The sequence below is a fragment of the Thunnus thynnus genome, chromosome 6 (assembly GCF_963924715.1).
Source record: "Thunnus thynnus chromosome 6, fThuThy2.1, whole genome shotgun sequence".
Classification (NCBI taxonomy): domain Eukaryota; kingdom Metazoa; phylum Chordata; class Actinopteri; order Scombriformes; family Scombridae; genus Thunnus; species Thunnus thynnus.
This window is the reverse complement of record NC_089522.1, coordinates 34,885,569-34,950,961: the sequence shown is the minus strand read 5'-3', so window position 1 is coordinate 34,950,961 and position 65,393 is coordinate 34,885,569. Positions and strand designations below refer to the sequence as shown.

At 38.9% G+C, this 65,393-nt stretch overlaps 2 protein-coding genes across 2 annotated transcripts; both read left to right on the top strand.

Annotated features, from left to right (window-relative positions):
* Positions 1-10,064: 10,064 nt before the first annotated feature.
* On the top strand, positions 10,065-16,872 carry LOC137185205 (C-type mannose receptor 2-like). The gene is made up of 6 exons (XM_067593537.1): positions 10,065-10,252; positions 11,238-11,457; positions 12,194-12,532; positions 14,179-14,316; positions 14,587-14,681; positions 15,956-16,872. Exons 1-6 carry the CDS (start codon positions 10,124-10,126, stop codon positions 16,073-16,075), a joined length of 1,041 nt encoding a protein of 346 aa, XP_067449638.1. The 5' UTR covers positions 10,065-10,123; the 3' UTR covers positions 16,076-16,872.
* A 2,397-nt stretch (positions 16,873-19,269) lies between these two features.
* Positions 19,270-36,787, top strand: LOC137185291 (uncharacterized). Its single transcript, XM_067593638.1, has 6 exons — positions 19,270-19,274; positions 19,655-19,941; positions 33,395-33,736; positions 34,055-34,381; positions 35,878-36,041; positions 36,327-36,787. The coding sequence occupies exons 1-6, from the start codon at positions 19,270-19,272 to the stop codon at positions 36,468-36,470; spliced, it is 1,269 nt and encodes a 422-aa protein (XP_067449739.1). The 3' UTR covers positions 36,471-36,787.
* Positions 36,788-65,393: the final 28,606 nt, after the last annotated feature.

Here is a 65,393-nt window from a genome sequence, read left to right as displayed (position 1 = left end):
ACGTGGGCCAGCGGCTCATCGGCTGAAGGGAAAACTGTGCACAGGCGGCCGGTCTGGGATCGGCTGACAAACTCCATACCTCCCCATCAAAAGGGTGAGAAGACGGAGTGCTGGAGGCTGCTGAGTCCGACGCTGGCCCGCTGCCAGGATCTCAGAGAAACATGAAATGAAATGAAGGAATTCACACAGAGGTTTGCTTCGAAGTGATGACCTACTGAAATTACTGAGTAATTCAGTCAAACGCTGTAGTGAGGATCCCAAAGGAAGAGAACTCTCTGATTCTTAAATGATTTGTCGGTTCTTAAAATGATAATCGTTTGGAAGAGACCAAGCTGTCAAAGTGAGACATGTCTCAAAAAAAAAGAAAAAGAAAAAGTATAAGAAGAAAGAATGGAAAATAAAAAGAAGACAACAAAACAGGAAAAAGTAGTAAAGTAGAATAAAATGTGTGTGTGTGTGTGTGTGTGTGTGTGTGTGTGTGTGTGTGCAGTATATTGTCTGTGTATAAGAAAATAAAAAAGGGAAATTCAGGCGTTCAGGTGCATTGTTTTGTGCAGCACATTTCAACAACAAGGCAATTCAATGTGCTGTACTAAAACATTAAAAGTCTTGTGTCAAAGTGCAAAAGAACCAGTATAAAATGACATTTAATACAATTAAAATAGTTATTAAAGAGTTAAGAGAATATAATAAAATAAGCTAAAGTAGAATAAGACAGATAAAATATGAGAATAAAAGTTATAATGCAAGTCTGCCTTGATTTAAGAGAACAAAAAAAATATGAAAACAATGAGAAGCTGAGCTGCTTTCTGTGCAGCTGAGCACCTATCTATCTAATATCTGCAGTTATACACATTGGTGCAAGGGTAACTATGAGTAAAATAGTAAGAAAGGTGTGAAAAACTGCTGGTGTGAAGATGAAAAAGGTCCACCCATGGTCATAGTGAATTTGAAATTTGAGCAAAAAGGTTCAGTTTTCTGTCAAACGGAGGCTTTGGCCCAAGACGGGAGAAGAGAGAAGAGACTGGCTGATGTTTGAGTCGAGTCTTTTGTGTGCTCAACAGTTAGTTAAATATGATGCAATTCAGTGGGTTTGCTATGTTGTGACCGAATGTTTGCTTTTGCTGACGTGTGAGTCTCCCTCAGTGGTGAAAGTTGAAATAGCTGGTATAGACGATGGCCGGACGCCCAACCCTGGAGGTGGAGCCGAGGGACACGCACTCACACAGCGGCAGCAATACAGAATAGACTCACACACGCAAGAGCAGCACACAGGCAGAGTAGACTTTGTCCAGGTTTTAAATAATGCAATGGATTTAGACACTTTGTTATGATTGATGTGTGGTTTTCAATGGAGTTTATTATCTATTATCGTTGATCGTGATAGACCATCATCTAACACAGTTCTTTACTTAATCAGGCAGCCTCATTGAGATTAAGATCTCTTTTCCAAAAAAGAGACCTGAGAACAAGAAACATTCATAAGACAGGAACACAATCAGTGGACAGAAATAACAGTAACCACACAATAAACAAGGAATTCATAAAAACAGTTACAAGAATCAAAATTAAAAGCATAATGACACTGAAATCTCCAAGGTGAATGTAAGACTCGAGTTGGAGGGCAGTTTGCAGTTCAGAAGCTGCATAGCACCTGAAACCGGTTCAGCCAACATACATGAGGGATTTCTAAGGTTCAGCAGTTACTGGATGGTGTTCTGTAGTTATTAGATTTAAATTAGAGGAGAGATGTGAGGTAGTTTGGAAGCTTTATAGATGACAAGTTTACATTATTAATTTTTAGTTGATATTATGGGTGTATATATATATATATAGAGAGAGAGAGAGAGAGAGAGCGAGAGAGAGAGAGAGGCAGTGATCCTCCAAACACAGAGTGGGTTCAGACCATGGACACACAGAGACATGGTGCAACTGGGTGAAGAACTGCCAAACCCACTAGTAGATACAAACACAATTAGGTCAAGAAGCCATTTGTTACGACCCTCTAAAAACAGCTCGTCCACAGAAGGCCCAATATAATTAAAGAGTCAGGATAGTTCACAATAATTAAACCAATTCATTAACTAAAAACAACAACTACTAACAAAAGCTGGTTAACCAGCCAAAAAGAACAAAAAGAAGGGAGGACACCCAGACCAACCCACAAAGGGTTGTAGGATCTGGGCTCTCCCCTCTAACCTAAATCTGCATAAAAACCTAACAGAAATAAAGCTGCGAAAACAACTACCGGACCCACCAAACAAACCAGAGACTAACAAAGGCAAAGCTAAAGCATAGCAAAACAAACACAAGAACAATCAACTGCTGCCAAGGCTGGAAAGTGGAGAAGAGAGAGTGCAAGCCACGTTCCTGCCCTCTTTATAGGTCCTCCCTCAGTCACCAGATCAGGGCCACCTGGGAGAAAGCACAACACATGATAAATAGAATATCACAGGTTATTCATATTTCATATCCCATCCAACGGGGAGGGGAGGGGGGGGGGGGGGGGGGGGTGGGGGGGGGGAGTATGTAACACCATTAAAATAGAAAAAAGAGAGAGATAATGATAACAAAAACACAGAAAAACCAGGTTTTGAGGTGTTTTGACATAAAGCCTAAAAAGCTAACACTAACACTAACACTAACTAAAAAGTTGATTATTAGTTAACTCAAGAACAACAGAATCAGTAATTAAGAGATGTGATTTCACTCCAGCTCCAAACATGAGTGGGAGAATACTGGTAACAATGGGAGCTAGTGGCAATGCTGTCAGAGAATGGTACACTGTTGCTTTACCAGTACAAGACAAAGATGGAAAGCGATCACTCTTGTCATCATGTTGTCCAGTAAACCCACATTGAACAAGATCTGGTGTGAAATTTGGGCATAGTGCACAGACAAGAGGGTGACAGTTAGCAAATTGACAGGTTTAGGTCATGTTATACAGCTTGTGAAATATCATCCTAGAACAGTGAGCACAGAGATAGCCGAAAGAAGCAAGCACACAATTACAGTAGATATAAAAAAGTGCTCAATATGCAGCCCGTTCTCACTCCCAACTCGTCACATATCGAAGCTTGGTCAGGATCCTGTGGTGTATCATGTCGATAAGTGGTTGTGAGGTTGACACTTGAAATGACCCTTCAAGGTAGTAGGCAAAAATAAATTAAATTTGTGGTTGACTTTTGGGACTACTATTTCTGCTATGAAGCAGGCTGAATTTCCAAATCCTCCAAAATTGAGTGGTGGGTACATTCACGCTGCGAGAGCAACGAGCATCACGGTAAAAGAATCGTACACCACGCCACTGTCTGGAATCACAGAAGATGGGGATAGAGAAAAAGGGTTAGTCACCAGAGTATCAGGCTTCCCAGGTCAATATGTGCAACTGGGGTGGGTCACGCCACTGCACATGTACCGATGGGACCTGCAACCCTCAGGGCCCAGCTCAGAACTGCTGGAAAAAGCATGCAGACAGAGGAAGTGCAGTACATAAAGCAGATAAGCTCATGCTGTACTACACACATTTCTTATGAACAGGATGAGACTGAGCTAGAGTGGTTCAGGAAAGGTTAAGAATAGACAGATGAGATGCGTGAGACAGGAGCAGAAGTGTCAGAAGAAACAAAAACAAAAGCTTTTTAAGTATATGACTCAGCACTTCACATCTCCCTGAAGAAAAGAAAAGAGCAAAACAAAGTAGTGGGAAAACCTAAGACGATGAGTGAGGCTAATACTGAAGCACAGCAGTGGAGATAAACCAGATAGACATTTTTATGTATTACAGTAATCATCTAAAGCATGCAGAACAGCGTGCAGTATGACATTCATTGGTAAAAGAGGTGTACACTTACAAACAGAAGGCCTGCACAGAAAAACAACAACAATGGTTCAGTTGACAGCTGACTCCCCTGAGCTGACAGATATTCCTACAACTCTCTGGGCTAAAAGTAAATATGATGTTGGTCTGATTAAGCATGTGCAACCAATTGAAATTGTACCCAAATCAGAATACAGCTCATGTAAAGATCAATATCCATTGAAACCAGAGACTATAGAGGGTGTAACACCAGTTTTTAACTCATTCTTGAAAGCAGGAATTATTGTTACATCTGAAACCTTACAGGTGAGAACACCAATATTTCCTGAGATGAGTTAACAGATTTGTACAAAGACCTGCAGGCGGTGAACGCAGCAGCATATGCTCATGCACCTTATCTCATCACAGGTTCCATCAGATAGTTAGTGGTTTTCTGTTGTTGATTTGGCTAATCCATTTCCAGTATTCTTGTGCACACAGATTTCCAGTGCTGGTTTTGCCTTCTTCTTTAAAGGAAAGACGTACACCTGGACCAGATCAGCCCAGCGTTATTGTGAAAGTCCAGCAATATCCTCTGCAGCGTTAAATAAAACTTGGCAGGGTTGAGTCTGATGGAGGGGAGTGCTCTCTAACAGTATGATTGATGACTTAATGATCTACTCACCAACGGAAGAGGCCTGTGAAAATAAAGGCAGATTTACTGGATGTTGTACTGTTACCCGAAGAGCTGGCAATATGCAAATATGAGGCGCATACAAATAACACAGACTCCATCTCAACAGGAAATACAAAAGAAGATGCAAAAGCAAAGCATGCAGCGTAACCACTTCCTCTTTACAGGTGCTGAGCACAGATACAACTACACCTGGAACACCAACAGCTGATTCCAAAGGTTTACAGAGCAGAACAACACCAGAGGAAAAACAGGATGGTATTTGATAGGCCCAAATGATCTCTTTCCCTTCTATACACATGTTGACACACGTGTTGAAAGGGGGGAACACTGACAGACACAAAAGGCTTCTCATATTAATAATTTTTTTTTAAGAATGTGCAAAACAGTAGTGCTGTGGCAAAGATGTTGATAAGAGAAACATTTCCATATTAGGAATTCCAAGAAAAATCAGTAGTGATAATGGCACACATGTTGTGAACAAAGCAATCATTTTGCTGTCTGAATATTTGAGGATTGGCCTAAAACAATTCTGTGCCTACCATCCAAAGAGTGGAGGGGCAGTAAGAAAATAAAAAAAACCTGACCAGATTTGCTGATACAAGACTGAGCTGGACAAAGGCTCTGTGGCACAGAGGAATGTACTGATGAAATGCTGAGGTATTGTGCAAACTTGTCCTCTGTTCTTAGTGTAACAAACACACAGGTGTCAGACAAGCCTCTGAACTCTGAACTTTGAACTGTATGGACTGTTTCAACCCTTTCTTGTTCTCAGGAAATATGGACTGTTCCAGCCTTCCCATTGTCTCTGGAGCACATGGACTGTGTGACCACCAGGTTACTTCTAACCCACAGGGACTGCTCGGCCCTTGGGTTGCTCTGAAGATTGTGGCCAGCACCCCACTCTTCAGACCAAAGGGGGGATGTTGGGCCTCAAACCATGAGGTCACACAGAGAAGGCCTACATGTAACCTGTGAGGCCTGACCACGAGGTGCTTTGTTCCTTTGTTTCCCCCGAGACAAAAGAATAGCACCAAAAATGCTGCTTACAGACAATGGGAGTCCATTGCAAACTCCATTTCCAAGGATGCTTTGCGATTTTCACACCTCAGCAGGGAACAGTCAACATACAGCCTCATTGGCGGAGATGCTCCTGCACAGCGGAGCGTCCTGATGACGCAGCCGTGACATCACCGCCCCTTTAAAAACTGAACGTGCCCTGAAGCACACGCCTTTCCCGTGTCACTGAGCTAGGGGTAACTTCTGTTCCTCTGAGTCAGCTGACTAAAGGGGGTACCCCACGCACGTGTTTTCCCCTCATCGAAGACTCCCCTCGCTGGACGAGACGAGACTTCGCCCGTGTTCACCCGAACACATTCCTGGATCTGAGAGAGACCGCTGCTGCAACCAGCATCCTCAAATTCCCTAGAGACGGAAGAAACGCTTCTTCACCAAGTCGACTCTGCTGTTCTCTCCGCCACGCCGCCGAGAGCCAGCTGCCGTGCTTTTCGCCGACCGTGCGAGAACGGCCACCGTCTGCATCCGAGCCCAGGACAAAGCCGGACATAACGACGGACTACACACAAACCCTGCTCGCTTTCTGAAGCGACCAAGTAAGAGGCATACATCTGGGCAGAGGCAGTGTTAGTTGTGTGTTCTTATCAGCATCAGTTGCTGTTGTTTAGCATTTAGCTCTTAGCTTTTGCTATTGTTTGTTGTGCTGTTGACGGACCGCCGAGTCCATTTTTCCTGCTTTACTCTGAGGAGTATTTTAAGTTTGCTGCCTGTTTAGTTGTGTTCACCACACTAGACTGTTTTGTGTTTGTCCCGCTCTGGACTACTGCTGTGTTTGTGCCATCGTGAGTCAGGAAGTAAGTTGCTTTGTCGGTCAGAAACCAGACAACGTGCGTTACAGACTGCCGTCCGTATGCGCACTGTCTGTGGACAAAGGAACCGCTTCTCTTCCTCTCACGATCGCTTTCTCTCCTTCTTCCCTCTCTCTTCTGACTAACACATACACGCGCTCACACACACACATACACGCACCGACATCTTTTGCACATCTGATGGTCAGATAACGTCGCACAAAGCTTCGCTTTGTCTTTCCTTATCCGCCATCAGACACGTGTGTTTTTCAGAGAAGTGGGTGAGTGCAAGACGCCGTCCACCAGGCGGCATCGTCTTGCTTCTGTCTAACTGAGACACCGCCACATTTCTGCCATCCGGTTCTCGCGCGACGTGACTTCCTCCCATAGTCACGTCCGCGTCGCAGACCGACGACTTCATCACGTCAGGCCCTGTCACCATCTTGTCACACACACGCACGCTCACACACACACACACGCACGCACACACACACGCATTCCCCTGCATGTGTCCAACCCTGTACATAGCTGTTTGTGTTTTGTTTGGTAGGATTAGATTTTAGGATAGTTGTTTATTGAATGAAGCATTTGTTAACTTTGTTAATTTTACTAAGTTTAATAAACACTGTTATATCTTTAAAGAGAAGTTCTTCTGTCATTATTGTGTGTAATATTGTGAAAAGTGGCTGACTGAAGGAGTCAGAGCTTGAATTCACCCTTCTTTCTTCACCCTTGAATGTTGATATCTCTCAGATATTAACATTCTAGGTGAACTCCCATTTATGAGACTACCTTGTTTGGTTATTGGTCCCGGTTTCCGGGTGGTGCCCCGTATTTGTTAATTCATATTAATAATTCTATTAATTGTTATAATTAGTTAATTATCTTTGATAATTGATAATTATTGCAAATAATCAACTGTGTTCCTCACAGATCCAACAGTTGGTGCCTTATTATTGATTAAGGTTAACAATATCTTATTTTCATAATTCATAATTATCTATGATAATTATGAATTGTTGCTAATAACCAAACGCACTACTGCCCGTCCCAACACAGGTGAAAGCAGCCCTTCCTCAGGAGAAGTCAGGCAACCTACATAACCTCGAGCCCAGAGACTGGGTTATGATAAACTAAAGGGGAAAACGTTGGAACCAGGCCAGGTGCAAAGGGCCGTAGCAGGTTCTCCTCACCACCGTCTCAGCAGTAAAGGTCACAGAGAGAACCACATGGGTGCACACCAGCCACTGCAAACGGGTAAACGTGCTGCCACTCGTGATGGAGGCTCAAGGAGAGAGTCCCATATTGCTCACAGATGAGGAAGAGAAGTAACTGAAGGTGAGGGCCACTCTCATTGAGGTTTAAAAACCTACCAAGAGCCATCAGCTGCCACATATCAGGGAGAAGAGGATCACACTCACTGTGGTTTCAAAACCTGCTGAGAGTCAATGGAGGCCACATGTCAGAGAAGTGACGACTTCTCACCTGCCGTTCTCGAACACAGCAGCTGAAACATCCTCACTCGGTTAAGCTCCTGACAGAGCGAGGTCCCCATATCCTTTACATGTTCCACTAAAATGATTGAACGAGCATCTCGGAGCCTGATAACTGAACAGAGAGAGGTGCCCCGAGCTCTGAGAGAACACTTTTATTACCTGCTGTACCTGTTGATTAAGCAACGCTGTGATACTCCTGCATTCAAAGACTTGAATTATTACAGACCGTTCCTTGTGTGAAACTTGAATGTGACACTGTCATGGAAATTGTCTGAAAACACTAAACACACATATGAAATAATACACAAAACACTGCTGGGTTGAAGATTAGAAAAATATTATTGTACAATAAGACAATAAGAGACAGAGCACACAAAGATTTGCATCAGTTCGTCTCAACAAACAAAGAGCAAACCTAATCTATTACAGTTGCAGAAGGAACAGAGAAATGATCTGTGATTGGTCAATATATCGGCTTATATGATTACGGCCAATGGCACACAGCCACGAGATATACATTTACATGCACATGTATGTTAGACAAAAGCCACATCTCCCAAGGACTCAGGAAACCAAGAGCCCCGAGCTATATGTGGCCTTTGACCCCTTAACATGTTCTGTTTACACCAAGACCCAGAATGTTACCTTATTGGGGCCTAAGCCAGGGTGGAAAGAAAGGAGTGGGCCTCCTAAGGTACATTCTTTCTCTCAAGGACATACACATATTAACAAAGCAAAGGAACAATGATCTTTCTTCCAGAATTCTGTACGTTAAATTGATAAGCCAATCCTTTGGTCTTTCATTACCTTTACAACACATATATGACTTACCCATGGGGGTGCGAGTAATTGCACACACCTTGTATACAGTGGTTTGTGTAAAGTGAGCATTGATAATTTAGACAAACCTCAAGCACTGACTTGTTTTGAAGAACACCCATTCACAGGTGTTATTTCAGTAACTGAGTTTAAAGTGTGGTATTTTACTATTTGGTCCACACCCGTGACCTCTGTCAGGAGTCTTCATTTCTCTTGAGGATCCTTTGAACTCGACCGATTGTTGGGTTGGACGGAGCCTACAGGACACTGGGTAGATAACTGAAGATTTAAAGTTAGCATGGAATGCTAAAAGGGGGAGTGAAATGGAAACTTATACTCTTATGTTTATTGTCTTTAGATTATATTATATTGTTTTATGTTTTACTGTCTCACAACTAAGTGAACAATATAATATAATAGTCTGTCTTACTCTGTGCTTTTCAAAAAAGCAGTGAATATTTTCTGGTTTCTTTAGTCCTCTATGACAGTAAACTGAATATCTTTGGGTTGTGGAAAAAACAAAACTTTTGAAGACGACAGCTTGGGCTTTGGGAAACACTGATTGACATGTTTCATCATTTTCTGACATTTTATACATCAAACAACTAATAAATTATTTGAGAAAATAATCAACAGATTAATCGATGATAAAAATAACCTTAGTTGAAGCCCTATACATCACTGCCTTAAGATGAATAATAATCATTCATCACAGATTTTCTTGGCTTTATGTGGCTGCAGTCAGTAAGAAACCTCCATCATACTGGGACAAACAAACCAATATGTCCAATTTTTGGACAAGAGGATCATTCTTGACCTGATAGTCAGTACAGCATCAGAAAACCTTCATAATGGGTCAGTGTGAAACTGAAGGCCTGACAGGAAAATAATAATCACCATGACCACTTTGCATGAAGCCAACATAACTGAAGTACTGGAGGAGTTTGAAATATCATCTACAGCTGCATAATCAGCCATTGTGAAACTGAAGAGCCTGATAGGAAAATAATAAACATTAATAACCACTTTGCATGAAGCTAATAAAGGTGAGGTACTGGAAAAGGTTAATGTATAATCTACAACTGCATATCAACGGTCACAGACTAAAAGAGAGAAGCAGAAAGAAACAGACGATGATGGAGAAAGTTCTTCTCAGCATCACAGCTGCATCAGGCAAGTGTTTTTTTTATATATGTATATTTATATTTATATATTCATATATATATGAAATGCAAAATGATAATTTGAGTTTTTTATGTTTATCACATCCATATTGGAAGTTCACATCCATAATTTTTACTGCCAAAAACAATGACACACATGAATACACTGAAATGAAAAGTCATTTTTAGGCCAGATCTAATCATTGTGCATGTCTGTCATCACAGTGCTGTGTGCCGTCTCATCATACGCTCAACGTCAGTACCACTCTGTTTATGAGCCAAAGACCATGACTGAAGCACAGAGTTACTGCAGAGACAATTACACTGACCTGGCCATGATAGACAACATGGAGGATGTGACGATCCTGAACAACATGGCAGATTTAAGCAAAATGGTCTACCCGGAATACAGCTATGTGAATTCACTTTTCTCTACTATCTACTCTGTCTCTCTTTGATTTTACATTTTTGACAATGACAGTATGTAGCTGAGAGGTGTGACTGTCACACACGCTGAGCTGCTGCTTTAGTACATTTTCTTCAGGCTGTGATGAACATTTTAGTACAAATGTTCCACTTTCTCAGTAAATATGGCCCAATGAGTTTGTTTTTAAGTGGGACTTTATGTGGGAGCAATATTAAAAAGCAAAATGTGCAATATATGTATAAATATCAGTAAATTGGACAACAAAGATACAATATTTACAAAAATGTTTTTAATTTCATATTGTAATAATATGAAAAAGAATAAGAATAATACATTTTGTCATAAAGCTCCTTTCATGCACAAAATGCAGCTCAAAGTTCTTGACAAGTTGAAAAGAGCAGACAATTTAAACAAAGAAGAATTTAAAGTTTAATTAAAAAATTAAATAAAATAAAAACAATGATAATAAATATGTATAAATAGTTCCAGTCAATAGAAACCCGGTACTGTGTAACAATAATTATCATCACTTTCACCACATTATTATTTTAATAATTGTAATAACTATAATATTATTATGTACCATAAAATTACTGAATTACTAGCACGATCAAGTAAAAGTGTATCAGTTACTTTAGGTAAATTCTCATCTTAAAGTCAGAGTGTGAATGGAAATTTTATGCAAAAGTATTGATCAGCTTTAAAGGACGGGTTCACAATTTTTTATAACTGTCTTAAAACATCAGTCAGGAGCGACAGTATAGATTTTGGCCTCCATCACTTCCATTGAAAGCACATTTGAAGGATCTTTCAATAGCCAGTATGAACAGGAGGAATGATTACAGCGAGGAAAACCTCTTTCACTGTTCATATGGACTCCTGACTGCTGGTTTAACACACTGGAAACATTGTGAATTGTCCTGTAAGCTGAACAAAGACAAATGCTGTATAACACAATCAAATCTTGCTTTCAGCGAGCCTGGATAGGACTGTACGATGACGTGAACAGCTGGAGGTGGTCGCTGTCAGACAGACATTTCTACAAACTCGGGGAAGCTGAGTTCAGAAAATGGTCCCCTGGGCAACCAGACAACAAACATAGTGGAGAACACTGCACACAGATGTATGATGGTGGACAATGGAACGATGAGGATTGTAACAATTCCTTTCGTGCAGTCTGCTCTGATGTCAGAGGTGAGAGTTATAACTAATGGTTTGTTCTTCTGAAGTTACTCTTCAGTTTCCTACAGATTTGGGCCTAAATAGTCCGTTACATAAAAAGCACATAAATGTGAGCCCTGTGTTCAATTCAAGGTGTGAAGTTGAGTCATGAAGCCAGTTTATATGAAGCCTGTTGACCCATTCAGCTCCACCATTAACACAAGTTTATCCCACGTCACTGCCTCAGTCGAAAGGGGTAAGAAAAGGAGGCAAAGTGGCTCTGATGTGTCTTTATGGATGAATGTGTGCTTGCATGTTCATATGTATGCAGCTCCATACTGAGATTTATCATTCAAAAATAGTAATAAACACAATCATCACCTCAAAATTGTACTTGTACAGTACTTAAGTGAATATATTTAGTTACTTTCCACCACTGGATATATACAGAACATCTAAAGAGTGAAGTGTAGACATGTGAAGAGGCTGTTAAAACTACTCATTAATATTTCTTAAGATGTCAGTGTCTTTAATTATTATTTTAATGAATGCATTCTTTTATTGAGGTGGTTCTCAGTGGATTTATAATGACACAGAAACTGCTACAGAAACTGGCATTATTCATTATTCACTAATGTAAGTAACAGACAAGAAACAGGGGTAGTAAGAGGGGAACGACATGCAACAAATGTCTGTAGCTGTAGGCTACCAAGACCCGGGAAAACTGTATGTCACTTCTACACAGTTTTTCACTGTGGTCTATTTTCAGGGTCGAATGTGACATTTGTCCTCATCAACACTACCATAACATGGACTGAGGCCCAGAACCACTGCAGAGAGCACTACACAGACCTGGCCAGTGTGAGAAATGAAGAAGAGAACCAGAAGGTGAAGGATCTGATACCTGCAGGACAAAAAGTCTGGATCGGCCTCTTCAGAGACTCCTGGAAGTGGTCTGATGGAAGCAACTCCTCCTTTAGGTACTGGTCTCCATCGGAACCTAATAACAATCGGAAGAAAGAGTATTGTGTGGCAGCAAACTTTGGCCGTTCTGGACAATGGGAGGACTGGAACTGTGATGTGAAGAGAGCATTTGTTTGCTACAAAGGTAAGCCATGATTCAGTTAGCCTTTAAAGGATGGTTCACAATGTTTCCAGTGTGTCCATAAACAGCAGTCAAGTGTCCATATGAACAGTGAAAGAGGTTTTCCTCGCTGTAATCATTCCTCCTGTTCATACTGACTATTAAAAGATCCTTCAAATGTGCTTTCAATGGAAGTGATGGAGGCCAAAATCCACAGTGTGTCAACATTTAAAAGTCTGTGTGAAGCTTCTATTCAGCTTCAGCAGTCTGAGTTTGTCACGTTTTAAAGATATCAGTTGAGTGGGAGGATCTAATAATGAGCAGCAAACTGTTGCACAGTTTAGGGTCAACAATGGAAAATACCCAATCAGCTCTGAATTTTAACTGTCGGTGTGGAATGACAAACAGTGATTGGTCGGCAGATCTGAGGGGGTCAGAAATTGACCCCCTGATTCAGTTAGCCTTTAAAGGATGGTTCACAATGTTTCCAGTGTGTCTATAAACAGCAGTCAGGAGTCCATATGACCAGTGAGAGAGGTTTTCCTCGCTGTAATCATTCCCCCTGTTCATACTGGCCATTAAAAGATCCCTTCAAATTTGCTTTGTTAGCTAAGTAGTAGAGAAGTGATGAGGTCTCTGTTTTTGGTACCAGTGAGGAGTCTCACTGCAGCATTTTGAACCAGCTGACTGACCATGTACTATCTATGTACAGAGAATTACAGCAGTCCGTGCAGGAGGAGATAAAAGCATCTACCATGGTCTCTAAATCCTTAACAGACAGAAATGATTTTAGTTTTATAAGTGATCTAAGATGGAAGAAGCTGCTGCTGACAACGGACTTCATTTGTTCATCAAATTTTAAACCAGAATCAAAGATAATGCTGAGATTTCTTGAGTGGAAGTTAACATTCAATTTTAGAAAAACAAGAGTATTTACTAAGGTTTTGCAAAAGTCTGAAAATTAGGGCCTCAGTTTTATCCTGGTTTAGCTGCAGGAAGCTTTTTGCCATCCTCAATGCAGCTCAGCAGGAGTTAAAACAGCTCGGATCAGCAGGACTGAGGGGGAGGTACAGCTGGGTGTCATCTGCATAGCAATGGTAAGAGATATATGAAGCATAAGATAATAATAATAATAATAATAATAATAATAATAATAATACCTATAAATGATCAAATATATATATAATAATGAAAATTATTCAGCAAGAGTGAGTCAAAGTGTTTGACTTGAGGCTAACGTATTGCAATGCTAAGGGGAAGCTAATTCAACTTCAGTAAAGAAATTATATTTTAATTTTAATGGTATTCGACATCAACCCTTGATCACAAAGCCACATTATGCCTTAGTGTTGAAGACAGAAGTTATCTCAGGGCACGTTCCACATACAGCAGGTCTACACTGAACTCTTTAATTTACAGAGACCCAACATTAACCCATGAGCAGCACTTTGTGACAGCAGCAAGGAAAGAAAACTCCCCTTTAACGGTAAGAAACCTCAAGCAGAACCGGACTCTAGGTGGACGCCATCTGCCTTGACCGGTTGTGTTGAGACAGAAAGAAGGAGGGAGGGAGAGAGAGACACAAAGAAGCATAATAACAACAACAATAATAATAACACTGATAATAATAATAATAGAGATGTGACTAATAATTATCATAACAATAATAGCAGGAGAAGATGTCGAGGCAGGACACCCACAGGACAACGCCACCATCCCTGCAACATCCCTGCAGCCATGGCCCACAACTCAGACTCCAGATTTTCCTTCAAGACAAGAAAGCACAAAAACTCCGGAGAAGAAGCCAAGTTAGTGACATGTATTTACGGTACATCAATGTATACAGATGGAGACGAGGAGGACACATGGATGAACCTACTCGTATCCCTAGTCGCTGTGTGTGTGTGTGTGTGTGTGTGTGTGTGTGTGTGTGTGTGTGTGTGTGTGTGTGTGTGTGTGTTTAAGTTGAGTTTGGGACATTGCTTTCTGTGCAGTTTATATGTTGGTATGAAAAATGTGTCAATAAAACAACACTCAGAAGACAAAGTGAGCTGATGAAGCCTGTTTGTTTTTCAAAGCGCCTGCTTCAAAGCACGTGGTGCGAGTGAGTCTGAAGAAGAACTCCGCTCTGGATCTGAATGACCCTGCTGTGATGGAGAACATCTTGAAGCAGGTAGATCATGTTTGATCTCTTTAAAACATTTATGTGTCATCATTACTGAAAGCAGACTAGAGTCAAAAGAAGAAAGAATAAATCATCTGAAGTTAAACTGTAATAAATATGAATATTAAAGTGTGAAGCAGGTTGTTTCTAAAACAGAGATTCCAGATGAGGAAAATGTAACTGAACAAGAGCTTTTAGTGAAAAGTTTTCTCTGTGAACAGTGATGGAAAGTAACTAAGTACATTTACTCAAGTACTGTACTGTAGTACAGTTTTGAGGTACTTGTACTTTACTTGAGTATTTCCATGTGATGCTACTTTCTACATTTCAGAGGGAAATATTGTACTTTCTACTCCACTACATTTATTTGACAGCTTTAGTTACTTTTCAGATGAAGATTTGACACAATGGATAATATAACAAGCTTTTAAAATACAACACATTGTTAAAGATGAAACCAGTGGTTTCCAACCTTTTTGGCTTTTGACGTCATACAAAAAGCAGTGTGTAGTCGGGGTCACATTTCACATGTCTATGAGTTGTTAACAGCTCCACCAAATAATGATTTTTCCCTCTAAACTTCTCACATGCTTTCATTTCAATAAATGTTCAAATGATCCAATATTTCAGCAAAAATCAAAGATTAGAGAAAAAGTCCAAAAACTGAAAACAGATTTGTGTATCAGAACTTTGTTTTTTCTTCTTTCCTCTCCCATTAATCATCTCACCACCCCTCAGATTTATCTGCTGACCCTTTGGAGGGGCCCGACCCCTAGGTTGGGAACCACTGGACTAAACTAGCTAACTGTATATAAAGTAGTGTAAACTAGCTCCACCTCCAGCAGCTACAACAGTAACATGCTGCTCTAACACTGATGCTTCACTATTAATAATCTAATGATGTCATATATAATAATATATCAGTCAGAGGGACCAAACCACTACTTTTACTGCAATACTTTAACTACATCAAGCTCATAATACTTATGTACTTTTACTGCAATACTTTAACTACATCAAGCTCATAATACTTATGTACTTTTACTGCAATACTTTAACCACATCAAGCTCATAATACTTATGTACTTTTACTGCAATACTTTAACTACATCAAGCTCATAATACTTATGTACTTTTACTGTAGTAGGTTTTTCATGCAGGACTTTTACTTGTAATGGAGTATTTTGACACTGCTGTATTTTTACTTCAGTAAAGGGTCTGGGTACTCCTTCCACCACTGTCTGTGACTGATATTCAGGACAGTAAATGTTTTTGTATCTCAGCTCAAACAGAGGCTAAAGCAGAAGGGGGTGAATGGAGACGTCAAACTGAGCTGGAGGAAGCAGTCCGATGGAAAAGTCTTCCACAAGGTCGAGAAGAAGACAAAGAAAGATGAGTTTTAATGTTGTGTAGAAGTTGGTCTGTCTATTTCCATGAAAGATTTTTTCCTTCATCCTTTAAAAGTGTAAAATATATTTTCTTGTGGTCTTTAAAATATACAAATAATGATCATACTGTATGTATTTTTATGCTGTCACCTTATTAGAAATTATTTTATTGGTTAGTGCATAAAATAGTTATAGTTTCTGGACAACAATGTAGGAATAAGATATACCAGGCTTTGATACACACACAATACTTGTTAGTAGATCAGTTCATTGTTGGTTTGGATCCAAACATGAGATTTGTTGACAAGAAGAAAAATATAGAAAGTTGCCAGAATGATCCTTTAAAGGTTTGATCTGCACACAAAGACATTCATATATATACAAACACACTTTTACCTGCATATACTCGAATTATCCTGAAGTCTTTTATAATAATTGTATGTTTTGTATGCTAAAACAAAAAATTATTCCTAATAATGTTTGATTTGATTTGCACACAAAGACATTCACATATATACAAACACACTTTTACCTGCATATACTCAGCTGTGCATGAATTTTATTAAACAGATAGCAAGCTATAAGCATTCACAAACACATCTCATAAAATCTCAAAGACAAGATAAACAGAATTACATTAAATAAAAATATTATGTTGATACTACAAAATAAAAAGAAAGAAGAAGAAGAGGAAAGAAATATTATTTACTGTACATATTTCTTTTCTCTTCTTATAACCATCATTTCTCACTCCAGTTGTCCAACAGTCACCACTTTACTGGGAAGTTACTGATATGTGTGTTTAAGATGTTTTTTTAAAAGATATGAATGAATTCCACAAAACATTAAAAACCTTATTTAAATGAGAATTTAACCACATTACTGGAACATAAAGGAAGATGAAGATGTTAAGACTCTATAGTAGAATATAAATGAATGAGTAGGACAAGTCTGTAATAAATTAGTAGGAATGATGTTGAATTATGAAGTTAATACATTTTCAGTTTATGTCAGAAAGGTGAAGATTCTACTTTATGTTTATTATTGAGGTCACAGTGGGTGGTGGTGTACTGGAGTATGTTAGATTGCACTGGTGTTCCTAATAAAATGCTCGCTGAGTGTATATAACTGTAAGAATGATCATCTTTTAAATTGTTCCATAAGTGATTAAAACAAGACAATCAATGTCAAAGTGTGTGTCAGCCTGGTTCAGAACAGCAGCTGCAGGTGTTTTCTTGATACTATCACAAGAGATCATCAAAGTCAGACATTTTCAAATCTTCACATGTTGTAGGCACTTTAATGATCAGCAATTCACAGATTATTTATAAGCTATTTCTAAAATACAAAATGTTTGTTCAAACAATTGAAATGGAACAGTTTTTTCACTAAAGTAGATATTTGAAAGATGAATCATTAATATTTCTGTCAATAGACTAAAGATATTTTGATTAGTACATTTTCTCTTTTCTCTATTGTATCTTTGAATTTATTAATATTCATACCAACATTTACATCAATGAAAATGTTCAATAATTGAGGAGTGAAGCTTTATTAAAGTAATGGATATATTATTGCCTTGAAGTTAATAAAGATCATTAACTGCAGATTGTGGTCAGTAGTTGTCTGTGGATGTGGTCAAACAAAATTATAGCAAAAAGGGAAAATTACTGAACAAATGTGCAGAGTAAACAAATCATTCACCATAAACTGTTACTGTAATGAGTACTTTTACCTTAATACTTTAAGTACGTATTGCTGATAATACTTAGGCCATATAATTTTATGTACGGTAGGTTTTTCATGCAGGACTTTTACTTGTAACGTAGTATTTTTACATTAAGGATGTAAATACTTCTTCCACCACTGCTAAAAATATATACACATAAAAGTCATATTGAATAACTTTGCTCCATGGAGCTTGTAATGCAGACAGCCTTATGCTCTATATGATGATGTGTTCAGTGACCTGTTAGCCTCACAAAACCGAGATTAACTTTCTAGACGACATTTCAGTGGAGCTGTACACGTGACTGGGCGAAACACTAATCGATTGATTGAGAAAATAATCAGCAGATTAATTGATAATGAAAATAATTGTTAGTTGCCACTCTACCTGTGAGCATCCACAACTTACACAGACTGACACACTGGAGGGAACTACAAAGGCCAGGAGCTGTCAGGGGGCAGGATTTTGAGAAGTCTTTGTATGATTCATAATTTGTGCCTTCAAATTATTAATCATTCTTAAAACTACTCATTTGCAGTTTTGTTGTTTTTCTTAATAAATCCCATGGTTTGATTGTTTTAAAAGGTGTTAGAGTTTTACTTTGGGTAAATGGTGGATTGTTGTTCATAAGGCCGACCAAGGGTGAGACTTAACACCATCACAACAAAGCTTTGTTACGTCACACACGTATCCGGAGTGTGTTGTGCACATGTGTGAGACTGCGAGTGTGTTGGTTGAATCATAGGGGTTGATGGCAGAGCGGGTGCTTGTCAATCTCCAATAATGTTTAAGGAACCTTTACATGCCAGCAACATCGGTGTCATGTGAACAGGTCGTCTCCAAAGCTGGAGAGGTAGTGAGCAAGAAGAGGAGCAGACTGAAGCCCAGTTCTGTGGAAATTACTGTTTTTGAATGAAAATATTTAAACCCCTGCCCATACAAATGAAAATCCCCCACGTTTCTTAATTTTATTTTTTCAGTAGAACAATCATTTTCCTGATTGCAGCGAAGTAATGCAGACAGTTTTATTCCTTTATTTCATGTCACTGTTTAAAGCCTCTTATAATATAAATCTGTTACAGAGCTTACTGTACCTAATTCATCAGAGTTTATAAAAGTAATAAGGGGTTAATATAAACATTATTAATAAATGACTAATTATCTCCATATATATTTATACATCCACACACTGAGACAGTTTTTGGTAAATAACCTTTTTTGAATAAAATATGACAGAAAACATCAAACAGATGACAGCAGTGAGTTCACTTATATTTTGCCTGTTATGACGTCTCACCCTGAATCCTTACATATAAAAGCAACGTCAAAGTCGCCCAGCAGATGTCGCCATTTAAACTGTATCAAATGCTTGGAAACTGAACCATTTTCAACACAATTGCTTCATATGATTCACTGCTTCAGAAAGCCACTTGTCCTCTGTTCTTAGTGTAACAAACACACAGGTGTTGGGCCTCAAACCATGAGGTCACACAGAGAAGGCCTACATGTAACCTGTGAGGCCTGACCACGAGGTGCTTGTTCCTTTGTTTCCCCCGAGACAAAAGAATAGCACCAAAAATGCTGCTTACAGACAATGGGAGTCCATTGCAAACTCCATTTCCAAGGATGCTTTGTGATTTTCACACCTCAGCAGGGAACAGTCAACATACAGCCTCATTGGCGGAGACGCTCCTGCACAGCGAAGCGTCCTGATGACGCAGCCGTGACATCACCGCCCCTTTAAAAACTGAATGTGCCCTGAAGCACACGCCTTTCCCGTGTCACTGAGCTAGGGGTAACTTCTGTTCCTCTGAGTCAGCTGACTAAAGGGGGTACCCCACACACGTGTTTTCCCCTCATCGAAGACTCCCCTCGCTGGACGAGACGAGACTTCGCCCGTGTTCACCCGAACACATTCCTGTATCCGAGACAGACCGCTGCTGCAACCAGCGTCCTCGAATTCCCTCGAGACAGAAGAAACGCTTCTTCACCGAGTCGACTCTGCTGTTCTCTCCGCCACGCTGCCGAGAGCCAGCTGCCGTGCTTTTCGCCGACCGTGCAAGAACAGCCACCGTCTGCATCCGAGCCCAGGACAAAGCCGGACATAACGACGGACTACACACAAACCCTGCTCGCTTTCTGAAGCGACCAAGTAAGAGGCATACGTCTGGGGGGCGTAAGAGGCAGTGTTAGTTGTGTGTTCTTCGTACGCGCACTGTCTGTGGACAAAGGAACCGCTTCTCTTCCTCTCACGATCGCTTTCTCTCCTTCTTCCCTCTCTCTTCTGACTAACACATACACGCTCGCACACACACACATACACGCACCGACATCTTTTGCACATCTGATGGTCAGATAACGTCGGACAAAGCTTCGCTTTGTTTTTCCTTATCCGCCATCAGACACGTGTGTTTTTCACAGAAGTGGGTGAGTGCAAGACGCCGTCCACCAGGCGGCGCCGTCTTGCTTCTGTCTAACCAAGACACCTCCATATTTCTGCCATCCAGTTCTTGCGCGACGTGACTTCTTTCTGCCATAGTCACGTCCGCGTCGCAGACCGACGACGTCATCACGTCAGGTCCGGTCGCCATCTTGTCACACACACGCACGCTCACACACACACACACACACGCACGCACACACACATGCGTTCCCCTGCATGTGTCCAACCCTGTACATAGCTGTTTGTGTTTTGTTTGGTAGGATTAGATTTTAGAATAGTTGTTTATTGAATGAAGCATTTGTTAACTTTGTTAATTTTGCTAAGTTTAATAAACATAAATAATGACAGAAGTCCTTCTGTCATTATTGTGTGTAATATTGTGAAAAGTGGCTGATTGAAGGAGTCAGAGCTCGAATTCAACCCTTCTTTGTTCACCCTCGAATGTTGATATCTCTCAGATATTAACATTCTAGGTGAACTCCCATTTATGAGACTACCTTGTTTGGTTATTGGTCCCGGTTTCTGGGTGGTGCCCCGTATTAGTTAATTCATATTAATAATTCTATTGTCATAATTAGTTAATTATCCTCGATAATTGATAATTATTGCAAATAATCAACTGTGTTCCTCACAGATCCAACAGTTGGTGCCTGAATTATTGATTAAGGTTAACAATATCTTATTTTCATAATTCATAATTATCTATGATAATTATGAATTATTGCTAATAACCAAACACACTACTGCCCGTCCCAACATCATCATCATGTTGTAAACACACAGAGAAACAGTCAAGTCAAATTAATTTATAGAGCACATTCAAAAACAACAGTTGACCAAAGACACAGAAAAATGTAAAAACACAGTTGAAGAATCAAAACAAAGCCAGATTGTCACGGGTTCGCTTTCAATGATGGCACAGACGACGAGAAACTACAGCGTGGTGATTTTTTATTCACACCAAGTTCCCCAAACAAGAGTGGCAAAAATATTTACAGTGCAGGAGTGGAAAAAACCCAATAACAAAAAAAAGTATTTACAGGACAGGTTTCACACTGGCAGCTCGTTACCCACATTGTTACTCGGCCACGACCAAAAACCCAACAACCCTAAATGAGCAGAGCTCCCCTTATATATTCTTAGCCCCTCCCCCGGGCAAACCAATTAACAAATTATAGTGTCCTATGTTCAAATTTGACATCACAACAAACATAAATTCAAAAATCAATGATATACTTTGCATAAAGGAAAAATGGCACTAATCACCCTCCATATAGCTATGGCCAAATACCCCCAAACCAAAATAAATCATAAAATATCAGTCCATTCAATATTAATGGTATGGTCCACGGTCACATGACCCTCTTAAGGGTGCCACCAAGCGCTATTTATGATGTGTCCAGGAAGTGCCTCATTTTGGCCCATGCCCGGAGGCAACCAGAGGCAGCAGCAGCAGGTAAGTGTATATGTGTGTGTGTGTCGCGTCAGCGCCAAGTGTGCACCCTCGAACGCCTAGCGTGAAGAAAAGAGTTCGGACAGTGGGGAAAAGTTTGTGAAAGTGCAGGACCGCGGGACACAAGTGCGGGCCTACAAGGAACAGTTTTAACTGGAGCATGGCTCCGCAGGAACAGTGGGAGTGCTGCGCGCTGTGCGCTCCCGGCACCGGCGCGCTCTCTCCGGCCAAGAGAGAGAGAAACGCATGCCGGTTAGGGCATGACTGAGCGTTCACGGGTGCCCCGTCACACAGATAAATAAAGTAAAGTAAGTAAAGTAAATTGTAATAAATAAAATTAACAATTTTAATATGCTATAAAAGAAATTAGGGGGACTCAAAAGTGATTCTATAAAGGAGGGTCTGTAGCTGGGATTTAAAAGTGGTGATAGATGGGGAGGATCTGATGGTGAGGGGCAAACTGTTCCACGGTCTGGGAACAGCGATGGAAAAAGCTTTGTCACTTTTGGATTTTGACCGGGAACGTGGAACAGAGAGGAATAACTGATCAGAGGATCTGAGGGGTCTTAATGTAGAATATGGACTGAAGACAGGCTGGTGCCAAACCATTCAGAGCTTAAAATCAGTCCTGTATTTCACTGGTATCCAGTGGAGGGAGGCCTGTTTTCACATTGTCCTCTGTAGTTACAGAGTAAGTTATGTTGGTTATTCACCCCTTGTTACGCGTAGTTACAGGGTAAGTACAGTGTATGTGGGCTGTAACCTAAAGCACTGTTAGTTCTACCCTTGTTACATTTAGTTACAGGGTAACTACAGGGTATGCGGGCTCAGCTTTTGTAATATAGCATATTATGTAAACTATACAACTATATGTATCAACAACATATAGAATGTCCATATTGGGATCCCAATTTTGTCCTCTGTAGTTACAGAATAAGTTATGTTGGTTATTCAACCCTTGTTACGTGTAGTTACAGGGTAAGTACAGGGTATGCGGGCTCAGCTTTTGTAATATAGCATATTATGTAAACTATACAACTATATGTATCAACAACATATAGAATGTCCATATTGGGATCCCAATTTTGTCCTCTGTAGTTACAGAATAAGTTATGTTGGTTATTCAACCCTTGTTACGTGTAGTTACAGGGTAAGTACAGGGTATGTGGGCTCAGCTTTTGAAATATAGGATATTGTGTAAATTATACAGGTATATGTATCAACAACATATAGAATGTCCATATTGGGATTCCAATTTTGTCCTCTGTAGTTACAGAGTAAGTTATGTAGGTTGTTCACCCCTTCTTACATGTAGTGACAGGGTAACTACAAGGTATGTGGGCTCAGCTTTTGAAATATAGGATATTATGTAAATTATACATCTATATGCATCAACAACATATAGAATGTCCATATTAGGATTCCAGTATCGTAACAGGTCACAGTTGTATTGATTCATCCAGATATCATAAACTTCTTTTCAAAAGAATGCTGGTTTTCTTTGTCAGCTTTTTGTACACTGCTTCAAATATTTCTTGAAATATACCAATAGAAGCAAAGAGTAAACAGTGAACTTGAACAGTTCTTTCACTTGTTTCATAATAGCTGCTGCATGCTCTCTTTGCTTTTCTTGTTTTTCTTCGATACAAGTTTCACAATCCTTACTTTTATCACACTGGTCATTATTGCATTTCTTATCTTGTTTGTCATCAGGATTACTTCTTGTGATAAATGTCTTGTTGCTTTGTGGGCGTGGAAATTTGAATCTACAAGTTGTTCCCTTCTTTTTGCATATTTTGAGTGCCTTTTGCTGTGTTGTTTTACAATGAACACAGTTTCATACATTTACTGATCTGTCTCTGGTGGCATTTCACATGTCACACATTGATCCATGAATGCTACATATTTCACCATCTTGGTCAATTTGAAGCACATTCTCAACCCACAACAAACAATGGTCTTGTGGACTTCCATGCTATTGAAATTCAATACGATAGAAGTAATCAACTATTTTACCAATTGGCTGAGCTGGCGACATGATAGGAAACAGTGGAACCATCAAACATTCTTGCAGCTGTCACAGGATTCCTTTTTAACATGTCCAATGTGTCAGACAAGTCCAGGTCATCAATGCATTTTTGGGCTTCTTGTTTCATTATACTTTTTTGAAGTTCTGTCCATCACAAATCAGCAGACGAGAATGAGCAAAACTATGTTGGAATACCCAGTTGTCTCACCATAACAAATAAATCCTTTTGTACAGATTGCCAACAAGCAGGTGTACCTCGTATAGGTTTCAGAAATTCATATCCTTCATCAAAGTTTAAAATGCTTCCAAGTGAATCTTTGTTTGTTAACATTTCAGAGGTGGGAAACATTTTGCTTTTTTGGTTTCAGTTAATAATCTCACAGGATTGTTGCCTTCTGCTGGTGCGACAGATAAAATGTCATCAAAGTGCAGATCCAAAAGTTCTTGTGCAATATCAACTGGTTGCAAATGTGACCATGAACATGTCATGTTGCTGTCTTTCATGTAATGATTCATCAGTGGATTCATCTTCTAATTGTATGTTAGCACTTTGGATTTTGTCTTTACACACGTTTTGATGTATCATCATCATCATCATCATCATCATCGTCAGCTTCTTCCTCACATTTGCTTGATTTGCATGTTTATACCATTTGTTGCATTCTTTCAAATATGCCAGTGCTCCCTTTTTATCTGTGTGAGTTTGAAGTTTGAAGCCTCAGATCCACTTATCAGAGTAAATTCATCTGCATTCAAATTGGACACTCTTACATTCTCTCTTTCATTGATCAAAACAGATGAGTTGTTTGAAGATGCAAATTTGTCTGATATTTTCATTATGCCAAAACACTTCTTTTTGGAATATGAATCATCTATGTGATGAGTACTCTTAACTGGATCTCTGTCCAAACACTCATTTCTTAGTATATTTGTGGCATCACATATCTTGCATTTACTTCTCAATACTTGACTGTACAGTGGCTTATCAGTAGCAATATTTGTTTTCACTGTAGCACCACCTTGTGGCTGGGTACTAGGGCTACACAAGATTACTTTCATGGACACATCATGACCTCAAGGGCATTAACCACTAACTCTCACTAACTCTCACCACTAACTCTCATCACATACTTTGTTTATCCCTACGTATTTTACTGCACAAAGGCTTGTAAGTATCACTGTGTGACTTCACTAGAGCATCACCTGCTGTCTCACTACTGGTATTATGCAGGATGTGTTTCATGCACACATCATCATTTCTAGGGCATTTACCACCAACAGTGACCCCTTCTAGACATTTACTTGTACTTTTACTCCAGTGACTTCAAAGCACTTGTTCCATTCAGAGTTCACATTTGCTGTCAGCTGACAGGCAAGATCACTCAAATGTTTATGTGCATCAGTAAAACCTGAGTGTTGAATCACCAAAACTTTGTCAGTTAATGCAACAAGCAGGCCTTGGCTGCTATGAGAGATTTAGGACTGATGTGTTAGACAGCGCCCTCCACCACCATCATCACAACACCAAATGAGAGAATATCTTTTTGAATTGTATTTCACTGAAATACAATGACTTTTTATATCAGCACTCACTCAGTGCTTTTTGAACATGCAAATTTCTCTCAAAACACATCGACTTTCTCTCATTTTAAACAACTTTTAAGGGGGAATAACTGATTTTTTGCCTCCTTACATAATTTGAACCCTTTTAAAGTCAACAAAACCTTTAAATTTCAGAGCCTTTAATTCAATAAACAGTGAGATTCCGGATTTATTCAGAGTTAAAGCTCTAGTTGTGTAATTCTTTGGAGCTGCCAGAAGGAGGCAGTATAGGAGCTCTAAGCAGCACCAAAGTGTTTAATCATCATCAGACAAATCTGTGTTTTTTTTCAAGCTGGGGCTCAGGATCCTGCAGGGACCTCCAGCGATGATTTTGGGGATCATGAGACATGTAAACTGTAAGGGGAAAAAAATATATGTCCATCACACAAAAATATTTCCCCTTTTTATGATGTCTACCCCATGTTTCATGTGAAGAATAAGTAAATTTCAGTCTCCATGTTGTATCATTCAAAGCTAAACGATATTGTATGACAATATCTGGACCCATGATTGTGTTTCAAGGATGCTCAGGAGACATGAAACAAACACCTTAATGATAAAAGATTATTTGTTTCACTCACATTGATGAAAAAATGAAGATAAAATGGTAAAAAGCAGAAATAGCGTCTCTGGCTCATAGTCTCAGACCCACTGGTCTAAATTACAGACTAATTAACCAACCAAACAGATTTATTCTGTTTTTAAACAAATCAGAGGGTCATTCAGGGTTGAGCCTGACTAATGTCTAAATGTTTGCTCAGACAACAACATGAATATATTACAGTTCATTTAAAGCTGTAACAATCAATATATTTGAGGAGAAAAAAAAATCTGAAACCAAAAGGGATTTATATTGATTGATTTATATTTTAAATTCTTTGGTTTCATGATGGTGCCTCCTAGTTTTGCAATTTTTCAAATAAATACCATCCCATCATCCTCTTATGTAGCTGGAGTTCAGTGGTGGATGAAGTATTCAGATCCTTTAATTAAGTAAAAGTAAAAATACTCTAGCCTAAGATACTCCATTTCAAGTAAATAAAACATAAAAATAAAAAATAAAAACACTGGTACTCACCTGCCATATGCTGTCAATCAAACACAGATACTGACATGCCCCTCGAGCTAAAACCTATTAATATAAAACTCTTACCAATATTCAAAAACATTACTTTTGACTGCAAAGAGGGATGATTACATGTGATTTCAGTTGGACTTCAGCTGTGGTGGTTTTCAGGCTTTTTCCACTACAGAACTTGACAACAGTTAGCCTAACTTAAGGTGTGATGTTGTGGCTTTTCACTGAACTACCCCCACTTTGGGAGCAAGTTCCTGAACCAAACCTTTGCTTCACAGCTGGTTGGTAGCAGATAAAAGGTAGCAGTTGGTAAAATTGTTAAAGGCCTTCCATACCTACACAGGTGTTCCAGTTAATCAGTTTCATTAGACGTATGCTCAGATTCAGGTGGGGAGTTCTGCTGTAATTATGAGCTCACTGGGCTCCATGTTCTAAAAAAAATGATTAAGTTATAACTTGACCTGTCTGACAGATGCAACAAAGCTAACTGAACAGTCAGGGAGTTTAAGTTTAGAGCCACAACAGCACGATGTTTTCCAAATCCGTCCACATGAAGGATGAGTTTTTAAGTTCTACTAACTCTTTCACATAGCATGTAATCTGTTTAATGGAGTTTTAATTGTCAGAGATGTGACAGGAAAGTTTCACTGTTTCAGTTATTGGAGGTCAGTGTGGAGAAAAACTGACTGGCTTTAGTTCTGACTCTGTTTCTGTTTGTCATTTAGCTTCAGCAGAAATCCCCTCCTCTGTCATTCAGGGTGGGACTCCCTTTCTCCTCCTCCTCTCCTTTCTCTCTTCCTTGTTTCCTCTCCTCTCATCTTGTTCCCTCCTCTGTTTTTTTCTCCTCTCCTTTATCATTCTCTCCTCATTTTCTTTTGTCCTCCCTCTTGTACATCATCATTTCACCCTCTCTTTCCCCTCTTTTTGTCTCTTAGCAACCCCGTCCCCCCCTCTCTATTTGGGTGGTGTTCCTCTATTTTATTTGACCTTTTCATTGTTCCTCCATCACTCTTCCTCTCTCTGTATCCCTGTTCCTCCCTCCATCCATTGATTCTCTTAAGTCTCTTAAAATGTTTGTCTCTTTTCTATCACTATCTCTTCTACTCTCTCTTTTCTGTCCTTCTCTCACCCCTCTTTTTTGCCTTCCTTGTCTTCTCCCTCCTTCACTTTCTTTCTTCCTTCTCCTCCTCCTCTGTCCCTTTAGACTTTCCTTCTTTAACTCCCCTATCCCAAAACCTTTCATCCCTCCTTTTTTCCTCCTTCATTTGCCTTCCTTCCTTACTTCTTTATTTCTACTTATATCTTTGCTTTTCTTACTGTTTTACCTCTTTTCTCCCCTCCCCTTCTGCCTGCAAACTGTGAAGTTAATTTATTTTAATCCTCCATATTTTGAGGAAAGTAAAACTGAAACAAACTGTTCTCACATTGTCCTCTGTAGTTACAGAGTAAGTTATGTTGGTAAGTACAGGGTATGCAGGCTGTAATCTAAAGCACTGTTAGTTCCCCCCTTGTTACATTTAGTTACAGGGTAACTACGGGGTATAAATTTATGTTTTTTCTTTCTTTCATACTGCTGATATTCTGGGTAATCTTATGGATTATATAGGATAGGAAAAAATAAGCCTTGGGCTTCAGCCTATTCCTTTTTCGGTAATTGATTGTGTGATTTTTTTATTATGTGAAATGGATTGGTATAAACATGGATGATGATGTTTTTGTCAGTTGCATATCCACACATATATTGTTGTTTTTGTTCCTTTTTATATATGACCAAAATAAACTATTCATTCATTCATTCATTTACTACACGCAGCATAATAAAATTGCAGAGCAAGGGAGAAGTGGACCTACCAACAGTGATCCGTGAGAGGGTCACTTCCAAGGGAGGTGAATCACCACGGAGGGATCTACAAAATCATAAAAGTCTAATATAAGCAAGAGCATGAGAGGATACTCTAAGGACCAAACACAGAAACTATTCCCATACCTGTAGCTATTGCAGAAGTCAGGTGAACAGAAGACGGGGCGTGCAGTCAGCATCAGGGGAGTGCTCAGAAAACAGCTACCTGCCTTTATAGAGTGCCCACAGACGATGATTGGCTAGTGATCACCGAAGTAATCAAGAAAGCAAAACACTACAGTCCTGCTTAGACCAGACAGGAATACATTTCCATTCTGCTACACTAGTTTTTGTCAGTACACTTGCAGCTACATTCTGGACCAGCTGGAGAGTCTTTAGAGACTTGTTAGGGCAGCCTGATAATAAGGAATTGCAACAGTCCAGCCTAGAAGAAGATTTGCCTGAATTTTGCAATATTGCATAAGTGAAAAAAGGCAGTCCTTGAAATTTGTTTTATGTGGGAGTTGAAGGACATATCCTGATCAAAGATAACTCCCAGATTCCTTACAGTGGTGCTGGAGGCCAGGGTAATGCCATCTAGAGTAGCTATATCATTAGATGATGTGTTTCTAAGGTGTTTAGGGCCAAGCACAATAACTTCACTTTTGTCTGAGTTTAGTAGCAGAAAATTGCAGGTCATCCAGGTCTTAATGTCCTCAAAGCATGCTTGGAGTCTAGTTAACTGGTTGGATTAATCTTACTTCATTGATAAATATAATTGGGTATCATCTGCAAAACAATGAAAATGTATGGAGTGTTTCTTAATAATATTACCTAAAAGTAGCAAATATAAGCTGAATAGTATTGGTCCTAGTACAGAACCTTGTGGAGCTCCGTGTCTAATGCCTGGGACATGGCCTGCGTGAGCAGCACATGTGAATCACGGAACTTGCTTTTCATTTTGGCGCCCATGTTAACAGATTAGAGCAGCCACACAGCCCATATGAGCCATATGTTTCACGTGCGTCTCACTATAGTTTCAATGTCTTTATCTCTAGAATATGTCACAGACATGAAGTGTCATCACTGCGGGTCAGCCTGCACGGTGCATGCTGGGGAAGGAAGCCTCTCTGGTGGGGAACTCCAGCACAGGAAGTTGGTGACACACGGAGCTTCTTTTCTCGACTCATATCGCTCTCTGTGATATTAGTTCAAACTGGGGCTCCTGCGTGTTGTTTCACTTGCTTCCCTGCGGAGATTTGGTGTTGTTACTTTTGTTATTTGTGGTCAGTTTCTGTAAAACACCCAGTTCAGATTTGACCAACCAGTGTATAAAATGGGCAAAAAAACAACAGACCGTGTAGTTAAAAAAAAAAAATCCCAATATTTTATTAAATAGCTGCTAATAAATAAATAGAGGTAAAATGAGACCAAAGCCGGGGGAGCTAAGTCAGTTAGACAAGAGGGAATAGGACGCCTGTGGCTGGGTGTGCTCAACCTCTTCCTGCGTGTGGCGAAGCACAGGGAAGCACTTCAAAACTACATCAAATCCAACCATTAAACTCTGTATCTACACACAAAAGAAGACAAACAAAGTGACTGACTCTAGTGTGTGTGGCTGGTTAAGTAATTGCAGATTGGAGGTCACACCCAAGCACACCTGTATACCATCAGCCCATCACCATGCAATTCACCCCACCACACGTGAAGACCACACCCACAGGACACACAATAGGTGCTAAACAATAAAAGTGTCAATCACTGCATTCAAAATCAGGCCGATACAGGTCCACCCTGTTACATTTGCCTCCTGACAGTTTGGAGGTTTCATCTCTGTTGCTGGTCCACTACACTGGCTGCTGGCTCCATAACCTTGCAAAGCAGTGAAAGTAAACTTTTTTTAGGAAATATGTTCTAGTATGTTCAAAATAAATAATGCAAAACAATAATCTAACTCTGAAATTTACAAATTAATGCATGTCTAAATTAAATACAGCACTCTTAACACATGATTTAGTGTGAAAATAAATGAAATGACATAACAAGACGGATAGCAGACAATAACTGAAAACCTAATTCTTCACCCTGCACTATTTCCACTCAATAGGTGCTCTACTCATACACAGCAAGCTAGTCAACATTATGGCCAATATTTACATACAAATCACAAGTGCTCACTTCTTAAACTCACACCAAAGTGTAAGTTAACATCTAAATTAACACAATAGTTGAACAGATTGACAGGATGGGTGTTTTTAGTCCAGATATTATAGGATACCATATTCAGATATGGTGGACCCATGAACATTGACTGTAGCCACTGCAAGAGAGGCCTTTAGTTCCTAGACATTACCCCCCGAGGCCCTTGTCCTCCCGGACTATTACACGCCTGCTCTTAGTGTGATCTTGGTGTGATCTCTCACAACTGCTGAGGGTGGGGGGTGTGGGTGGGAGATGGTGAGAGAGCTGTCTGTATCTGTGTATTTGTAGTCTATGTTTGTTATGTAACGATGTCTTTGTAAGTATGTGTTATATTTTGTATTTTTTGTTTTTTAGGAGCCCCTTGAAAATGAGATGCTACATCTCAAGGGGCTATCTTATTAATAAATTCAAATTCAAAATTCAAATAAATTTAATTTGATTCAAAATCAAAGCAAAGGTTCATATACTTTTGCACACAAATTTGTAAGATTGGATAATTTTCCTCAATAAATAAATGAAAACATTTTTTTGTCTCATCTGTTTAATTGGGTTCCCTTTATCTAGTTTTAGGATTTAAGGTCATATTTATGCAGACATAGAGAAAATTCTAAAGGGTTCACAAACTTTCAAGCAGCACTGTAAATGTTAGTGTCTCTTAGATATTGACATTTTTAAAGTGAACACCCTCTTTTAACTGCTTTCACTTTTGGTTGTTGGTCCCTGATCTCAGGGTGGTGTCCCGTTGTTATTAATTTATATTAATAACTTTATTGATTTTTAATCATTAATAATTGTTTTTGATCATTCTTAATCATTGCTAATAACAAAAACTGCTTCTTCTAAGTCCCAACATTTATATACATATATATACATACATGAGAAATGAGAGGAGGGGAAGGGAAACAGAGACAGGGAAGGTGAGACCAACTTCCAATGAAGTTGGTGTAACTTACAATTTCCAATTAAGTCGATTGAGTGATGAAAATACACCAACTTTAAATGAAGTTAGACCCATATTTCAGGGGTAACCAGTGGACGGAGATCATTACAGGGTCAGCTCTCTTTTTTGTTCCAGTCGAGGCTGTCTGATGCATTTTAGAGAGGAAAGGAACACATTGTTTTTTCTTGCCAAGTCTCGGTAAGAGCCAGGAAATCTCTCTGTGACATCTTCTTCCTTTTCTGAACAAAGGCTTCACGGAACAATTTCATGTTGCTTCCTTCAGTTTGTTTGATTTATGATTTGAAAATATATTGGTAACACTGGATTTTACGTCCCCATATTTATCATTTATAAGCAGTTTATAGATATTTAATAAATGGTTATAACTCCTGTTGGGACCCAGAAGTTTTTGCTGCTGTATAAACAGATAATGAATGACAATATAGTAAAACTCAGTTGTAATAATATAAAATATATCTTCATGGGAGAAGTTATAATAAGTACTGGGCATTAATAAAATACTCTTATACCTTATAACTATATATTCAATGTTTATATGGTGATCATAAATGTTAAATGGGGTAAAGTGATTATCCTTATCTTCAGTCAGATTCACAGCAGCTTCATCAGGAAACCACTGATCTACATAAATTAATATTACACTTGTGTTCATAACTGTGAGGCTGTGTGTATGTATTTATTTAATCTTCATTGTTGGATATCTCCAGGGATATTATACATTATGTAAAGATTTTTGTATTTTGTATTTGTATGAGGTCAATATATTGTGCTGTGAGATGCTGGTGTGTTTACATACTGGAATGTTTGGTTTGTTGGTGTTTAATGTGTCTGAATAATTCCATAGAGGTCATATAGGTCATATAATGGATCGATAATAAAATGATTCATTCATTAATGTACCTTTAACAATCATCATCATCACTATGTTGTAAACACAGAAAAAAGGCAAATCAAATTTTACATGAGCAAGAGAGAGAGAGGGACGGAGACAGAAGAGACAAAGAGAGGGAAGGTGGGACCAACTTCCAATGAAGTTGATATAACTTACAATTTCCATGAAGTTAACTGTTAGACCCATATTTCACTGGTAACCAGTGGAGGGAGGTCAGTACAGGGTGATCTCTCTTCTTTTGTTCCAGTCAGGATTGTCGCTGCTGCATTTTGAACCACTTTCAGACGAGACAGGAAGGACTGACTCACTCCCAATTTAAAGGAGTTGCAGTAATCGAGACATGATGTTATAAAAGCATGTAGAACTGTCTCCAGATCGCCAAAAGAAAGAAAAGGTTTTAAGAGAGAGATAGAAAAAGGAATGAGTGTTAACTTAAAGCATCTTCAGCTTCCTGATTGATCAGACAGACATATAGAGGCAGTTCTCTGACAGTTTGATGATTTTCTGCATCAGGATCAAACTCAGAATGAATATCCACCATGTTCTGTTCTTCTGCTTCTTATCAGGTGAGGACTGATTACCTGACTGCGTCTGTAAAGCTGCAGCACAAACTGCTTCTGGACATTCGTTGTGTTTATTTTAACAAATCTCAGATTTGTATCACACAAGATTTCATGTTGCTGTCATGTTAATTAGTTTTCCTGTCGTTCTCTAAAATATTCTGTTACTAGCTGCTGCTGCAACATCTCTATAATGTAATCTTGTAATTTAACTAAACTAAATGTAATGTAATTTAACAAAACATATGAACCATCCATCCATGAATATTTGTTGCTCATTAATGTGTTTGATATTAGAAAGTATGAAACAAAAACATTGAAAAACAGACGTTACACAGAGACACTGTGACTACAACTGCAGCTACAAGTAGAACAACAGCAACTGCTGTACAGTCAGTGAAAACTTTGCTAATGGCTGCCTCTGTATCATCTCTACTTCTCTGTGAACTGATGGATTAGCCCTCATTAATCTGCAGTCTGTTTACAGTAAGTCTACAATACACAAAGTATTGATCATCAGTATTCACTGTTCATCTTTCCAACAGCACTGCAGGATGGAAACACTGGACTCGTCAATGCAATAAACCTTTTTGCTGGAGCTGAAGGAAGAAATGGTTCAATACATTGCTATTTTACTTCGCCTGGAAGCACCAAGTTCTTCTGTAAAGGAGAATGTAAAGAAGACGACATTCTCATTAAAACAGATGATGTCACAGCTCAGAGTGGCAGATACAGCATCAAATATAAAGACGGATCTTCTGGAAGAAGAATTGTGATTGTGACCATCACACAGCTGACCAAGTCAGACTCAGGACAGTACAGATGTGGTTTGAGTGGATCTTCGGTCCCAGATGCTTACTGGGACTTTGTCATCACAATTACAGATGGTGAGTTTCTACTGAAAGTCATAAAACCTGATATATTTACTATGTTCATCCCATTTAATGATTTTGAAGCTTAAGAATAAATGAAGTCAGACAGAATCTAATTAAATTGTTGAAGAATGTGAGACGTTTATGATATATTGACTCAGTGTATCAATGTTGGATGAAATCATTACTCCAGCAGTCAGACTGTGGTTGAACTGGGCAGCTCCCAGTGTGACTCTGTGGATCTGTGTAAATGTGAAGCAGGAAATATTGTGATCAGACTGCAGCATCTTACAGGAAGTACAGACAGTAATTGCTGATTGTTCATCTTTTCAGCAGCAACGTTGGGTGACAACACTCGTTTCATCCGTACAGAAACTGAGGGAGGAAATATGACAAGAGGATGCCTCGATACTGTCAATGGAAGCAGGAAGTTCTTCTGTAAGGATAAATGTAAAAAAGAAGAAGACATCCTGGTTGAAACAGAAGAGAACAGAGGTCAGAATGGCAGATACAGCGTTGAATATAGAAAAGGATCTGTATTTGGACTGTATGTGACCATCACACAGCTGAAGAAGTCAGACACAGGATGGTACAGGTGTGGTTACGGCAGAGCTTTGTCTCCAGATTCATCCAACACGTTCCCGATCTTTGTTGTAGACGGTGAGTTTTATATTTAATTTTTGTCCAAATTCTGTTCAGTGCATATCAGTTGTTAAATGTTTAAAATGATGAGAACTTGGTGCACTCCTGTAGCCTTCTGGTTGAGACGCATGTCACATAACCACAGTGTCCGCGGTTTGAATCCAGCAGCGGACCTTTGTTGCATGTCACCCCCCCATCTTGCCCCCTTCATTTCCTGTCATATCTACAAAGTCCCTATAATAAAGGCATAAAAGAATCTTTAATAAAAAAATTAAAGAGTGGATGGAGATGACATGTCAGAAACAAATATCTTATTTTTCGGGTTACAGTCAGAAGTTGATTTGTGACAGCAAGAGGAGTGCTGAGGTTGGCAGAGTCATACTAGTTGTCCAAATAACAATACTTTTTTGTGATTAATAGAACAAACCTTAATCATTTACTTCATTAACATATTTAATGTTGCGTATTTCTTGTGTATGTGATGGATGCTGTCAATATGATCTTTCTGTCTAGAGCAGCATCTCATTTCTCTGCATTATTGATTCAGTATCTGATTGTTTCAATGTGTTTTCATTGTTCACGGCTCCAACCACTTCAAAACCAAACCGGACTCTCCGACCTTTTCCAACATCAGTCCCATCAGCCTCCACACCAACAACAACACAGAGTTTAATCTCCAGTTCAGGCAGTTTCACACCTTCATCATCTTTCCCTGAAACCACAGAGCAGTTTACAGGTACAGGACAGTTCATGTCTGTCCATCTGTCCATCACTGTCTCTCTGCAACAAAACGTCCTCTTAAAACAGTCAAATTCAGCATAACAACGTTGTCTAATAAGAATAACGAGATGGTCCAACATGTGTTTCAGCTCATAAGACAGTTCAGCACCTGGAAGAAAACATTTCAATTTCAATTTTACAATAAATTTCCTTATTATCTTCACGTCTAATGTTTAAACACATCCTACGTTTCTAATGATGTAAGATAATTATTAACATGTGATGTCAGCACATGACAAGTCAAGAAACATTCAGACCAAAGTCTGAGATGTTTTTTCAACAGGAAGATCTCATTTTTGATGAAGGTTTCCTGTGTAGTTTTCTTGTAAACAAGGTTATATTTATATTCAGTGTTACTCACCAAAACATGCTGAGTGTATCCTTTAGGTCCAACATAAGTGTTGAATATGTTTCCTCAATCATAAAATATTTGCAAAGCAGATTATATAAAGTATTTTAAATCTTGTATTGCTTGTGGTTCTTCTCTCCTGCTTTTGGTTGGTGCATTGCTGTGTTTCTGGGCAGGTTCCTGCATCCTGTAGATCAGTGGGATGATGTGAAACCACTGGCAGGATTGTGTATCACATCAACCACGTGTGCACAACGTAGATCCACACGTAAAAACAAGCTACGTGTGGTCAAAAACTCCACAGGGAACCTTTACGCTTCTAATACAAGACAAAAGATTCCAGTCTTTCAAACTACCACATGTTTCTCTCTCTCTTCCTTCCCAGCCGTCTCTGATGTCTCTCGTCCAAGTGCCTTCTGGCCTCTGGCTGTATGTGTGCCTGTGATTGTTGTGGTGTTGGCTGTTGTTCTGCTGCTCCTCCACAAATTGAGGAAGAGGAGGAACTCTGGTTTGAACACCAGAGGAACCTCAGACAGCAGAAACATGGAGGTGACTTCCTTTAACTCTGTATGTCTCATGTTAACTCTTACTGTTGGCATTTATACATTTTATTTTTGCAGTTAGGAATAAAAAATCTCATGTCTGCAACTACTTCACTAGTATGAACAAAGCTATAATTAAATAAAATCATAATTATTGTTAATAGACCTCTGGCCTGTCCAGTTGTTATCACTAAAATATCAGAAAACAATTGTCTAAGAAGAACACAATATCTGGTCTGTTACCCTGGTTACTGCTATATTAGGTTTGATGTCATTCCTGTTTTATTTTCAGTTATGTGTCACCTATGAGAACCATTCTGTCAGCAATGAGAACTGTCCTCCAGTCTCCACATATGAAGACAACATCTACCAGAGCCTGAATCCAGACAGCAGGGATCTGGACCAAACCTACTCTACACTCACAGCAAACACATGATGATGTTTGGATTTGGATCTGGATTCTGTACTGTGCAGGTTAACATGTGCTGCAAAGTTCCAGTTTGTTCCACTTTCTTTCTTTCTTTCTTTTTAAATCAGCCAATATTAACTATAAACATGCTATTATTCACCTCTATGCTGATGATACACAACTGATCATGTTTCTTCTTACTTGCTTATTCTGACATGTTCATTCTGTTATCACAAATGTAGATGTTGTTTGATATTGTTCTTTTACACTTTGAGCCAACTCTATCTCCTAGAAATTACATTCATATTCAACTCAATTGTAACAGCAAATATGTTTTATTAGAAACGTAAAAATTTTGTTAATTAATGTATTTAAGTTGTAAAAATGTTGATTCTGAACGTATGAGTTAAATGTTCAGAGACAATGTACCTAGTCTTTTTTTTCCACCAAAATATCTGATGTTGCAGTAAAATCTCAGCTGGTAGAAACTCCAGCAGTATGAAAGTGTTTGTGGTTGTGTTCAGACTCTGGCAGCACTTGGTTCAGGTCAGAGAAAGATCCTGGTCTCTGTTTAATACAGAAAAAAGTCTGCAGTGACTTGAAGCTCAACATGTTTATGAACATTTAAGCCACAGCAGCATCTTTCACTAACCTGAACCAAACCTGAACACACACAGGACTCAGGATGTGAGCCCGGGTCTCTGCTGTCAGAGTCCTGCATCTTGTAGCCCCCCATCCACCCCGACCTCCTCCCTCCCACTGCAGAGACACATAGAAATGTAGCTTCATTCATTACTGTGAACATCATCCAGGCAGAGATTATGTTTGATAACACAACATTACTGTGAAACAGTTTTATCGTATATGAAGGTCATTTCTAGAATTCACAAGTCTGATGGCTTCTGGAAAAAAAAAACTTCCTTCTGTTTGTTTTACATGCAGGAGACCTAAAACACATTCCTGATGGCATCAAGTTAAAGTAGTCATAGAGGACATCCTGTGTGTGGTTGCTGATAATCTTCTCTGCTTTGTTGAGGACTTGTTCAGTATTAAGCTGTAACAGGGATCTTTGTGTTTTGCCAATAATTTTAGAGCTGAAGTTAACAACATGTTGCAATCCATTCTTGTCCTTTTGACAAATGTAAACCAGCAGTTAAAATACTTTCAATAAAAGGATAACTTCAATAAAACGTTGTCAATATTCTCTGATCAACTCTAAAGGAGTTTAGTTTGCAGCTCAGACGCTGCTGAGCCTTTTTCACAATAACATCTGTACTGTCACTAAATCTCAATCTGTCATCAAACACAGTTCCCAAGTATTTGTAGGTCTGGACGAGTTCAACACTTACTGAAGCCAAGAATGATTGTTGGAACTGTCTGTGTGTTGTGGTGAGATCACCATTTCTTTAGTTTGGGACACATTTAAAACTAAAAAAGATCTCATCTCCTCATCATGATGAATCTGAAACTCTTTAGACAGGAAGTGACTGCTGCTCCAGCAGCAATACTGTAAGAAGGTCTGTCCACCATAGTGAGTTATTTTACAGCCAGTCTGTGTAAAATTTAGAGTCTGACTCTGTTGCCTCCTAGTGGTAGTATTGAAAAAGACACTTAACACACAGAGAGCTTTAACATTTGATTGTCAAATTGTTCTGAACGCTGCAGCTTCTTAATCTGAGCTGCTACCTTTTCCTGTTTGACATCACATGTTGCATCACATGTTTTCTGGACTGTAATCATTATGTGTCACTTTATATTGTGATATTTATGAGGAGCTTTTTTCATAAATGGAGCACAGCTTTCAGGCAGAGCATTGAAGTCGGCTTGTTTCAGCTGTTTTCATTATGCTTCACAGGGCGGCTGTGACTGTGGAGGTAGAGCAGGTCGTCCACTAATCAGCGGTTAGTGTTCATGTCTGACATTTTCAGAGTTCTAATAAATGCTTATGGTAGGTGTATTTCATAGGCAAGTAAAGTCTACATAACTATAACCTACCATAAATCTCAAATGCAGCTGTTCACATCATACATTTCTTAATTTACAAATAAGAAATGTGCAATACATTTTAAAGTTCATGAGAAACCTTGAGAAGCAAATTGATGGGAGCAAACACATTATTTGGTGTGGGAAACAAAGGGTTAAACACCTTCATATAAAATATGTCCTCATAGGAGAGGTAATAATGAATACTGAGCATTAATAAAATGCCCTTATACCTTATACCTATATATTCAGTGTTAATATTGTGCTCATAAATGGGGTAAAGTGATTATCCTTATCTTCAGTCAGATTTGTCAAAGAGGATTCACAGCAGCTTCAATATGAAACCACTGATCTACACAAATTAATATTACACTTATGTTCATATCTATGAGGCTGTGTGTATATATTTATTTAATCTTCATTGTTGGATATCTCCTGGGATATTATACAGTGTGTATGAAGTAAAAATTTATTGTGCTGTGAGATGCTGGTGTGTTTACATACTGGAATGTTTGGTTTGTTGGTGTTTAATGTGTCTGAATAATGTGTCACATAACTGGTCCAAAATAAAATTATTCATTCATTCATGTACCTTTAACCATCGTCATCATCATCATCATCATCATCATCATCGTCATGTTTTAAACACACAGAGAAACAGTGAAGTCAAATTAATTTATAGAGCACATTTAAAAACAACAGTTGACCAAACTGCTTCACAGAAAAATGTAAAAACACAGTTGAAGAATCAAAACAAAGTCAGATAAATAAAGTAAAGTAAGTAAAGTAAATTGTGAAAGATAAAATTAACAATTTTAATATGCTATAAAAAAAATAGGGGGACTCAAAAGTGATTCTATAGAGGAGGGTCTGTAGCTGGGATTTAAAAGTGGTGATAGATGGGGAGGATCTGACGGTGAGGGGCAAACTGTTCCACGGTCGGAACAGCGATGCAAAAAGCTTGGTCACTTCTGGATTTTGACCGCGAACGTGGAACAGAGAGGAATAACTGATCAGAGGATCTGAGGGGTCTTAATGTAGAATATGGACTGAAGACATTAGAGATGTAGGCTGGTGCCAAACCTGTTAGTTCTCCCCTTTTACATTTAGTTACAGGGTAACTACAGGGTATGTGGGCTCAGCTTTTGTAATATAGCATATTATGTGAACTATACAACTATATGTATCAACAATATATAGAATGTCCATATTGGGATCCAAATTTTGTCCTCTGTAGTTACAGAGTAAGTTATGTTGGTTATTCAACCCTTCTTACGTGTAGTTACAGGGTAACTACAGGGTATGTGGGCTCAGCTTTTGAAATATAGGATATTATGTAAATTATACAGCTATATGCATCAACAACATATAGAATGTCCATATTAGGATTCCAGTTTTGTAAAAGTTCACAGTTGTATTGATTCATCCAGATATCATAAACTTGAAAGAACTTGAACAGTTCTTTCACTTGTTTCATAATAGCTGCTGCATGCTCTCTTTGCATTTCTTGTTTTTCTTTGATACAAGTTTCACAATCCTTACTTTTATCACACTGGTCATTATTGCATTTCTTATCTTGTTTGTCATCAGGATTACTTCTTGTGATAAATGTCTTGTTGCTTTGTGGGCGTGGAAATTTGAATCTACAAGTTGTTCCCTTCTTTTTGCATATTTTGAGTGCCTTTTGCTGTGTTGTTTTACAATGAACACAGTTTCATACATTTACTGATCTGTCTCTGGTGGCATTTCACATGTCACACATTGATCCATGAATGCTACATATTTCATCATCTTGGTCAATTTGAAGCACATTCTCAACCCACAACAAACAATGGGTTTGTGGACTTCCATGCTGTGGAAATTCAATACGATAGAAGTAATCAACTATTTTACCAATTGGCTGAGCTGGTGACATGATAGGAAACAGTGGAACCATCGCACATTCTTGCAGCTGTCACAGGATTCCTTTTTAACATGTCCAATGTGTCAGACAAGTCCAGGTCATCAATGCATTTTTGGGCTTCTTGTTTCATTATACTTTGTAAAAGTTCTGTCCATCACAAATCAGCAGACGAGAATGAGTAAAAAACCATCTTGGAATACCCAGTTGTCTCACCATAACAAATAAATCCTTTTGCACAGATTGCCAACAAGCAGGTGTACCTCGTATAGATTTCAGAAATTCATATCCTTCATCAAAGTTTAAAATGCTTCCAAGTGAATCTTTGTTTGTTAACATTTCAGAGGTGGGAAACATTTTGCTTTTTTGGTTTCAGTTAATAATCTCACAGGATTGTTGCCTTCTGCTGGTGCGACATATACGATGTCATCAAAGTGCAGATCCAGAACTTCTTGTGCAATATCAACTGGTTGCAAATGTGACCATGAACATGTCATGTCGCTGTCTTTCATGTAATGATTCATCAGTGGATTCATCTTCTAATTGAACGTTAGCACTTTGGATTTTGTCTTTACACACGTTTTGATGTATCATCATCATCATCATCATCATCATCATCGTCAGCTTCTTCCTCACATTTGCTTGATTTGCATGTTTATACCATTTGTTGCATTCTTTCAAATATGCCAGTGCTCCCTGTATTTTATCTGTGTGAGTATACTGATATTCATAATGTCCTTTGTAAGTTAAGTTTCTTTTCAGTTTGACATAAATCATAAGATCATGATTATCTGGTCTTGGAAGATCATCAGTCACACTTGTAATATTGGATGGCGCACATGTAACTGGTCCATTTTGTCCACCTTTTGGCAAAGCAAGCACTTTCATGAATGGAATGTACATTGCAATCAAGTGTTGTTATATTGAGTGAACCATTTAGCTGAGGTGGAATAAGATCTAAAGCCAAATTGTTCATAATGTTTTCTTCAGGAATTTTACCAACAAGAATTTTTCAATGACAAGTGAAACAAATCCATAACTCACTAATGGGTCCCTTATTGAAAATACAGTCTTGAAGATAAATATCAATACGTTTGTGAAAATATGTTTCAATTATACATTTACTACACACTTGTATTCCTTTTTCGGCATATAACTCCTTTTTTTACATTTTATCCCCCTATGTTGAACTAGCTGTCTCACTACTGGTATTACGCAAGATATGTTTCATGGACACATCATCATTTCTAGGGCATTTACCACCAACAGTGACCCCTTCTAGACATTTACTTGTACTTTTACTCCAGGGACTTCAAAGCACTTGTTCCATTCAGAGTTCACATTTGCTGTCAGCTGACAGGCAAGATCACTCAAATGTTTATGTGCATCAGTAAAACCTGAGTGTTGAATCACCAAAACTTTGTCAGTTAATGCAACAAGCAGGCCTTGGCTGCTATGAGAGATTTAGGACTGATGTGTTAGACAGCGCCCTCCACCATCATCATTACAACACCAAACGAGAGAATATCTTTTCGAATTGTATTTCGCTGAAATACAATGACTTTTTATATCAGCCCTCACTCAGTGCTTTTTGAACATGCAAATTTCTCTCAAATCACATCGACTTTCTCTCATTTTAAACAACTTTTGGATTCTTTAAGGGGGAATAACTGATTTTTTGCCTCCTTACATAATTTGAACCCTTTTAAAGTCAACAAAATCTTTAAATTTCAGAGCCTTTAATTCAATAAACAGTGAGATTCCGGATTTATTCAGAGTTAAAGCTCTAGTTGTGTAATTCTTTGGAGCTGTCAAAAGGAGGCAGTATAGGAGCTCTAAGCAGCACCAAAGTGTTTAATCATCATCAGACAAATCTGTGTTTTTTTCAAGCTGGGGCTCAGGATCCTGCAGGGACCTCCAGCGATGATTTTGGGGATCATGAGACATGTAAACTGTAAGGGGAAAAAATATATGTCCATCACACAAAATATTTCCCCTTTTTATGATGACCCCATGTTTCATGTGAAGAATAAGTAAATTTCAGCCTCCATACTGTATCATTCAAGGCTAAACGATCATGTATGACAATATCTGGACCCATGATTGTGTTTCAAGGATGCTCAAGAGACATGAAACAAACACCTTAATGATAAAAGATTATTTGTTTCACTCACATTGATGAAAAAATGAAGATAAAATGGTGAAAAGCAGTAATAGCGTCTCTGGCTCTTCTGCTCTCATAGTCTCAGACCCACTGGTCTAAATTACAGACTAATTAACCCACCAAACAGATTTATTCTGTTTTTAAACAAATCAGAAGGTCATTCAGGGTTGAGCCTGACTAATGTCTAAATGTTTGCTCAGACAACAACATGAATATATTACAGTCCATTTAAAGCTGTAACAATCAATATATTTGAGGAGAAAAAAAAATCTGAAACCAAATGGATTTATATTGATTGATTTATATTTTAAATTCTTTGGTTTCATGATGGTGCCCCCTAGTTTTGCAATTTTTCAAATAATACCATCCCATCATCCTCTTATGTAGCTGGAGTTCAGTGGTGGATGAAGTATTCAGATCCTTTAATTAAGTAAAAGTAAAAATACTCTAGACTAAGATACTCTATTTCAAGTAAATAAAACATAAAAATAAAAAATAAAAACACCAGTACTCACCTGCCATATGCTGTCAATCAAACACAGATACTGACATGCCCCTCGAGCTAAGACCTATTAATATAAAACTCTTACCAATATTTAAAAACATTACTTTTGACTGCAAAGAGGGATGATTACATGTGATTTCAGTTGGACTTCAGCTGTGGTGGTTTTCAGGCTTTTTCCACTACAGGACTTGACGACAGTTAGCCTAACTTAAGGTGTGTTGTTGTGGCTTTTTTTACTGAACTACGCCCACTTTGGGAGCAAGTTCCTGAACCAAACCTTTGCTTCACAGCTGGTTGGTAGCAGATAAAAGGTAGCAGTTGGTAAAATTGTTAAAGGCCTTCCACACCTGGCAGGCAGTCCTTGAAATTTGTTTTATGTGGGAGTTGAAGGACATATCCTGATCAAAGATAACTCCCAGATTCCTTACAGTGGTGCTGGAGGCCAGGGTAATGCCATCTAGAGTAGCTATATCATTAGATGATGTGTTTCTAAGGTGTTTAGGGCCAAGCACAATAACTTCACTTTTGTCTGAGTTTAGTAGCAGAAAATTGCAGGTCATCCAGGTCTTAATGTCCTCAAAGCATGCTTGGAGTCTAGTTAACTGGTTGGATTCATCTTACTTCATTGATAAATATAATTGGGTATCATCTGCAAAACAATGAAAATGTATGGATTGTTTCTTAATAATATTACCTAAAGGTAGCAAATATAACCTGAATAGTATTGGTCCTAGTACAGAACCTTGTGGAGCTCCGTGTCTAATACCTGGGACATAGCCTGCGTGAGCAGCACATGTGAATCACGGAACTTGCTTTTCATTTTGGCGCCCATGTTAACAGATTAGAGCAGCCACACAGCCCACATGAGCCATATGTTTCACATGCGGCTCACCATAGTTTCAATGTCTGTATTTGTAGAATATGTCACAGACATGAAGTGTCATCACTGCGGGTCAGCCTGTGCGGTGCATGCCGGGGTAGATTTGTGGTCAGTTTCTGTAAAACACCCAGTTCAGATTTGACCAACCAGTGTATAAAATGGGCAAAAAAATTAACAGACCGTGTAGTTAAAAAAAAAAAATCCCAATATTTTATTAAATAGCTGCTAATAAATAAATAGAGGTAAAACGAGACCAAAGCCGGGGGAGCTAAGTCAGTTAGACAAGAGGGAATAGGACGCCTGTGGCTGGGTGTGCTCAACCTCTTCCTGCGTGTGGCGAAGCACAGGGAAGCACTTCAAAACTACATCAAATCCACACAAAATCTACACACAAAAGAAGACAAACAAAGTGACTGACTCTAGTGTGTGTGGCTGGTTAAGTAATTGCAGATTGGAGGTCACACCCAAGCACACCTGTATACCATCAGCCCATCACCATGCAATTCACCCCACCACACATGAAGACCACACCCACAGGACACACAATAGGTGCTAAACAATAAAAGTGTCAATCACTGCATTCAAAATCAGGCCGATACAGGTCCACCCTGGTACATTTGCCTCCTGACAGTTTGGAGGTTTCATCTCTGTTGCTGGTCCACTACACTGGCTGCTGGCTCCATAACCTTGCAAAGCAGTGAAAGTAAACTTTTTTTTAGGAAATATGTTCTAGTATATTCAAAATAAATAATGCAAAAGAATAAAAACGATAAGAAAATAACAAATTAATGCATGTCTAAATTAAATACAGCACTCTTAACATATGATTTAGTGTGAAAATAAATGAAATGACATAACAAGACGGATAGCAGACAATAACTGAAAACCTAATTCTTCATCCTGCACTATTTCCACTCAATAGGTGCTCTACTCACACACAGCAAGCTAGTCAACATTATGGCCAATATTTACATACAAATCACAAGCGCTCATTTCTCAAACTCGCACCAAAGTGTAAGTTAACATCCTAATTAACACAGTAGTTGAACTGATTGACAGGATGGGTGTTTTTAGTCCAGATATTATAGGATACCATATTCAGATATGGTGGACCCATGAACATTGACTGTAGCCACTGCAAGAGAGGCCTTTAGTTCCTAGACATTACCCCCCATAACATATAGTGTGATCTTGGTGTGATCTCTCACAACTGCTGAGGGTGTGGGGTGTGGGTGGGAGATGGTGAGAGAGCTGTCTGTATCTGTGTATTTGTAGTCTATGTTTGTTATGTAACGATGTCTTTGTAAGTATGTGTTATATTTTGTATTTTGTGTTTTTTAGGACCCCCTTGAAAATGAGATGCTACATCTCAAGGGGCTATCTTATTAATAAATTCAAATTCAAAATTCAAATAAATTCAAAATCAAAGCAAAGGTTCATATACTTTTGCCTCACACAAATTTGTAAGATTGGATAATTTTCCTCAATAAATAAATGAAAACATTTTTTTGTCTCATCTGTTTAATTGGGTTCCCTTTATCTTTACTAGATATGATCAATCTGTCTTTAGTAACAGGCTATGTACCACAGTCTTTTAAAGTAGCTGTAATTAAACCTCTTCTTAAGAAGCCTACTCTTGATTCAGGTGTTTTAGCCAATTATAGACCTATATCTAACCTTCCATTTCTATCTAAGATCCTTGAGAAAGCAGTCTCTAATCGGTTATGTGACTTTCTACATAACAATAGTTTATTTGAGGATTTTCAGTCAGGATTTGGAGCGTATCATAGCACAGAGACAGCACTGGTGAAAGTCACAAATGACCTCCTAACTGACAAAGGATTTGTCTCTATACTTGTTCTGTTAGATCTTAGTGCTGCATTCGACACAATTGACCATCAAATCCTTTTGCAGAGACTGGAACATTTAATTGGCATTAAAGGAACTGCATTAAGCTGGTTTAAGTCCTATTTATCAGACCGATTTCAGTTTGTACATGTTAATGATGAATCCTCCGTGAAGGCAAAAGTTAGACACGGAGTTCCACAAGGTTCTGTACTTGGACCAATTCTATTCACCTTATATATGCTTCCTTTAGGTAATATTATTAGGAAACACTCCATAAATTTTCATTGTTACGCAGATGACACCCAATTATATTTATCAGTGAAGCCAGATGAACCCAATCAGTTAAACAAACTCCAAAAATGCCTTAACGACATAAAGACCTGGATGACCTGCAATTTTCTACTACTAAATTCAGATAAAACTGAAGTTATTGTGTTTGGCCCTAAACACCTTAGAAACACATTATCTAATGATAAAGCTACTCTGGATGGCATTACCCTGGCCTCCAGCACCACCGTAAGGAATCTGGGAGTTATCTTTGATCAGGATATGTCTTTTAACTCCCACATAAATCAAATCTCAAGGACTGCCTTTTTTCACTTACGTAATATCACAAAAATCAGGCACATCCTGTCCCTAAAAGATGCAGAAAAACTAGTTCACGCATTTGTTACTTCTAGGCTGGATTATTGCAATTCCTTATTATCAGGCTGCCCTAACAAGTCTCTAAAGACTCTCCAACTGGTCCAGAATGCAGCTGCACGTGTTCTGACTAAAACTAGAAAAAGAGACCATATTTCTCCCATTTTAGCTTCATTACATTGGCTTCCTGTAAAATTTAGAATAGAATTTAAAATCCTTCTCCTGACTTACAAAGCCCTTAATGGTCAGGCACCATCATATCTTGAAGAGCTCATAATACCGTATTATCCCACTAGAACACTGTGCTCCCAGTATGCAGGCTTACTGGTGGTCCCTACAGTCTCTAAAAGTAGAATGGGAGGCAGAGCCTTCAGCTATCAGGCTCCTCTTCTATGGAACCATCTACCGGATTTAGTCCGGGGTGCAGACACCCTCTCTATGTTTAAGAGTAGGCTTAAAACTTTCCTTTTTGATAAAGCTTATAGTTAGGGCCGACCAGGCTCGCCTTGGATCAGCCCTTAGTTATGCTGCTATAGGCCTAGACTGCTGGGGGACTTCCCATGATGCACTGAGCTCCTCTCTCCTCCTCCTCCTCTCCATCTGTATGCATTCATGTAACATCAATGCATGTCACTAACGTTACTTCTTCCCCGGAGTTTTTTTTGTGCTTTCTCATCTCACAGGAAAAGCTGAGTCCCGGGCCGAACCTTCGCGGTCCTTCACAGTCCTGATGGCATCCTTCCCTGGCTGTTGCTGCTCGTGCTTGTTGTTGTTGTTGTTGTGATTTTTTTTCTTCTGTCCCCCCTCCCCCTTTCCCTCTCTCTTTCTCTCTCTCAATTCAACCGGTCAAAGCAGATGGCCGCCCACCAAGAGCCGGGGTCTGCTTGAGGTTTCTACCCATTAAAGGGGAGTTTTTCCTTACCGCTGTCGCCAAGTGCTTGCTCATGGGGGAATTGTTGGGTCTCTGTATATTAAAGAGTACGGTCTTGACCTGCTCTATGTGAAAAGTGCCTTGAGATGACTTCTGTTGTGATATGGCGCTATATAAATAAAAATTGATTGATAGTTTTAGGATTTAAGGTCATATTTATGCAGAAATATAGAAAATTCTAAAGGGTTCACAAAATTTCAAGCAGCACTGTAAATGTTAGTGTCTCTTAGATATTGACATTTTTAAAGTGAACACCCTCTTTTAACTGCTTTCACTTTTGGTTGTTGGTCCCTGATCTCAGGGTGGTGCACCGTTGTTATTAATTTACATTAATAACTTTATTGATTTTTTGATCATTCTTAATCATTGCTAATAACAAAAACTGCTCCTACTAAGTTCCAACATTTATATACATATATATACATACATGAGAAATGAGAGGAGGGGAAGGGAAACAGAGACAGGGAAGGTGAGACCAACTTCCAATGAAGTTGGTGTAACTTACAATTTCCAATTAAGTCGATTGAGTGATGAAAATACACCAACTTTAAATGAAGTTAGACCCATATTTCATGGGTAACCAGTGGAGGGAGATCATTACAGGATCAGCTCTCTTTTTTGTTCTAGTCGAGGCTGTCTGATGCATTTTAGAGAGGAAAGGAACACACTGTTTTTTCTTGCCAAGTCTCGGTTAGAACCAGGAAATCTCTCGCTGACATCTTCTTCCTTTTCTCAACAAAGGCTTCACGGAACAATTTCATGTTGCTCGCTTCAGTTTGTTTGATTTATGATTTGAAAATATATTGGTAACACTGGATTTTACATCCCCATATTTATCATTTATAAGCAGTATAAAGATATTTAATAAATGGTTATAACTCCTGTTGGCACCCAGAAGTGTTAACTGCTGTATAAACAGATGATGAATGACAATATAGTAAAACTCAGTTGTAATAATATAAAATATATCTTCATGGGAGAAGTTATAATAAGTACTGGGCATTAATAAAATGCTCTTATACCTTATAACTATATATTCAGTGTTTATATGGTGATCATAAATGTTAAATGGGGTAAAGTGATTATCCTTATCTTCAGTCAGATTCACAGCAGCTTCATCAGGAAACCACTGATCTACATAAATTAATATTAAACTTGTGTTCATAACTGTGAGGCTGTGTGTATGTATTTATTTAATCTTCATTGCTGGATATCTCCAGGGATATTATACATTATGTAAAGATTTTTGTATTTTGTATTTGTATGAGGTCAATATATTGTGCTGTGAGATGCTGGTGTGTTAACATACTGGAATGTTTGGTTTGTTGGTGTTTAATGTGTCTGAGTAATTCCATAGAGGTCATATAGGTCATACAATGGATCGATAATAAAATGATTCATTCATTAATGTACCTTTAACAATCATCATCATCACTATGTTGTAAACACAGAAAAAAGGCAAATCAAATTTTACATGAGAGAGAGAGAGAGAGAGGGACGGAGACAGAAGAGACAAAGAGAGGGAGGGTGGGACCAACTTCGAATGAAGTTGATATAACTTATAATTTCCCATGAAGTTAACTGTTAGACCCATATTTCACTGGTAACCAGTGGAGGGAGGTCAGTACAGGGTGATCTCTCTTTTTTTGATCCAGTCAGGATTGTTGCTGCTGCATTTTGAACCACTTTCAGACGAGACAGGAAGGACTGACTCACTCCCAGATAAAGTGAGTTGCAGTAATCGAGACATGAGGTTATAAAAGCATGTAAAACTGTCTCCAGATCGCCAAAAGAAAGAAAAGGTTTTAAGAGAGAGATAGAAAAAGGAAGGAGTGTTAACTTAAAACATCTACAGCTTCCTGATTGATCAGACAGACATATAGAGGCAGTTCTCTGACAGTTTGATGATTTTCTGCATCAGGATCAAACTCAGAATGAATTTCCACCATGTTCTGTTCTTCTGCTTCTTATCAGGTGAGGACTGATTACCTGACTGTGTCTGTAAAACTGCAGTACAAACTGCTTCTGGACATTCATTGTGTTCATTTTAACAAATGTCAGATTTGTATCACACAAGTTTTCATGTTGCTGTCATGTTAATTAGTTTTCCTGTCGTTCTCTAAAATATTCTGTTACTAGCTGCTGCTGCAACATCTCTATAATGTAATCTTGTAATTTAACTAAACTAAATGTAATGTAATTTAACAAAACATATGAACCATCCATCCATGAATATTTGTTGCTCATTAATGTGTTTGATATTAGAAAGTATGAAACAAAAACATTGAAAAACAGACGTTACACAGAGACACTGTGACTACAACTGCAGCTACAAGTAGAACAACAGCAACTGCTGTACAGTCAGTGAAAACTTTGCTAATGGCTGCCTCTGTATCATCTCTGCTTCTCTGTGAACTGATGGATTAGCCCTCATTAATCTGCAGTCCGTTTACAGTAAGTCTACAATACACAAAGTATTGATCATCAGTATTAACTGTTCATCTTTCCAACAGCACTGCAGGATGGAAACACTGGACTCGTCAATGCAATACTTGTTTTCGCTGGAGCTGAAGGAGGAAGTGGTTCAATACATTGCTATTTGACTTCGTCTGGAAGCACCAAGTTCTTCTGTAAAGGAGAATGTAAAGAAGAAGACATTCTTATTAAAACAGATGATGTCACAGATCAGAGTGGCAGATACAGCATCAAATATAAAGACGGATTTTCTGGAAGAAGAATTGTGATTGTGACCATCACACAGCTGACCAAGTCAGACTCAGGACGGTACAGATGTGGTTTGAGTGGATCTTCGGTCCCAGATGCTTACTGGGACTTTGTCATCACAGTTACAGATGGTGAGTTTCTACTGAAAGTCATAAAACCTGATATATTTACTATGTTCATCCCATTTAATGATTCTGAAGCATAAGAATAAATGAAGTCAGATAGAATCCAATTAAATTGTGGGAAGAATGTGAGACGTTTATGATATATTGACTCAGAGTATCAATGTTGGATGAAATCATTACTCCAGCAGTCAGACTGGTTGAACTGGGCAGCTCCCAGTGTGACTCTGTGGATCTGTGTAAATGTGAAGCAGGAAATATTGTGATCAAACTGCAGCATCTTACAGGAAGTACAGACAGTAACTGTTGATTGTTCATCTTTTCAGAAGCAACGTTGGGTCAAAACACTCATTTCATCCATACAGAAACTGAGGGAGGAGATATGACAAGAGGATGCCTCAATACTGTCTATGGAAGCAGGAAGTTCTTCTGTAAGGATGAATGTAAAAAAGAAGAAGACATCCTGGTTGAAACAGAAGAGAACAGAGCTCAGAATGGCAGATACAGCATTGAATATAGAAAAGGATCTGTATTTGGACTGTATGTGACCATCACACAGCTGAGCAAGTCAGACACAGGACGGTACAGGTGTGGATATGGCAGAGCTTTGTCTCCAAATTCATCCAACACGTTCCGGATCTTTGTTGTAGATGGTGAGTTTTATATTTAATTTTTGTCCACATTCTGTTCAGTGCATATCAGTTGTTAAATGTTTAAAATGATGAGAACTTGGTGCACTCCTGTAGCCTTCTGGTTAAGACACATGTCACATAACCACAGTGTCCGCGGTTTAAATCCAGCAGCGGACCTTTGTTGCATGTCACCCCCCCATCTCGCCCCCTTCATTTCCTGTCATATCTACAAAGTCCCTATAATAAAGGCATAAAAGTATCTTTAATAAAAAAATTAAAGAGTGGATGGAAATGACATGACAGAAACAAATATTTTATTTTTCGGGTTACAGCCAGAAGTTGATTTGTGACAACAAGAGGAGTGCTGAGGTTGGAAGAGTCATACTAGTTGTCCAACCTGGGACCTTTTCTATATTTCTATTAACATTAGGTAACATAGAGAAGAACGGTTCCTCAGGTTCCTTAATGTTCAAGACATCATACTCTAAAATGTTTCTAAAGATGAAACTCACAAAAAAAAAAATCAGACATTTGTGCTTTTATGTTTAATGTCAGAAAACCAACCTGTGGATGTTATTTTCTTACTCTTCTGTAATCAAAAAACAAATAAAAATAATTTCTTGTGATTAATAGATCAAATCCACTTCAAATATTCTTAATCATTTACTTCATTAACATATTTAATGCTGCATATTTTCTTGTGTATGTGATGGATGCTGTCAATATGATCTTTCTGTCTAGAGCAGCATCTCATTTCTCTGCATTATTGATTCAGTATCTGATTGTTTCAAACCACAGAGCAGTTTACAGGTACAGGACAGTTCATGTCTGTCCATCTGTCCATCACTGTCTCTCTGCAACAAAACGTCCTCTTAAAACAGTCAAATTCAGCATAACAACATTGTCTAATAAGAATAACAAGATGGTCCAACATGTAAAACATTTCACATTCAATTTTACAATAAATTTCTTTTTTATCTTCACACCTAATGTTTAAACACATCCTACGTTTCTAATGATGTAAGATAATTATTAACATGTGATGTCAGCACATGACAAGTCAAGAAACATTCAGACCAAAGACTGAGATGTTTTTTCAACAGGAAGATCTCATTTTTGATAAAGGTTCCCTGTGTAGTTTTCTTGTAAACAAGGTTATATTTATATTCAGTGTTACTCACCAAAACATGCTGAGTGTATCCTTTACGTCCAACACAAATGTTTAAAATGTTTCGTCAATCATAAAATATTTGCAGAGCTGATTATATAAAGTATTTTAAATCTTGCATTGCTTGCGGTCTTCTTCTCTCCTGCTTTTGTTGATGCATTGCTGTGTTTCTGGGCAGGTTCCTGCATCCTGTAGATCAGTGGGATGATGTGAAACCACTGGCAGGATTGTGTATCACGTCAACCACGTGTGCAAAACGTAGATCCACACGTAAAAACAAGCTACTTGTGGTCAAGACAAAAGATTCCACTCTTTCAATCTACTACATGTCTCTCTCTCTCTCTTCCTTCCCAGCCGTCTCTGATGTCTCTCGTCCACATGCCTTCTTGCCTCTGGCTGTATATGTGGCTGTGATTGTTGTGGTGTTGGCTGTTGTTCTGCTGCTCCTCTACAAATTGAGGAAGAGGAGGAAATCTGGTTTGAACACCAGAGGAACCTCAGACAACAGAAACGTGGAGGTGACTTCCTTTAACTCTGTATATCTCATGTTAACTCTTACTGTTGGCAGACATTTTATTTTTGCAGTTAGGAATAAACAATCTCATGTCTGCAACTACTTCACTAGTATGAACAAAACTATAATTAAATAAAATCATAATTATTGTTAATAGATCTCTGGCCTGTCCAGTTGTTATCACTAAAATATCAGAAAACAATTGTCTAAGAAGAAAACAATATCTGGTCTGTTACCCTGGTTACTGCTATATTAGGTTTGATGTCATTCCTGTTTTATTTTCAGTTATGTGTCACCTATGAGAACCATTCTGTCAGCTATGAGAACCGTCCTCCAGTCTCCACATATGAAGACAACATCTACCAGAGCCTGGATCCAGATAGCAAGGATACGGACCAAACCTACTCTGCACTCACAGAAAACACATGATGATGTTTGGATTTGGATCTGGATTCTGTACTGTGCAGGTTAACATGTGCTGCAAGGTTCCAGTTTGTTCCACTCTTTTCTTTTTAATCGGCAGATATTAACTATAAACATGCTATTTTTCACCTCTATGCTGATGATACACAACTGATCATGTTTCTTCTTACTTGCTTATTCTGAAATGATTATTCTGTTACCACAATTGTAGATGTTGTTTGATATTGTTCTTCTACACTTTGAGCCAACTCTGTCTCCTAGAAATTACATTCATATACAACTCACCCAATTGTAACAGCAAATATGTTTTATTAGGAACGTGACGTTACTGAATCACATTTTCTCTCAACATGATGAAAAATTTTTGTTAATTAATGTGTTTAATTTGCAAAAATGTTGATACTGAACGTATGAGTGAAATGTTCAGAGACAATGTACCTAGTCTTTTTTTCCACCAAAATATCTGATGTTGCAGTAAAATCTCTGCTGGTAGAAACTCCAGCAGTATGAAAGTGTTTGTGGTTGTGTTCAGACTCTGGCAGCACTTGGTTCAAGTCAGAGAAAGATCCTGGTCTCTGTTTAATACAGAAAAAAGTCTGCAGTGACTTGAAGCTCAACATGTTTATGAACATTTAAGCCACAGCAGCATCTTTCACTAACCTGAACCAAACCTGAACACACACAGGACTCAGGATGTGAGCCTGGGTCTCTGCTGTCAGAGTCCTGCTCTCACTCCTCACTGCAGAGACACATAGAAATGTAGCTTCATTAATTTCTGTGAACATCATCCAGGCAGAGATTATGTTTGATAACACAACATTACTGTGAAACGGTTTTGTCGTATATGAAGGTCATTTCTAGAATTCACAAGTCTGATGGCTTCTGGAAAAAAAAACTTCCTTCTGTTTGTTTTACATGCAGGAGACCTAAAACACATTCCTGATGGCATCAGGTTAAAGTAGTCATGGAGGACATCATGTGTGGGGTTGCTGATAATCTTCTCTGCTTTGTTGAGGACTTGTTCAGTATTAAGATGTAACAGGGATCTTTGTGTTTTGCCAATAATTTTAGAGCTGAGGTTGACAACATGTTGCAATTGATTCTTGTCCTTTTGACAAATGTAAACCAGCAGTTAAAATACTTTCAATAAAAGGATAACTTCAATAAAACGTTGTCAATATTCTCCGATCGATTCTAAAGGAGTTTAGTTTGCAGCTTAGACGCTGCTGAGCCTTTTTCACAATAACATCTGTACTGTCACTAAATCTCAATCTGTCATCAAACACAGTTCCCAAGTATTTGTAGATTTGGACGAGTTCAACACTTACTGAAGCCAAGAATGATTGTTGGAACTGTCTGTGTGTTGTGGTGAGATTATCATTTCTTTAGTTTGGGACACATTTAAATCTAAAAAAGATCTCATCTCCTCATCATGATGAATCTGAACCTCTTTAGATAGGAAGTGACTGCTGCTCCAGCAGCAATATTGTAAGAAGGTCTGTCCACCATAGTGAGTTATTTTACAGCCAGTCTGTGTAAAAGTGTCTGACTCTGGTGCCTCCTAGTGGCAGTATTGAAAAAGACACTTAACACACAGAGAGCTTCAACATTTGATTGTCAAATTGTTCTGAAGGCTGCAGCTTCTTAATCTGAGCTGCTACCTTTTCCTGTTTGACATCACATGTTGCATCACATGTTTTCTGGACTGTAATCATTATGTGTCACTTTATAATGTGATATTTATGAGGAGCTTTTTTCAAAAATGGAGCACAGCTTTCAGGCAGAGCATTGAAGTCGGCTTGTTTCAGCTGTTTTCATTATACTTCACAGTGCGGCTGTGACTGAGGAGGTAGAGCAGGTCGTCCACTAATCAGCGGTTAGTGTTCATGTCTGACATTTTCAGAGTTCTAATAAATGCTTATGGTAGGTGTATTTCTTAGGCAAGTAAAGTATACATAAATATAACCAAACATAAATCTCAAATGTAGCTATTCACATCTTACATTTCTTAATTTACAAAGAAGAAATGTGCAATACATTTTAAAGTCATGAGAAACCTTGAGAAGCAAATTGATGGGAGCAAACACATTATTTGGTGTGGGAAACAAAGGGTTAAACACCTTCATATAAAATATGTCTCATAGGAGAAGTGATAATGAATACTGAGCATTAATAAAATGCCCTTATACCTTATAACTATATATTCAGTGTTAATATTGTGCTCATGAATGAGGTAAAGTGATTATCCTTACAGACAATGGGAGTCCATTGCAAACTCCATTTCCAAGGATGCTTTGCGATTTTCACACCTCAGCAGGGAGCAGTCAACATACAGTCTCATTGGCGGAGACGCTCCTGCACAGCGGAGCGTCCTGATGACGCAGCCGTGACATCACCGCCCCTTTAAAACTGAACGTGCCCTGAAGCACACGCCTTTCCCATGTCACTGAGCTAGGGGTAACTTCTGTTCCTCTGTGAGTCAGCTGACTAAAGGGGGTACCCCACTCACGTGTTGTCCCCTCATCGAAGACTCCCCTTGCCGGACGAGACGAGACTTCACCCGTGTTCACCCGAACACATTAGCGGATCCGAGAGAGACCGCTGCTGCAACCAGCGTCCTCAAACTCCCTCGAGAAGGAAGAAACTTCTTCACCAAGTCGACTCTGCTGTTCTCTCCGCCACGCCACTGAGAGCCAGCTGCCGTGCTTTTCGCCGACCGTGCGAGAACGGCCACCGTCTGCATCCGAGCCCAGGACAAAGCCGGACATAAAGACGGACTACACACACTCCCTGCTCGCTTTCTGAAGCAAACAAGTAAGAGGCATAAGTCTGGGCAGAGGCAGTGTTAGTTGTGTGTTCCTATCAGCATCAGTTGCTGTTGTTTAGCATTTAGCTCTTAGCTTTTGCTATTGTTTTGTTGTGTTGTTGACGGACCGCCGAGTCCATTTTTCCTGCTTTACTCTTAGGAGTACTTTAAGTTTGCTGCCTGTTTAGTTGTGTTCACCACGCTAAACTGTTTTGTGTTTGTCCCGCTCGGGACTACTGCTGTGTTTGTGCCATCGTGAGTCAGGAAGTAAGTTGCTTTGTCGGTCAGAAACCAGACAACGTGCGTTACAGACTGCCGTCCATATACACGCTGTCTGTGGACAAAGGAACCGCTTCTCTTCCTCTCACGATCACTTTCTCTCCTTCTTCCCTCTCTCTTCTGACTAACACATACACGCGCGCGCACACACACATACACGCACCGACATGGTCAGATAACGTCGGACAAAGCTTTGTTTTGTTTTTCCTTATCCGCCATCAGACACGTGTGTTTTTCACAGAAGTGGGTGAGTGCAAGACGCCGTCCACCAGGTGGCGCCGTCTTGCTTCTGTCTAACCAAGACACCGCCATACTTCTGCCATCCGGTTCTCGCGCGACGTGACTTCCTCCCATAGTCACGTCCACGTCGCAGACCGACGATGTCATCACGTCAGGTCCGGTCGCCATCTTGTCACACACACGCACGCTCACACACACACACGCACGCACACACAAACATGCATTCCCCTGCATGTGTCCAACGCTGTACATAGCTGTTTGTGTTTTGTTTGGTAGGATTAGATTTTAGAATAGTTGTTTATTGAATGAAGCATTTGTTAACTTTGTTAATTTTGCTAAGTTTAATAAACATAAATAATGACAGAAGTCCTTCTGTCATTATTGTGTGTAATATTGTGAAAAGTGGCTGATTGAAGGAGTCAGAGCTCGAATTCAACCCTTCTTTGTTCACCCTCGAATATTGATATCTCTCAGATATTAACATTCTAGGTGAACTCCCATTTATGAGACTACCTTGTTTGGTTATTGGTCCCGGTTTCTGGGTGGTGCCCCGTATTTGTTAATTCATATTAATAATTCTATTGTCATAATTAGTTAATTATCCTCGATAATTGATAATTATTGCAAATAATCAACTGTGTTCCTCACAGATCCAAAAGTTGGTGCCTGAATTATTGATTAAGGTTAACAATATCTTATTTTCATAATTCATAATTATCTATGATAATTATGAATTATTGCTAATAACCAAACACACTACTGCCCGTCCCAACATCATCATCATGTTGTAAACACACAGAGAAACAGTCAAGTCAAATTAATTTATAGAGCACATTCAAAAACAACAGTTGAGCAAAGACACAGAAAAATGTAAAAACACAGTTGAAGAATCAAAGCAAAGCCAGATTGTTGCAGGTTCGCTTTCAATGATGGCTCAGACGACGAGAAACTTCAGCGTGGTGATTTTTTATTCACACCAAGTTCCCCAAACAAGAGTGGCAAAAATATTTACAGTGCAGGAGTGGAAAAAAAACAATAACAAAAAAAAGTATTTACACGACAGGTTTCACACTGGCAGCTCGTTACCCACATTGTTACTCGGCCACGACCAAAAACCCAACAACCCTAAATGAGCAGAGCTCCCCTTATATATTCTTAGCCCCTCCCCCGGGCAAACCAATTAACAAATTATAGTGTCCTACGTTCAAATTTGACATCACAACAAGCATAAATTCAAATATCAATGATATACTTTGCATAAAGGAAAAATGGCACTAATCACCCTTCATATAGCTATGGCCAAATACCCCCAAACCAAAATAAATCATAAAATATCAGTCCATTCAATATTAATGGTATGGTCCACGGTCACATGACCCTCTTAAGGGTGCCACCGAGCGCTATTTATGGTGTGTCCAGGAAGTGCCTCAGTTTGGCCCATGCCCGGAGGCAACCAGAGGCAGCAGCAGCAGGTAAGTGTATATGTGTGTGTGTGTCGCGTCAGCGCCGAGTGTGCACCCTCGAACGCCTAGCGTGAAGAAAAGAGTTCGGACAGTGGGGAAAAGTTTGTGAAAGTGCAAGACCGCGGGACACAAGTGCGGGCCTGCAAGGAACAGTTTTAACTGGAGCATGGCTCCGCAGGAACAGTGGGAGCGCTGCGCGCTGTGCCCTACAGGCACCGGCGCACTCTCTCCGGCCAAGAGAGAGAGAAACGCACGCCGGTTAGGGCATGACGGAGCATTCACGGGTGCCCTGTCACACAGATAAATAAAGTAAAGTAAGTAAAGTAAATTCTAATAAATAAAATTAACAATTTTAATATGCTATAAAAAAAATGAGAGGGACTCAAAAGTGATTCTATAAAGGAGGGTCTGTAGCTGGGATTTAAAAGTGGTGATAGATGGGGAGGATCTGATGGTGAGGGGCAAACTGTTCCACGGTCTGGGAACAGCGATGGAAAAAGCTTTGTCACTTTTGGATTTTGACCAGGAACGTGGAACAGAGAGGAATAACTGATCAGAGGATCTGAGGGGTCTTAATGTAGAATATGGACTGAAGACATTAGAGATTTAGGCTGGTGCCAAACCATTCAGAGCTTAAAATCAGTCCTGTATTTCACTGGTATCCAGTGGAGGGAGTCCAGTGCAGTGGTGATGTGCTCTCTCTGTTTGGTGTCAGTGTTAAAAGCATGAAAAACTGTCTTCAGATTGCCAAAAGCAAAAAAGGGTTATTACTCTGTAGTTACGGTGTAATCTTTTTTCATTAACGGTGTACCAGTACAGTACGTACATATATGTAGGCACAGGAGAACAAGATGTGATGTCATTAAAATGTTGAATGCTGGCTTTTGTTTTCGTCTAGCATTATGGCTCCTCAAGGTGCAAGCTTACCCTTTTTTCACCTCTGTGCACAGTCTCTTTCATCACAAGAAATAAATATATAACTACAGTTAAAACATGAGGTATGAATCATAACGCATATATATGGTTCATATGCTCTTCTAACTGCAAACTGTGTAGTTAATTTAGTTTGTTCTTCCATGTTTTGAGGAAAGTATAATTCAAACAACCTGTTTTCACATTGTCCTCTGTAGTTACAAAGTAAGTTATGTTGGTTATTCACCCCTTGTTACACGTAGTTACAGGGTAAGTACAGTGTATGTGGGCTGTAATCTAAAGCACTGTTAGTTCTCCTCTTGTTACATTAAGTTACAGGGTAACTACAGGGTATGCGGACTCAGCTTTTGTAATATAGCATATTATGTAAATTATACAACTATATGTATCAACAACATATAGAATGTCCATATTGGGATTCCAATTTTGTCCTCTGTAGTTACAAAGTTGTGTAGGTTGTTCACCCCTTCTTACATGTAGTTACAGGGTAACTACAAGGTATGTGGGCTCAGCTTTTGAAATATAGGATATTATGTAAATTATACAGGTATATGCATCAACAACATATAGAATATCCATATTGTGATCCCAATTTTGTCCTCTGTAGTTACAGAGTAAGTTATGTTGGTTATTCAACCCTTGTTACGTGTAGTTACAGGGTAAGTACAGGGTATGTGGGCTCAGCTTTTGAAATATAGGATTTTATGTAAATTATACAGGTATATGCAACAACAACATATAGAATGTCCATATTGGGATCCAAATTTTGTCCTCTGTAGTTACAGAGTAAGTTATGTTGGTTATTCACCCCTTGTTACACGTAGTTACAGGGTAAGTACAGTGTATGTGGGCTGTAATCTAAAGCACTGTTAGTTCTCCCCTTGTTACATTTAGTTACAGGGTAACTACAGGGTATGCGGGCCCAGCTTTCTTAATATAGCATATTATGTAAACTATACAACTATATGTATCAACAACATATAGAATGTCCATATTGGGATTCCAATTTTGTCCTCTGTAGTTACAGAGTAAGTTATGTTGGTTATTCAACCCTTGTTACGTGTAGTTACAGGGTAAGTACAGGGTATGTGGGCTCAGCTTTTGAAATATAGGATATTATGTAAATTATACAGGTATATGCATCAACAACATATAGAATGTCCATATTGGAATCCAAATTTTGTCCTCTGTAGTTACAGAGTAAGTTATGTTGGTTATTCACCCCTTGTTACGCGTAGTTACAGGGTAAGTACAGTGTATGTGGGCTGTAATCTAAAGTACTGTTAGTTCTCCCCTTGTTACATTTAGTTACAGGGTAACTACAGGGTATGCGGGCCCAGCTTTCGTAATATAGCATATTATGTAAACTATACAACTATATGTATCAACAACATATGGAATGTCCATATTGGGATTCCAATTTTGTCCTCTGTAGTTACAGAGTAAGTTATGTTGGTTATTCACCCCTTGTTACGCGTAGTTACAGGGTAAGTACAGTGTATGTGGGCTGTAATCTAAAGCACTGTTAGTTCTCCCCTTGTTACATTTAGTTACAGGGTAACTACAGGGTGTGCAGGCTCAGCTTTTGTAATATAGCATATTATGTAAACTATACAACTATATGCATCAACAACATATAGAATGTCCATATTGGGATCCCAATTTTGTCCTCTGTAGTTACAAAGTAAGTTATGTTGGTTATTCAACCCTTGTTACGTGTAGTTACAGGGTAAGTACAGGGTATGTGGGCTCAGCTTTTGAAATATAGGATTTTATGTAAATTATACAGGTATATGCATCAACAACATATAGAATGTCCATATTGGGATCCAAATTTTGTCCTCTGTAGTTACAGAGTAAGTTATGTTGGTTATTCACCCCTTGTTACACGTAGTTACAGGGTAAGGACAGTGTATGTGGGCTGTAATCTAAAGCACTGTTAGTTCTCCCCTTGTTACATTTAGTTACAGGGTAACTACAGGGTATGCAGGCTCAGCTTTTGTAATATAGCATATTATGTAAACTATACAACTATATGCATCAACAACATATAGAATGTCCATATTGGGATCCCAATTTTGTCCTCTGTAGTTACAAAGTAAGTTATGTTGGTTATTCAACCCTTGTTACGTGTAGTTACAGGGTAAGTACAGTGTATGCGGGCTGTAATCTAAAGCACTGTTAGTTCTCCCCTTGTTACATTTAGTTACAGGGTAACTACAGGGTATGCAGGCTCAGCTTTTGTAATATAGCATATTATGTAAACTATACAACTATATGTATCAAAAACATATAAAATGTCCATATTGGGATCCCAATTTTGTCCTCTGTAGTTACAAAGTAAGTTATGTTGGTTATTCAACCCTTGTTACGTGTAGTTACAGGGTAAGTACAGTGTATGTGGGCTGTAATCTAAAGCACTGTTAGTTCTCCCCTTGTTACATTTAGTTACAGGGTAACTACAGGGTATGCAGGCTCAGCTTTTGTAATATAGCATATTATGTAAACTATACAACTATATGTATCAAAAACATATAGAATGTCCATATTGGGATTCCAATTTTGTCCTCTGTAGTTACAGAGTAAATTATGTAGGTTGTTCACCCCTTCTTACATGTAGTTACAGGGTAACTACAAGGTATGTGGGCTCAGCTTTTGAAATATAGGATATTATGTAAATTATACAGGCCGGGGTAATGCCATCTACAGTAACTTTATCATTATCATGTGTTTCTAAGGTGTTTAGGGCCAAGCACAATAACTTCACTTTTGTCTGTTTGATTTATGATTTGAAAATATATTGGTAACACCGGATTTTACGTCCCCATATTTATCATTTATAAGCAGTATATAGATATTTAGTAAATGGTTATAACTCCTGTTGGCACCCAGAAGTGTTAACTGTTTCTAAGGTGTTTAGGGCCAAGCACAATAACTTCACTTTTGTCTGAGTTTAGTAGCAGAAAATTGCAGGTCATCCAGGTCTTAATGTCCTCAAAGCATGCTTGGAGTCTAGTTAAATGGTTGGATTCATCTTACTTCATTGATAAATATAATTGGGTATCATCTGCAAAACAATGAAAATGTATGGAGTGTTTCTTAATAATATTACCTAAAGGTAACAAATATAAGCTGAATAGTATTGGTCCTAGTACAGAACCTTGTGGAGCTCCATGTCTAATGCCTGGGACATAGCCTGCGTGAGCAGCATATGTGAATCACGGAACTTGCTTTTCATTTTGGCGCCCATGTTAACAGATTAGAGCAGCCACACAGCCCACATGAGCCATATGTTTCACGTGCGGCTCACTATAGTTTCAATGTCTGTATTTGTAGAATATGTCACAGACATGAAGTGTCATCACTGCGGGTCAGCCTGCGTGGTGCATGCTGGGGAAGGAAGCCTCTCTGGTGGAGAACTCCAGCACAGGAAGTTGGTGACACACGGAGCTTCTTTTCTTGACTCATATCGCTCTCTGTGATATTAGTTCAAACTGGGGCTCCTGCCTGTTGTTTCACTTGCTTCCCTGCAGAGATTTGGTGTTGTTACTTTTGTTATTTGTGGTCAGTTTCTGTAAAACACCCAGTTCAGATTTGACCAACCAGTGTATAAAATGGGCAAAAAGACAACAGACCGTGTAGTTAAAAAAAAAAATCCCAATATTTTATTAAATAGCTGCTAATAAATGAATAGAGGTAAAACGAGACCAAAGCCGGGGGGGCTAAGTCAGTTAGACAAGAGGGAATAGGATGCCTGTGGTTGGGTGTGCTCAACCTATTCCTGCGTGTGGTGAAGCACAGAGAAGCACTTCAAAACTACATCAAATCCAACCATTAAAGTCTGCATCTACACACAAAAGAAGACAAACAAAGTGACTGACTCTAGTGTGTGTGGCTGGTTAAGTAATTGCAGATTGGAGGTCACACCCAAGCACACCTGTATACCATCAGCCCATCACCATGCAATTCACCCCACCACATGTGAAGACCACACCCACAGGACACACAATAGGTGCTAAACAATAATAGTGTCAATCACTGCATTCAAAATCAGGCCGATACAGGTCCACCCTGTTACATGTCCCTACGGACAGTTTGGAGGTTTCATCTCTGTTGCTGGTCCACTACACTGGCTGCTGGCTTCATAACCTTGCAAAGCAGTGAAAGTAAACTTTTTTTTAGGAAATATGTTCTAGTATGTTCAAAATAAATAATGCAAAATAATAAAAACGATAGGAAAATAACAATTTAATGCATGTTTAATTTAAATACGGCACTCTTAACATATGATTTAGTGTGAAAATAAATGAAATGACATAACAAGACGGATAGCAGACAATAACTGAAAAGCTAATTCTTCACCCTGCACTATTTCCACTGAATGGGTGCTCTACTCATACACAGCAAGCTAGTCAACATTATGGCCAATATTTACATACAAATCACAAGCTCTCACTTCTCAAACTCGCACCAAAGTGTAATCTTAATTAACACAATAGTTGAACAGACTGACAAGATGAGTGTTTTTAGTCCAGATATTATAGGATACCATATTCAGATATAGTGGACCCATGAACATTGACTGTAGCCACTGCAAGAGAGGCCTTTAGTTTCCAAAACGTTTTTTCTTGCCAAGTCTCATTAAGAGCCAGGAAATCTCTCGCTGACATATTCTTCCTTTTCTCAACAAAGGCTTCACTGAACAATTTCATGTTGCTTCCTTCGGTTTGTTTGATTTATGATTTGAAAATATATTGGTAACACCGGATTTTACGTCCCCATATTTATCATTTATAAGCAGTATATAGATATTTAGTAAATGGTTATAACTCCTGTTGGCACCCAGAAGTGTTAACTGCTGTCAACTGCTTCTCAAACTCACACCAAAGTGTAAGTTAACATCTTAATTAACACAGCAGTTGAACAGATTGAGACTACTACATCACTCCAAATTAAGCATCCCAACACAGGATACCAGTCAGTTTTACAAATGGTTTTAAGATTTCTGATTAAATTTAAAGAACACCTTGATCTGGCCCCAACCTTAATTTCAGACCTTTTTAAACCCTTAATATCCCTGCACTAAAAGAGGCAAAGTTTGATCATGCTCAATTTCTGTTCAAGCAGCAAACTGCACTCCTTTAGAGCTGCATCCTCATGGCTCCCCTCTGCCGCTGCTGTGAGGGTAGGAGGCAAAGTTGACATTGTGTGTACATTGAAAATAATACAGGCAACAACGTTGCCACCTGTTGGTGTGCAGGCACTTCTAAGAGTGTGATACATATTTTCCATTTTTGTATTCTCAGGACAAGGCTGAGGCTCATTGCAGAGGATCATAGCCATCGTTGGAATTCTGAAAGGAAGTGGGTGACTTTCAATCTGCCATATGAACTTGAGACTATTTTTAGCATGCAGATTCACATTTGTATGTTAATACTGATCATGTATTAGCTTATTTGTTTGTTTCTGGAGGGAATTTAGCTCCTGTTTTTGAATTTAGCCCCTATTTCCATGGCCAAGGAAAGTTCAGTCATTTGTCAGCGGTTAGGGACTCAAGTCGCATGACTGGACACAAGTCGTAAATTTGAGGACTTGCGACTTGCTTTACTAACACTGATAAGACTCGATTTGACTTTGACTTGAGGCAGATGACTCGAAAAGACTTGACAGTTTTTATTCAGCTGAGTCGCCTATTTACATTATTGTAGATATTGAGCATGAACAGTTAACGTTTTGAGACATGATAGGGTAACTTCTAGTGTAGTGTGTGCAACCCAGGCTTTAAAGACAGTGTCTACCAGGACCTAGAAAACGATGCAAGACAGGATTGAGCTGAAAGCTTGTTGAAAGCATTTTCCCATACCTGCACTGAGCTTGAGTTGAGCTTAATATTACCAGACCGTTTCTGATTTAGGCAAGAAAGCTTATGAATTGACAGCTTCTCATGACAGAGCTTCATTATTCTGTTCACTAGTTCAAAGTCAATGTAACTCGACCACAGCAGAATGGTCTCTCTTTCTCTCCAGTCAACTGTGTGACAAATGCAATTCTTCAAGATCAGGCAAACAAGATGGTATTTTTCCTTGATGATGCTTGACATTTGAACAATTTCAGTGTTCTAAATGAATGGATGTATTAGTCTACACAATCCACAGCAGAAAAAAGTAATCATCAGATAGAATACTATTTCGTGTTGCCGTTTTCTCATGATATGGATTGCCATTGTACCCATTTCTCTAGTGTTTTAAGCGCTTCTTTCATGGTGACTTGATTTGTGACTTAATTGACTTGTCTTGCTTGACGTTTAGCAGTGACTTGACTTGGGTTACTTGAGTCTAAACACAGTGACTTAGGACTTGCTTGAGCCTTTAAGGTTAAGACTTGAGACTTGCTTGTGACTTGCACATGTGTAACTCCCATTTCTGATATTTGTGAACGTGAACTACTTCCTCCCAAAGCCACAAACCAGAGACGTGAGACTCAAATTTCTGATGCCATCCGCAATAAAGTCTGGGGCTGCTTCATAGACAATGAATGTGAAACTAATTTTGTAGTAATATTTAAATACCCAAGTAAGCTTTATTCTATAGTGACCTTTCATATCTGAAAAAGAAAATGTAGCTGTATACTAGGGTTGGGCAATGTCTACAGAATTGGCATATGACGATGTCCACAGTGAAACATCGTAATGGACAATCATATCTGGTGGGATAAATTACTGCATTTTGCTATCATTTATGGTTGTGCTAAGTTTCTCTCCTCTCGTCTGTTTCACCACAGGTGGCGCTGAGCG

Bases quoted from the DNA above. Each gene is read 5' to 3' on its own strand.
- LOC137185205 (XM_067593537.1), top strand. From the start codon at position 10,124: ATGACTGAAGCACAGAGTTACTGCAGAGACAATTACACTGACCTGGCC. The intron at 12,533-14,178 runs GTAAGCCATGAT...TAACAATAATAG, and splicing joins AGCATTTGTTTGCTACAAAG to CAGGAGAAGATGTCGAGGCA. The intron at 14,317-14,586 runs GTTAGTGACATG...TGTTTTTCAAAG, and splicing joins AACTCCGGAGAAGAAGCCAA to CGCCTGCTTCAAAGCACGTG.
- LOC137185291 (XM_067593638.1), top strand. The intron at 33,737-34,054 runs GTGAGTTTCTAC...TCATCTTTTCAG, and splicing joins TGTCATCACAATTACAGATG to CAGCAACGTTGGGTGACAAC. The intron at 34,382-35,877 runs GTGAGTTTTATA...CTTCCTTCCCAG, and splicing joins CCCGATCTTTGTTGTAGACG to CCGTCTCTGATGTCTCTCGT.